Source organism: Centruroides vittatus, unplaced genomic scaffold, assembly GCF_030686945.1.
Source record: "Centruroides vittatus isolate TY-2023 unplaced genomic scaffold, ASM3068694v2 contig_2920, whole genome shotgun sequence".
Lineage (NCBI taxonomy): Eukaryota > Metazoa > Arthropoda > Arachnida > Scorpiones > Buthidae > Centruroides > Centruroides vittatus.
In genome coordinates, this window is record NW_027121859.1 from 77,410 (window position 1) to 142,715 (window position 65,306).

The 65,306-nt window shown below is 30.1% G+C and overlaps 2 protein-coding genes and 2 long non-coding RNA genes across 6 annotated transcripts; 2 read left to right on the forward strand and 2 right to left on the reverse strand.

Annotated features, from left to right (window-relative positions):
• Positions 1-12,629: 12,629 nt before the first annotated feature.
• On the reverse strand, positions 12,630-13,186 carry LOC136972477 (uncharacterized). Its single transcript, XR_010880339.1, has 3 exons — positions 13,054-13,186; positions 12,876-12,925; positions 12,630-12,796 (listed from the first exon to the last, which is right to left on the reverse strand). It is a non-coding gene; the product is annotated as an uncharacterized lncRNA (long non-coding RNA).
• Positions 13,187-23,718: 10,532 nt separating this feature from the next.
• LOC136972478 (uncharacterized) lies at positions 23,719-24,411 on the forward strand. The gene is made up of 2 exons (XR_010880340.1): positions 23,719-23,838; positions 23,906-24,411. It is a non-coding gene; the product is annotated as an uncharacterized lncRNA (long non-coding RNA).
• A 169-nt stretch (positions 24,412-24,580) lies between these two features.
• On the forward strand, positions 24,581-43,307 carry LOC136972480 (uncharacterized protein C9orf85 homolog). 3 transcript variants are annotated; one of them, XR_010880341.1, is made up of 5 exons: positions 24,581-24,809; positions 29,878-29,988; positions 33,630-33,712; positions 34,681-34,908; positions 35,058-35,186. XR_010880341.1 is itself a non-coding variant. In XM_067267072.1 (4 exons), exons 1-4 carry the CDS (start codon positions 24,613-24,615, stop codon positions 43,282-43,284), a joined length of 510 nt encoding a protein of 169 aa, XP_067123173.1. In that variant the 5' UTR covers positions 24,581-24,612; the 3' UTR covers positions 43,285-43,307. The 3 variants fall into 3 exon arrangements, 2 of the variants coding, with proteins under 2 accessions (XP_067123173.1, XP_067123174.1); XM_067267072.1 differs by lacking the exons at positions 34,681-34,908; positions 35,058-35,186 and adding an exon at positions 43,166-43,307; XM_067267073.1 differs by lacking the exon at positions 35,058-35,186 and having other exon boundaries at positions 34,681-35,033.
• Positions 43,308-48,141: 4,834 nt separating this feature from the next.
• Positions 48,142-60,346, reverse strand: LOC136972472 (patched domain-containing protein 3-like). Its single transcript, XM_067267067.1, has 4 exons — positions 59,823-60,346; positions 53,038-53,516; positions 51,952-52,281; positions 48,142-49,504 (listed from the first exon to the last, which is right to left on the reverse strand). The coding sequence occupies exons 1-4, from the start codon at positions 60,326-60,328 to the stop codon at positions 48,273-48,275; spliced, it is 2,547 nt and encodes an 848-aa protein (XP_067123168.1). The 5' UTR covers positions 60,329-60,346; the 3' UTR covers positions 48,142-48,272.
• Positions 60,347-65,306: the final 4,960 nt, after the last annotated feature.

Here is a 65,306-nt window from a genome sequence, read left to right on the forward strand (position 1 = left end):
ACTTAAAATTTGAATCATGTAACTTACATTACATTGATTTTGAAATCGAGTACTAGTGTGTTGACGCCATTTTGAATCGATCTTTTGAAGAAACAAGAAAATATACCGAATTACAAATGTTCATATGTAAATTCAATAATAAATAATTCGAGAAACATTAGATATTTTTTTGTTTTACATGTATAGGATTCGGGTTACAACGATAATGCAAAATTTATTCCGTTAACTTTCTTTTACAATAATATTTAATATTATTTATTAGAAATACATTTTTTCCCTCTCGTAAAATTCTTAAGATAATTAAAACAACTGTAAATTAAAATAAATAAACATAAGGTGAAGTTCCAGAGGACCATTGAATGCTTGAATTTAATTTCTTGATGTTCATAAATTATTTTCATTACATTGTATATTATAGATCTTATCTTCACAATATAAAAATAGATTAAACGTATTTTAATTAACTGTAACGCATTATAAGTACAATAAAAGTTATTTAAAAATATAAACGTAAAGAAATATATTTAAATATTTTCATAAATTAAACAAATCAAAGTTTTACAAATGTTTATTTACTTAATTACAATTTGCCTTTGGACAAATTTTATTTAATCGTTAGAAATGCAATTAATATATTAGTAATTGCTTTTACAATATTCTATAATTAAATAAACATATTGGTAAACGAATAAATCACAAACTTATAACGATTAATTAATTTATATACAGAGTGGATCTATATACAGGTCAAAACCTCTGAACAACGACCACTGATGGAAACGTTTAAAAATGGCCATTGTTTGGAGGGGATTCTGTATGCAATTTTATTTAAAAAAAATTAATAAATATCACGTATTATAATAATTACAATTAATTAGATTTATATTTGAAATATAAAGATAATTAATTTTTAATTACAATAAAAAAATACGTTTTGTTTAATATAATCAAATCTGTATTCAATCTAATGATAAAACTATACTGCATTATCCCGAAATTAGCAAAATATCGAAGATAATCGACATACTTTACAGGAAAACTATATCATATAAACAACAAACTCATTCATACCATTAAAAGTCTGTTTTCCTCACTTAGGCAAATGCTTGTTTGTTAGAAGAAATCTCATTCTTTCTTCATTCATCCCATTTGTTTCCCTCAGGGAGAATCCATTTATCCTTGTCTCCATCATACCGTTCATCACCGATTTGCCAATCTGTCAAAGTTGAATTAAAGACGATGACCTAGATACTAATGACTATCAAATTTATTTTTATGTGATAAGTAAAGAGTTTCTATAGAAGTCGTAAAATATATCTTCTTATTTTGACAACAACTCTCGACAAATCAATATTAATCATCGATAAATATCGAAGTACAAAATAACGGCATTCAAAATGGAGTAGTTGGTGAATGGATAGTTTACAGCCGTGTCATAATTTCGACTGCTATTTTGTTTATCTTGTCACATCAGACAAGCAAGAGTAATGTTCCTCTATCATTACACCAGTGAAAATATGTTTGAAAAATTATACAAATCAATTCTATTTTAAATTATTTTAATACGTTATACATTTTTATCTTTAAAATCTGTGTAAATACTACTAAAAAAAAATTGATATGTTTTAATACTGAGGCGAATTAATACTGTTTAATATTAATTAATTTTAATCTTTAATACATTGTAATGTTAACTGAGAGAAAATAATTGTAACTAATGAATAAATTCACCTCACTCATCTGTCCCTGCTTTCTCCCAACTGAAATTAAATTAATTTTACAAAAAATAAATAGAAATTTTTCATTTAAGAAACAGATAAGTAATCTTATTTTGTATTTTCATTACGATTTCTCGTGTGTCTTCCTTTATAACAAATTCTTCATTTTCTGCATTATAAATTTAAAAGTTTATAATATTTTTCGTGAAGTATAATAACAAAATAAAGTCTCAAAAATGTATCAAAATTCATTTATTCATTAGATTATTTTCATTCATTTTCTATCCTTTATCTTTCGATATATTTCTGTATGTAGTGAATGATTAATGCAGTAAAGTCGTCAGCTTGTTTCATTGTAAAATCCACGAAGGAGTCGGTGTCAAGTTAAAAAATGTTCATTAGTAATTTGAACAGGGTTCTCGTCCTTCATCCACCAATAGACACTATTGTGGGCCTAAATTTTGCTTTATTTTTAAACTAATTATGTTACTCTCAAAAATTATCTAAAAGCTCAAATATAAAACAGCGTAACAGAAGGACGAAGAGGATTATCTCACTGGAGGACTTTCTATAAGAAACTGATCCCTATTTAGATGTTATATACCTGAAGAAATCCCAAAAAATGCACACAGACAGCCTGTAGGCGAGGCGCGAACCCACGACCATTGTTAAGATTGTAATAAATGTAGTGTATATAAATAAATTAAAATATTTTTAATTATTACTTTTACGATAAATATGGCATATAAACAAATTATAAAATAATAAGATAAGATGAAAACATTTTAATTTCTATATTATTTTTCAGTAATACAAGCATTAAAATAATTCAAAATTATAGTCGTTAGAAAAGTTTTACATTATCTAAGTTATAATTTAACTTTCATTTTTATAAATTGATGACAAGACATTTAACATTTTTAAATAGTCTTAGGGGTACTTTTATCATATTTTTCATAATCGTCAGGAATGTCCGTACAAAAACAATGAGGTTGTCTGCAAAATCCATCTGCAGCGTTTTGTTCCCGGCATAAGCCTGTACAATCGACATAAGGCTTGTTTATATACAAACACATGACGAAACTTCCATTTACTTGTAAGAAACGATCGATTAAACAATAGGTGCCTGTATTTACTAATAAGAAAATAGAGGATACATAAATTTTAATTAAAAATAAAAACGTATTTGATATTATAATAAATACTTTCAAAATACTGTAATAATTTAAATTAAATTATAATTAGAATAGAACTTACGGGAGTATATTATAGCAAAGACGAAGAAAAAAGTCGAAATTTTCATTTCTGTTTCTCCTAAAATTAAATTTTAACACGTAAAATTATAATAAATAGGTTAATATTCTTTATATTTTATTAAGAATTATTAAATATAAATGAACAAATTACGTTTAATTTATCTTAAAATTAAAAAATCACACTTAAACTTACCTTCACGGATACTCGAAATGGTACAAAATGTCAATTAATTAAATTGATACTAAATTTTATCAGAATTATAAATTTATTTCTAAGCTTTAATCATCTGTTTGAATCAATAAAATAATTTATGTAGTTCATTAAATATGCAAATTAATTTTATTTATGCATTTTTAAATATAATTTCTTTATTTACTTAACAAAATGAAATATATATATTTAATTTATACAAAAATAATTTTATTATTTAAATTTATTTTAGCTTTTTACTTAATAAATCTTTTAAATATTTAAATTTATTCGAATAGTAACTCTATATAAAAATTCTGTCGAGAGACTAGTTCAATGAACTAGTCTCTCGACAGAATAGACATGAATTGGATTTTATTTATATATTTCTACAAGAATACATTAATAATACTATAGTTTTATACGGCACATTGACCTCGAGATATATTCCATCATTAAATACGGAGGGAATAAAATATAATTAAATATATTTAATTGTTTAGAATGGGCCGCGAATGTATCTATTATCATTAACAAAGATTGATTTGTTAATGCTGTGAATCTACAAATTAAAGCTATGTACATTATCGCCCATTAACGATGGTCTAACTCACAATGGGATCGACCAGGATAGATAAGAGATGGGAAATGATATTCGCTTCTTACTGATAAGTAGTAAGGTCATTTTCCATCTATTCGAATCTGTATCCTTACAACAACTGTTAATAAATATTCGCGAATTACGAAAATTATCAAAGTGAAAATCCAAATTGATAACATAATAATAATTAAGTTACAATGGCCGAGTTGGTTAAGGCATCATCCTACCGCTCTGGGGAATCCGGGATCAAAAATCGCAGGAATTTTTCTGTTGGATGAATAATCTGTGCCGGTTATGGCATCGTTTGCACTCTATTTTGGACTCTACCAGACCCCATTAAAAGCTCCCTTTGCCTCCAAGAGGCAGGGAAGAGTAAATAAATAATTAGAAACGTATAAAGAAGATAGATGTGAAGTGACATACGTTAACTGAACTAAGTATACTTTTACCTGCGAATAGTGATATTTTCGAGCTTTTAACTGAATGAAAGTTTTAATTTTTAAGTATACCAGTTTTTAAGTATGCCGAAATATACAGTAAAACTCCAATTATCGGAATTAATTGAGGTCTCGAGCCGTCAATATACAAGAAATATCCGGATAATTGGATTTTTTCTTAAAATAGTGTTATAGAATAGCTGTTTCTCAGTATAAAAAGAGTGTAGTTTTTTCTTTACTTATTAAATTTAATGATTTCTGCAGTGAAGTTACATTAAATGAGATCCATTAAGGATCTGATAATCATTGTAATCCTCACTGAAAAATTTTTAAAAATTTAAATTCTTTTTATCTGCAGGATTTAAAAATTAGCATTTAAAAAATTTCTAATATCTGCATACTCTTAAAATAAATAAAAAAAATAAGTTCTTGTACGGTATGGTTTATAAATAATGTAAATTAAAAAAAATTACTTACGACATTATTTAAATAAATTTAAAAGTAAAAATTTTTATTCTAAAATTTATTTAATAATAAGTATAGGAAATTTTGACAATATCTTCGTCATAGTCTAGCCCCTTTTCCTCTCGTAGAGGAGTCAGTTCTTGACACGCTAGTCTTCTTATCCTATTTTGCACTGTTTTCCCGTTTAACTGTAATGCCTTTAAAGTTTTCCTAAATGCTAATTCCTGACTTCTCTTTCGCTATTTTTCTTAGTTCCTAAGCTCTAATTCGTGTAACCAATTCATCCTCTCCTAATCACATGCCTAAGCCAGCTCTATTATCCGTAAGCGTTTTCTAATATCACTTACTCCTATGATGTTCTTTATTTCTAATGCTCATTTATAATCCTATCAGCTACACATAAAACTAAACATCTTCATTACTGTTACCTGCATCTTTCTTTTTGCCTGAGATTTCTTCATCCTCCAACATTTGGATCTATACAACTTTGCGATTTTAATAACTGTTTTATAAAATACCATTTTTGCCACCCACCTTATACCTGTTTGTTACATCTATGTCTAATTTTCCTCCACTCTCTAACATCTTATCACTAAAGTCAAACTGCTTGAACTCCGTTTTCTCTCTGTTAATCTTTAATCCTTTATTTTTAAATTAATCTTCTAATTTTTTCTATCTCCTCTCTGTCAATTCTTCTTAGCTTTAGTTAAAGAAGATCAACTACGACCAGCAATATGTCATCTGCGAATAACATTCACTATGGTTCTTCCTTTGCTATATACCCGCTAACAGTTCGTGTAACACAAAAGGATATGGATTTAATACTGAACCTGAAAACGCCTATTTCTTAAAGTTTCCTGTTTCGTTATACCCGTCTTAACTTGAATCTCTAACCACTTACACACATCCTGTTACGCTTACATACTCCTCTCCTATTTTCTTCATTCTAGTGCCGTCAGATAGGCCTTCTGGGGATCCTATTACAAGCTTCTTCTAAATCTATGAATACTTTACTATGTCCAAGCCCCTATTAGACTCTCTATATTTTATTATTATCTGCCTATCTGCAAAAATTAGTTCCATCATTGATCTATCTGCATAAATCCAAACTAATTTTTATCTTATTTATACTAGTTCTACTCCTAATCCTATTATCTGTGATCGTATCCATAACATCATTGTATGGAAGTAGACACATTAATTTTATTCTTCTGTAACTAAAAATTTCCATTATAAGCCCTTGTATAATTATACTACTAAAGAAAACGTCCCAGAATTTACTATCACATATAAGGTAATATCATAATACCTGGCTGGTTTATGGGAGATTGCCTCTCTGACACTAGTTTATTGTTCTAAGCCGGGCTTCAAACAATCCATAGCAATGTTAGAACAATACAAATTGAAAACTTAAAAATCGCTTTTATAATATTACGACAGAAACAAACAGTTAAGAAAAAAGATTGTTAAGGGACTGTATATTAATGACGTGTACAACTTTTGAATCACTTTTGACCTCTCCCTGTTTGGTATGACAATGTACTTTTAAAAAAACCCTTCCTCTCTGAACTGTATACGTAATTAACGAATGGAACCATGTTCTAAACGTATCTTGTTTGTTTTAACTTCAGCATAAACATTAATTGAATTAAAGCCTTTGAAACGTTTATATTAAATGTATTGTGAAAAACGATTTTTTATAATTCTTCTACCTAAGACTTATATAGAGACACACATTAACACCCATATATACAGAAAAACTCTGTACTTCTCGTCTCTTCAAGATTCCCCGAGTACAAAAATGGAAAAAATCTAGGAGGAGGCCATGTTTTAACCGATTATCCTCGCCATATTTTCCCTCTGTTATATATAACAGTCGAAAAAGTAAAGAATTTTTTTGATCTTTTACTCTTCTTTCATCTTTCTACTGATTAAAATTTGTTTAAACTCATATCTGATTAACAAATCTGTAATTATTCCAAATTTTAAATATATTTATTTAATAATAAGGGTTATTTATCGTGATATGTGGGCAAATATAAATTTGATTGTTAGTTACTGTATTTCGAATAATGTAAACAAATTATTCGTGTACACTTGATATGGAGAAAGCAGCCTTTGTTAAAATCTATAGTAAGATTTAATTTAATTCAATAGAAACAATGTAATTATCTAAATTGAAATTACGAGTATTGACTCGATTAATCAAGACTACTACAAAACAGAAATATATTTCTGAGGAATACATTGCAGCTGATTAGCATTAATGTTACAAATACAATAATTAATTGAATAATGGAGATAATTCTAATGACTGAAAAGATTTAAATAGATTAAGAACAGAATTATTGTAGTTCTTTTATATTTTATTGTGATTATTTAGTATTTTTTTCCTTACGATCTTCATATACGTCGGTATAAAAGTACTCCAACATTAACAAATGTTACCTATGGTTCCAAAATGGCGGCTTGTCTCTGATTCCAGCAAATAGAAGAAAGGAAACAGTGGGGACGCACGTGCTAACCTAACCTAACCTATTCTAATAATTTACCATAATTATTACCAACAAAATTATTAGAATAGGTTAGGTTAGGTTAGAACGTGAGTCCCCACTGTTTCCTTTCTTCTATTTGCTGGAATCAGAGACGAGCCGCCATTTTGGAACCATAGGTAACATTAACCGAAAAAATCTAAATAAAAACTATAATTTACGCATTTCACAAATTGTTTCAATTCATCTATTATTTATTTATTATATTTTATGTCCGGCCGGTTGGCCGAGTAGGTAAAAACTTTATCCTATGGCTCTGGGGAACCCCTGGATTGAAACCGGGCAAAAAACTTCAGGAATTTTCGCGGATGGACTGAATATTTTTAATTATAGGCCTACTCTTTTCTGTCAATAGTAGACAGAAGTCTTTTATGAATATAAATACTTAAGATAATTTCGATTACTTTATTTAAATAACCGCAATACATTTCTGAAATAACTTTTTATTAAATTCATACTTTTTCAAGGTTTTTCGTTATCCTTAAGGAAAAACAAGGAAAAACAATTAAACCATTCTTAGTTTATAATGAATACACCTCAGCGCAATCACGTACAGTATATTAATAGGCTATATACAACAATAATTTTAAAATTTTATTGTTTAAATACATTTTATAATCATTACATAAGTATTATTGAAAAGTAAAGAATCGCTTTATTTTATAATATTTTTAATAGCCTAATTATTTTTAAAAAATAGACTATTTAGAGACAGAAATTAATTAATAAGAAATGTTATGTAGCACTTGTTATGATGCAATAACATAGTGTAGTTAGACAGAAACCTAGTGCAGCTTCGTCATAGCGTTTACAAATTGGATCACATCGGTTGGTTTCTTCCCTATGATGGCACAAGTGGTACTTGTTATCTGAGTTTATCGCATACCACTCGTTCACAATTCGGTCCATCTTTACTAAATTAACCACATCTATAACAGTAAAGATATTTAAAATTAAAATTAACTTAATACATTACTTTTAATGAGTAAATAGAGAAATTACTTACACAATAGAGTTATGCAGAAGATGTATAATTTAAAATTATTCATTATAATATTCTTATTATTCTCTGCAAAATAAAGATAAAATAGGTTTTATACACATATGTACTGTAGTTTTTTAAATATATTTATAACTTATACATACTTTCTTCCCTTATATTATTATATAGAATCTACAGCTTAAATTAAAAATGTAAAATAATATTAATTATATTTAATCATAAATGACGCAATTTTTATGGTTAAAAATTGATTTAAATTTGACGAATTAGAAGAAATTTTTTTTTTTAAATTCATTGATAATAAATAAATTGATTAATTAATAATAATCACTTATAATTTATTTTATTATCAACGACAACGTTTTTATCCGAAGAAAACATCTGTTTTATTAATTACAATTTAAGTTAAAATTAAGTATAAAATCTGTTTTGATAGATTTAGAGCCAATTAATGTACAGTACTAAATAAAAATTATTTCTGTTTATCATTAAATTAAATGAATAAACGGATATTTGGATTAAAAATCTGACTCATGACAGTTTTATTAACGACTTAGTTAAATATAAAAAAATAAAATGATATTTCAAAATAACAAATTGGTGATATAAAATTTCATTAGGTAGGTTTTTCGAGTGTATAAAATTTCGTTAAATTATTAAAATGCAGAAAAAATTCTGTCATCTCTCATGCCTGAGATCAGCAAGATGACTATTAAGAAATATAGAATTATGGGACTATTATCTTCACTAAATTTAGTTATGGTTTAAAAATTATTATTTATGTTGTATATTAGTGTGCTTTCTTCCCATTCGTTTTTGTACATTCTTTCAGATTTGATTAAGAGAACGTTACACATGGGCGATCTGTCGAGGGGAAGGACTTTTATGGAAAATTGACTCCCATTTAGGTGTTACAAACGTGAAACCCGACGTGGCCAGCACTACTGGCGAGACTCGAACCTGTGTTCAGTGGTGTCATCCACTCAGTTACTGGTGGGCGTACATTCTTTCAGACGTCCTGAATACACCGTATGGGTACAACACTACAAATATATTATTGCACACAAAAAAAAATCTCTATTGTATTTATGGTAATATTTATTTTTGCACCAAATTCAAACCTTCTAGCCTTGTTTTTTATTCGACGAGCCTTGAGCGTTTTGAATTGCCCGTGCCGGATTAGAAAACTTTCACTGTTGATTTTCGAGCCACCACCCACTTGGTTCCATAAACTTATACCGAACGTCCTCTAACCCATTTTTTCCTTTGCGTGAGAAAATCTTGGGAATATTATTAGAAAAACTTTTCTATTAACCTCACACTTTGTGTCCTTATGGTACAGTACATTGTCCTGCACATCCGGAAACCATTAAATTGCATCTTATCCGTTTTAACTGAGGAAAGGGAAGGTTTTGTCGGTAATCCCAACCTCGCCTGTGGTCACAGTTTGGGTCAGTACCCTGCCTCCAGCGCTTTCCTGCTGGCCATTTGCTTCTTATCCCCACAGGAGGGTTGTAGTGCCCACTTTGGGAGCCCCTGTACTAGATTATATATTTTTATTCAATATTGATAACGTAAACAATGAAAGATAAAATATTAAATTAGTATGAGTAATTTATCCGAGGCCTGAGAGAAGGGAGAAAGTTTAAGCTCAGTCAAATGTAAGGCCCACTTTTCTCTGAAAGCCTTAAAAATAAATCAGTAAAACAGATAAATGCGCATTTTATTCACTGTTTATGAAAAGAAATTTTAATTTTTAGTCTTCCGCATCATAATTTTTATATAAAAAATTAAAATTTTGCAGTCATCTTCATATCTTGAACCAAATCCCTCTGCCAATTCCCTGTATCTGGACCTGATTTTATCTATCAAATGTAAAGATGAAAAATGGAAAACTTATGTATAACTTTATTTTAAATACGTCAGATGCCAATTTTATGTGTGATCGATTAGAAGTTTGTGAAATTTTAACTGTTTTTGGAAGATTGCCTGATGAAGATTAATTAATTTATGTAAGATACCTGATGGGAATATAGCCAATTGACAGCGCATACTTCGTATGGAAAATAAAAGATAGCTAGAATGATCTAAAAAATTTTTATTGGAAAAAATTGCAAAGAATGGAGTAGAGCCGCCATTTTCTGAAAACTCTTAAGTGAAAAACTCAGGGAAGGTCTCATTTGTTCTGTTATTAACAGATAATTTCAATTGTTTGTTGGCTTGATATGTAGTTTCCTATGATGATTCCATTACTTCTATGGATATTTAGTTTACTTTAACCAATTGCCTACTTTTTAAGACTTTTTGAAAAATTATCCAAGTTGTTAATTTGCCTTCCACTGGTCAATAACTGCAGTTGGCCATAGTGAAGAAAGTAAATTTGTTCATTCGTCTAAAGCAGTGTTTTTCAATCTTTCTCATTGAGTGGCACTCCTGATTGAAAAATAAAAAATCGCGGCACCCTTGACTGGCGGCGGGACCCAGAATCTGAAAAAGGGGGCTTTAATGGGGGGCAGATGAATCTTTTGCGAAAACGAATATTATGCGCAATGCTGTGGTGGGCCCTCCCCGGGAAGAAAAATTAAAAAAATTGACAGTTTTAAGTAGCATTTTAATGCAAAAATAGTTTTCTACATGTTCAAAATCAAAATTTAAGTCCATTGAATTTTGTCGAAATACTGACAATGAGTTATCTTGAACTACACTTAAGCAAATTTCCAAGAAAATGCCTAAAGGTCTTAAACTTTGCGACACCTCAATCGTGACGCCGTGGCACCCTAAGGTGCCACGGCACCCCGGTTGAAAAACATGGTCTAAAGTAATATAAACACAAAGAAAATGATATTTTATTCCATTTTTATTATCATTTGTAAAAATTTGGTTATTAGTTTCATAAAAACAGTGCGAGTCTTTAATTTAAAAAAAAAAACAAAAAAAATATTCCAGCAATGAGTTGCATGACTTTTCCTGAAAAAGAATTTAAAATTACATATGGCGCCATCTGTTATGACATTTTATTTAAAAACTTTTAATATTATTAATTATTATAAAATGGCAAAAAGCTTAATTTTCAGGATAGTGATGAGTTTTATGAAAAATTGTAAATACTAAAACGAGTAAAATATTCATCAAGTCCGACCCCACTCAAGATACGACACGACCTCCCTATCTTCTTACCCCCTCGACCTTTAACCGCTAAAATTTAATAGCATCGATCCCTCTAATACACAAATCTTCCTGCAAAATTTCAGAAATTTTAGTTAAAAAGCATAGATATTAAGCTTCAAATTGAATGAACAAAAAATCGCGCTACCCACACACACACATTAAAATCATCCATGATACCCAATTTATAGTGATTTTTAATAAACAATATTTTATTGGACCTTTAAAATTGAATTTCTCATTGGTTAATAATTGAAAAATTTTATTTTAAGTGAAATTGGTAGTCATTTTAGCATCATATACTCTTAATATAGAATAATGTCAGACTGTTGAAATGAGCAGTTTTTTTATGATTCCAAATGAATGAAATTTCCGACTAAAGTTTTCTTTATAAGAAAATAACCGAAGAACATTATTCCATAAAAAAATTTTCATGGAATAATGTTCTTTCAGGTCCAACCGGAAGTCATATTATTTCAATTCAAAAATTTTCCCCTGAAAGGAATTAGATAAATGACCGGCACGATTCTATTGTTAAAAGGAAAAGTATGATGTACAGGGGCAAGCCAGTACTAATTTGGGGTGGAGAGCATATATTTTAAATTAAATAAATTTATTGCAAAAATTTGCAGCCAGGCATTGTGACGGTGTCACAATAAATATTTAATTGCACTTAGCATTTGAAATATATAAAAGAATTTTAAGATCACAGTTCATATTATAAATTTATTCACGTGTATTTTTTATTTCTTTTTCAGAATTTAGGCGCTTTCGTTAAGAAAAATTAAAATGATCATACACGAATTTCTTCATAATTTAATTTACAATTGCTGACGTGCAAATGCGAAGGATGTATTATTATAATAAATAATATATTAGAAACCTAACAGAAATATTAATTTCCTTGCTTTTGAGAATTACCTTGAAATGTGTTGTATATTAGTAAAACTCCTTCAGTTGAAAGGGAAAATAACAAAAATTTTCAATATATTTTATCGTAAAACTGTATGAAAAAGTAAATATATAATATTAAACTTTATTTTAAATAAATTTTATTTTACAGATTTTATTTAATTACAATAGCAATTCATTATTTTCAATAATGTCGACTGCAGAATTAGTGCAGGAGTCCATCGAAGTAAACAATAAAAAATGCATATACCATCAACAAAATTACGCAGTTATTTAATAATAATTTTATATTTCAATAATATTTGGAAAAGTTTCAGTACTACAATAACATTTATTTTTAATACATTTCGAAAGTCTCGATTTTCCATCGGAATTGCATAATTTATGACAAAAATTGCTTGCAGACATCTTAAAACTATTGGAGCAACCTGCATGACCACCACCTTTAATTCTCATAGGATGCCATTTTAATGGGTGATTTGCATCGATAACAAGAACTATTATTTAAAAAATAATCATTAAAAATCATTTTAAAAAACATTTAAATTAATTATATTTAATAAATACAGTACTTACTGGTTAAAAACAATACAAAAACTGGGAATAATGTTGCAAATTTCATTTTCCTGTGTTTAAAGAAAAATTATTAAATCTTTTAGAATATTTATAAATATATACGTAATAAATATTTTTTTAAAATAATATATATATATATAATTAAATCCAAGTAAAATAGAATTTATATAGACTCTACATCAAAAATTTCCAATGAGCAGCTACTAAATTTCATTTACATCAAAAACATATATATGAAGACTCGATCGTAAAAGCAGTCTATAAAATGATTTATGATATCAGTAAATTTAAATCAAATCTGTTTATTTTTAATATTAAATCTACCAAATGATATTATTAAAGTACATATTTGTTTATTAAACTGGAAAAGTTATTTATAATTTAATAGATTCAAAGTAGGCTTTAACTTCTTTTCATCGTATTCCTGATGTATTTTATTGGATATATTTAGTCAATTATAAATGATATCGCGCGAGTAATGGAATATACTTTCAAACACGAAACTGGGAATTAATATTTCATGAAATAGGAAAAATAATCTGGCGATGAAACAAGGAAGAAAAATTTAGAGAAAGTCGCTGGATGAAAGTCCTTCTGTCTTGGTATGACGCTATAATCTGAAAATATGTCATTAATAAGCTTATAATTGTTATATATTAATTTATGTTATAAAACAAAATGTGTGTGTTGTGTTGTATTGTTGTGTGTCTGTCGTATTTATGCTGTTGTATGTCTATGTTATGTGTGGGAAGATTGTGTATGCTAGTAAATATCTTTTATCTACTAACATATAGAAAACAATTGAATTATATTATTAACAGGGTCACTCAAAAAGTGAAAAATTTCCAACCTTCTTAAGGTAACAGCCTTTTTGATGCCTCTAACTGACAAAAAATAATAAAGTTTCGATAACTTACCTTAGTAAAATTGCTATTCTCCACCCTGCGTTAGGTAGACTACGTTACAAGTAATTGGGTGAAATGAGTGGCTTTCATACTATCGGTTGGGATAAGGGTTTTAGAAAAAAAAGTTATAATATGAAGTGATCTCAACACATTATTTACGAAATACCACGGCTTTAGTCGTTATTGTTTAGACACGTGTTCTGAAGATGGCCTCTAAAAAAGGACAGCTTAGTCAGCAACCAACTAGTTGACAGTTCGAAATTTTGCTCGAACTGATGGTAAATCGTCCAAATTTAGTTTCCGATAAAATATATTCGACTTTCGATGCAAAAGATCGTAACAATGGGAAAATATACAGTAACGAACCGACTGAATTCGGAAAAGTAGCGAACGGTAGTCTGATATAAACATACATGTAGGGAAAATAACACTAGGATAAAGATATTAAGATACTTTTAAAACAAAATTAAGCACGTAGCAAGGATGCAGCAAATTACAAAGCTTTAAGTTACAGTGGAAAAGTTGCATGTTCCGAAAGAGTTATGTTTATATATAAGGATGCGGAATAGACCCCTAGGATTTTGTATCACATCTAGTTATAGGACCCGTTTATCAATTTTAAATAAATGAAGTAAATATAAAATATTTTAAAATAAATTAAATTTTTTTAAAATTAACTATAAAAAAACAAGTTTGTAAGGACGAAACGGTTTCTTAATTAACGATGTAACGCTCTTTGCAACAGGCTTTTTATAATAAAATACTGTTGTAGCCTACAAGTGGTGCTTTTATTTTGCCTGTAATCGACTTCCGTCGGAACTGCCATAATAATTAATTTATATAATGGTAAAAAAAATTTTGAAATATTATATAACTCGTAAAAGGGAAAATAAAAACTCCGGCTTCAACAGTATCCTACAAGAATAGTCTGTTGTAAGGTCAATTAAGGAACTATTTCGTCATTATAAACTTGTTTTTTTTTATAAGGAAGCCCCTTTTGTAAGTTTTACATTACTTTTATATTTACTTTAAAAAATATTACAATTATCTGTTAAAATAATTTGCAAATTATATTATTCTAAAGAAAACAAGTTTAATTAATATACTTGTTATCACAGAACTTGTTAGCTTTCGGCTATTTCTAAATTAAAAAAAAAAACTCTATGCATACATATATAATTATTGAATTCTTTATTTACTTTTTCGTTTCTATCCTTATTTATTTAAATATTTACTATTTCTTTTATATATAGATGCAGTTATGAAATATAATAGAATGTAACTGTAATAATAAATTCAATAAAAAATTAAAGTTTCTTTATTGAAATTCTCAATAGAGCTACATCTAGACACATTTATTGTAAATAAATGTAATTATAATAAAGAATATTGTTTTTTTAATACATCCAAAGAATTTTATCGAATTTTTTAAATGTAAAAATTATTATTATTTATTTTTGTACTATAACGTTGATAAAAATTTTAAAAATTCGTATTTCTATCAGTTTTAATCAGTCCTAACAAATACTGTATAATTCATAACTAATTTAATACATTAAAAAATTAAAATAAAAATTAATGCAAATTTCCTTTGTTTAAAAAAAAATTAAATATAGTTTGATAAATTTGCAAATCAAATCTGAAATTTTTTTAGTTAAATTAAATTGAATTTTTCGGTCTCTTAACTTGTATTTTATTTTGTTATTACTTTGCTATTATATTAATTTTTATATTTGGTATATTCTTGTGTTTAACAACTCTTATTACCTCATAATACAGTCGAAATTCCAATAACAGCGGCCATTTTTCAGGTTCCCGTCAATGGCTGTTGTTCAGAGCTGACAAACTGAAATTTTTGTACTTTAATTGTGCCATAAATTCTACTGAGTTTTTAAACTTCAATATTTTAATTCTGATTTGAAATCAATCCTCTAAAAATAATTATATATTAAACAGAAAAATTGATATCTTTTTATAGAGTTCTGGTCATATCAATTTCTTATATCATTATGCATTATAAGAAACAAAATGAAGATATGCTCTTGATAAAAGAATATAATTATTTTATTGAAATAATAAAAAAAAGTTGTAATTTATCATTTTTAATAGTTTATAAATCTTTATTTTATTTTCTTTTTATTTCTTATGGTGCTCTGCGGTCACTATGAGAGCTTTTTAAACCATGCCAATCGGGCCAAGCGGTTCCGTTCTCTGAACACTGGGAGTTCGTTCGTGAGTTCACGCCACGTGGAGTTTTCCGGGTTTTTTTCCATGTCTGTAACGCCTGAACAAAGACCAGTTACCCTTAAAAAGATCTCCCGGAAGGCATTCCCCCTAGGCAGATCGCTCAAGTGTACCTAAACAAACAAACATAATCATACCAATCGTGTGTCCACTAGTGGCTGAGTGGTTAAACCTCTGTAATCTCATCGAAATTTAATGTATGTATAGTCTAGAATAGATTTTTCGAAATATTATTTATTTGCCGAATAAATATTTATATAATTATTTCGACTATACGATGAAAAATATAACTTACTAATTTTTTCTGATATAATTTCTCTTAAATAAATAATAATAAAAAGTATTTTCTTTACATTGATTCTGGAAAACTTTATTACATAAATGATAAATTCGTTAATTTGGTATAAGGACACGTCTCTCCTTTCTAAAAATTTATTTAATTATGCAAAACATATATTTTTCAGAATAAATGAACTTACAAATGTCTTCTTTAAATATTTAATTTCGCATTTTTGTTTATTCATATTTTACTATATTATACAAAATTTGCTTTAAAATTTTATGAATTTGACTACAGGATTAATGGAAATAAATCTTCACTCCAATAATTTATTTGCATTTTTAATATTTTAAGATTTTCAACTACATTAAAAACATTTTCTTTTCCCTTAAATTCCGCTGCTGTACTTGATTTTTACAACAGTATTTCATTTTTTATTACTTTTAATTTATATGAATGTATGATACTGAATTATTGCCAATGTACAAACGACATTGGTATCGGGCCATTTTCAATGCAGTAGTGTAATTGAAGTAAATGTATTTGGGAATATACGTGTTGTTTCTTTACAATTTTAAATTGAAAATCAAATTTCCGGATTAATCAAAAATCCTTTTTATCCCGAAATAGGATCAGTCCTTTATGTCGGATTATCGGGATTTTGTATCTGAATTACGGTATAATTATTACAATAAAATTAAATCAGTAGTAATAATTTATTAAAAAATAAATCAAGAGACGATTACATTTCGTCGAATTTCACCCAAATAACATTCTTCAACGAAAAAGTGTATATTAGATATAAAATCATATTAGAAAAAATTGATATCCAGAAGAAATTACGTTATAACCAACATCCTCACTTATCAATTCATATATTTTTCATGTTGCTAACGGTAATAATCAATTGAAATGCGATATTTAGATAAAATAAAATCTAGCAACAAGTTGCTTAACTTTCCTGGCAATATTTGGTGGCGCCATCTATTATCACATTTTATTAAAAACTTTTATATTTTTAACTATTATAAAATGGCAAAAAAAGTTTGATTTTGAAGGTAAGTGATGAGTTTTATAAAAAAAACTTTTAACCACCAAAATTTAACATTATCAATCTTCCTAATACATAAACCTCCTCGCAAAATTTCAGAAATTTTCGACAAAAAGCACAGGAATTATTAAGCTTCAAACAGGGTGAACAAAATCGTGCCCCCCACACACACTAACATCCATACATACAGAAATTACCCCCGAATTTTTTTGCATTTCTCGACGTTTCAAGGTGTCCTGATTACAAAAATATAGAAATCTTGGGGTGTCATGTTTTTGCCGATTGCCATACTTTCCTTTTGTTATATGATAACAGTCGGGAAAGTAAAAGAATTGAAAAATCTATTTAATTTTCTTCTAACATAATTAATTAATAATAATTTAAATCGGCAATTATAACTCTTCTGTAATTAATTATACAAAACAATTCTAATTATTAATTATTTTTTTAAATAAATTATTAGCCTGTAATCAATATTTCATACATCGGAAAGATCAGTTATTAATATTTAAATAATGCTGATAAATGTTACCATTATGTAATTTATATAAAAGGTATTTAACTTGCAAAAATATATTACTTTTTCTTATAATGAAAATATATAACGGGAAGATAATATGAGTGGATTTATTGCACAGGAAAAAAATATAAAAATGTTTTGCTGTATGTCTACAGAATTTATTAGTCGTGTTATATATATATATATCAGGAATTCTCAGCTGCTTTTGCGTGTTTTACCCATTTCCAAACAGATTTAATTTAACATTCCCTTTCTCTATTGACAGAAAATAAATGAACATAAATTACAAATCAGACGGGAATTAAAAACAATTATTATTATTATACATTCATCGAAATTCAAAACTTTCTTTTACTTTACTAAAATTTGAAGATACTGTATATCAATTACTTTTTAATCACTTATATTTAATCCTAATCGTTTAAATTGACAGTCCAGAGCCGAGAAGGTTGGGTAGTTACTCTACGCTCTGGGAGACCACCCAGGATCTTATCCTGGCAGACGAAAAATACCAGAAATTTTTCGGTGCGCCGATATTCGGACCCTTCTCTCACTACACGATCGCCGTTATTTCGAATCTGGCAATGAGGTTATTGAAGAAAAGGCCGTTTTAGTATCACAGGAAAAAAGCCAAAAATTATTTGAAATTATTATTTGTAAATAAATTTTAAAACTTAAAATGTGCCTTAAAGCCCATCAGTGAATGAAAAATAAAATCCTTGAACACTGGTCGTGGGTTCGCACCTCCCAACGGGTTGGCTACGTAGTGTTTTAGAGTTTTATTCTTTTTGTAACACTTAAATATGAACCAGTTTCTCATAGAAAGTCCTCCTCCCACTGCAGAATGCCCACGTATCGCATTGCCGTATGCAAACAAACAAAATTTCATAAATAATAGAGAGGTTGAGACCGAAGTTTAAAACGCGAAAACGTATACGTCGGACGTTCAGCGTCGCTTTCCTGTAAGCCTAGAAGTTTGAAAATGGCGTTTGGAATGTCGAGCATGATTCCACTGACTTTCCAAACGCCATTGTCAAACTTCTAGGCTTACAGGAAAGCGACGCTGAACGTCCGACGTATACGTTTTCGCGTTTTAAACTTCGGTTTCAACCTCGGTAATATATGTATGTATATTGTTTCTGTAGATATTAATCCAATTAATAACAGTTTATCTCTTGTAAAATCTTTAAATTTTACATCTTTAATACAATAACGGAGAAAATATAGATTCTAATAAAAATTATTTAATCAGTTATTTTAAAGAAAAATTTCCAAATTTAAATATGCTATAAACATTTACAATATGAAGATTGAATAACTGGAAAATGTAATTATATAAAAATTCTTAAGCAGTAGCTCCATAAGATTAATATTGTTATTCTTCAGATGAACTTTCGTAAATATAATTAATTAATTATATTTTTATTATCGCATTTTTCTTCATTTCCTAAGCTAGATGCCTTTCATACGTTTGATTATTATTACACAGCATTAAAGTCATTACGTTTATTAAAAGATATCAAAATATACTAAAGCATCTACATTTCGTAATTAATTATCCCAGACTACGCTTCTCCGATTCTTATTTTATTTTTATATTTAATAACGTAATTAATTATACTTAAATTTAAATAAAACTACGAATTATTATTATTAAACAAAACATGGTATTTAATTTATTTACATAATGTATAGCAGACTTTTCTCTTTCTTTTCTTTTTTATTCATTACAGAATTAATGGCTTACTTTACATCTTGTATCTTAATAACAGTGAACATTTTTACCTATATAATTAATTTTATGCATTTATATATTTTAAAAAAAATTATTTTATTTTCCTACCTTTTAAAAATCAATTTTATTTATTTTTAGTTCTTATCAAGATCATTTATTTATTTTTTCCTAATTACATAATCACTAATTAGTATTGTTATTATATTTTATTATTTTTATTTTTAATGGTTTCTCATTAGCATTAAGTTATTATTATTATTTTTTTAAATTTTAACTCAATATATTAATAGTATCTTTAATATTTATTTACAGTAACTAGTTTAATTTGAAACTAAATTGTCTACATAGAAATCTAATAGAAAAATTATATATTTGTTTTAATTATATTTCATTAAGTAAATACATTAATTAAAGTGTAAAGTTTACTGTATGATCATTCACTTATAAATTTACTTTTTGATAGACATGTGGCTGTGTAATTGCTGCACAATTACACTAATCATGCTATATTTATATGTTTTTAAATATATTCATATAAATTTATAGTTAATTCAGAATTTTGCAATATATAGGCCTATGTATATACTTTGAGCATTGAGTTAGGGAAACTTTACTGTATATAGATTTTTTTCATTTTTGATTCTTTATGCCCTATGAGCATTAAGATAGCTTTTTAATCATATCCAGCCAACCAATACCCGGTAAATAAAACCATTGAACACTGGTCGTGGCTTGGCGTCTTGCTAACAGGATGTCCACGTGGAGTTTTCCTGGTTATATTTACGTTTGTAACACCTAAATAGGGGTCAGTTTCCAATAAAAGTCCTCCCTAGGCAGATCGCCCACCTGTCACATTGCCGTAACCAAATAAACCAAACTAAACATATTCATCTTGGTTCGGCCGAGGCGGTCAAGGTATCAACCTACCACCCTGGGGATGCAAGATCGAATCGGAACCAGCATTTCCAGAAATAATTTGTAAGTGGACTTCCTGGAGATGCCGGACATCATCCTTCATCTCTCGACCGCTCCCGAAGCATTAGAACACATATAGGTAGTGTTTTCTTGCAGTTACATTATTGCCACAGTTAGGAATTTTCATCCTAAATTTAAGATTTTCTGGTATTTTATATTACTGTTGTTACTTTTTTAGAATAATTTATAAACAATAAGATTATAGAAGCATTTTAAGAAGTTATACACTAGTAGGTATCTTTACATTTTGCATCAATTAATAATGTTATGCAGAGTCCACTACATAAAAAATAAGGTTAGATTATGGTAAAAGATATTTCTATTTATTATTATATTTGTCAACTTGGACGTAAATTATTAATAGGACTGTTAAACTGTTGTTAAGTATTAATGCAAAATTGAGCAAAAGTTCTTAAAGAAAATAGACTTTCTTTATTGAGCCTCCTTACATCCAAGTTGACAAACACAATAAGAATTGAAATAAGGACAATAAGGCAATAATAATTATGCAATAATAATATTTCTATTTAGATTAAGTTTATCTTATTTAAATATGATTTTGATTTATGTTATGGAAAGGTAAAAATAGATTTAATTGTTGTATTGTTAATGATTGACAAATTTTAGAAATTTAAAATAATCCCAATTGATTTGCTTTTGGTGAGTTTTCTATTTATTTTTATAATAATTTATCATCATTAAATTGTTACTGGTCTTTTTTTTTAAAGTTTGACATTTTTAACTTTTTTTAAATATAATTTCTTTATGTAAGTTTAATGTAGCTGAATTATTGTATTGATTTTTGTATTTATTAAAATCCATTAATTCCTGATCAAACTTTTCAGATGATTAAAAATCAAATAATTATTAGGAATATAAATGAAGACAAACTTTTTTAATATTTAAAATGTTTGTTACATTCTATTTTAATTATGACTATTTTTAATTTACAACTAATTCTGAGAGGAAAACTTTTTACACAAGAATTGTACACATTCATTTTAAGGTACAAAATTAGAGCATTTCAATATCTGATGCATGTCAGATAATGTAATAAAAACATTTAAATTTATATACATTTAGATATAAATTCTATAATTTTATATTTATATTTATACAAATGTAAGTTTTTTTCACAAAAAAAATTGTATTTATCCCCAGATAATTTTATGAAGATCAGCTTTATCGATTGAAGTACGACAAATGGGACAAGATTTCAGGCGTTTAACACAGTTTTTACAGTAAATATGTCCACATTTTGTTACATAAATACTAATATCGTTATCATAAAGCTGTAAAAAAATAAAAAATATTTTCAGTCAAATAGATATACTAATAAGTCTTAAACGAATTATTATTTTTAAACAAACTTAATATTCTGAATTTTTTTGACAGAATTTTTTTTCCCCGCTCTATCTATCTCTTGCAAAACTTTTTTTTAAAACATAAATAATAGCAAGACAGGATATTATAAGTCAGTAATATATGCTATACCTATTTGTTAATTTGCATTTTAAAAATCAAAATTTACATACTAAGAATAGCTTTTAATTATTATTTTAAATGTATCTGTTTAGTCTTACACTTATGTTTACTTATGAGAGAGATTAGTTCAGCAGTACAAGTATCATTTTGATATGTGAAATGACATGAGTTTGAATCCTTAATAGGTGCTAGATTTTCCCCAGTGCTCAACTCCAATCTTGGCTATAGAGCGGACTATATAACTCTTTTTATGGTTTTCGTAGTAAGCCTGACCGAACCCATAACGAGTATGGGTGCTCACAGACGGGAAACATCCAAAAAATGAAAAAAAAAAAAACCCCATCGTGGTTCAGCCAAGCTATGGTGAGAATAGTTAAATAGTGAGGAGCAGGCCCCAGATATCGGGTTGCTCTGGAATTCGATTTCGGATTCTAGAGCGGCAGACCTTAATGTTGTTTGATAGGCGAATGTCTTCTGTTTTATAATTTTTAAAGTTTTCTTTTGTAATGAGGAAGAGAAAATATAAAAATGCACACATTTCCAATTTTTAAGTATTTTTATACCTATAAAAATCCCTGCAAACAAAATTTTAGGTTTAAAAAAAAAAAAGAATACATCCGGAGGAAGAGGACACGTAGTAGCGAGGTTGAGGCCGAAGTTTTAAACGCGAAAACGTGTACGTCGGACGTTCAGCGCCACTTTCCTGTAAGCCTAGAAGTTTGATAATGACGTTTGGAAAGTCAGTGGAATCATGCTCGAGAGGGCCGGATTTACATAAGGACATTTGGGGCCTGTGCCCAGGGCCCCCACAAAACTATGTTTAAACATAATTTTTTCCTATTACTGCGACAGGCTAGTGTGGCCTAATCATGAGGACCACAGGCAAAGAGAACCAAACCCGGGAAAAAAAAACCTATGAAACATCGGAAAATTTCGGAAAAAATTTTTACATAGGTATTTTTCAATTAAAATATAATAATTCGTTTTACACAATAAAATATACACGTATGTTTACAATAACCTTATTTTTAAATGAAATTTACAACTTCCTAGTTGAAATCTAGTTGAAAGTACAGTACTTTGAGTAAATTTTCTAAATCATCAAATTTGCCTACTCTTAAAGGGGGCCCCACCGAATTTGTGCCCAGGGCCCCTGGATTGGTAAATCCGGCCCTGATGCTCGACATTCCAAACACCATTGTCAAACTTCTAGGCTTACAGGAAAGCGGCGCTGAACGTCCGACGTACACGTTTTCGGGTTTAAAACTTCGGCCTCAACCTCTCTATTATCCGAGTCCATCTAACGTTACGCTACAAGCTTGAATCTAAAACATTGTTTTGTATTTTCAGATATAAAATATTTAAAGAGAAAAATCGGTAAACATTTACAAACAAATATTTATAAAATGAACAGTTTATATACAGGAGGAAAATGTTTCCAATTGAATGTGAGCTCATGCAAATTACGCATGGAATTCGAAAATATAATCTTTTTATTTCATTTTAGATAGAGAATTACTATCAAATTAATTATTATTTATGATTATAATATTAATAAACAACATTATAATGTAAATTTAAATAATTTAATTATAAAATTTCAATACATTTATCGAAGCGACCTCTTTAAATGTAAATTAATTTAAAAGTTGTAAAGGAATTGTCGTGGATTACATTTAATTCTTTCAACTTTATGTGGCAAAACGGGAGATTATTACACATATAAAATATTTTTTTTAGATGGCACAATCGACAGGTTTACGAAAAGGTAATTTATAGTTTCAAAATGTCTTAAAATATGAAGAAGTAAAAATGATTTCTTTTCTCTCCTTTAGATTTTTTCGGGATATTGACAACGCAAGCCTTGTTGAGAATACTATTTTATTGTATATTAGTACTTGTTAGCTGTGCTATGTACTTGCTTGTTAACAGAACTTTAAATCCAGAACAAGATAAACAGTCTTTAAGTTTTATAGCGATGGAAACTTTGGTTGTTATACACGCATTAGCTGTTATAAGCATCGCCATTTACATTCTGCTGAGGAAGAAAATAGATTTAGGAGATTTGGAACGAGGACAAGAGAAAAGTTCGCTATTGTCACCAGAAAATTTACCGAAGTGCTCCGTTTACGAAACCTTTCTGGCCACTGCGAATAAAGTTTAAACTGCATTGACGTGATTTTGACATTTAATGAATTCCGGTTAACTTGTTTCTCGTTTTTAAATATTTTACAGTGAAAGATATTGACTTTTGAAAGTTTTAATTGTACTTTTTAAATATTTTTTTTCTATCATGTATTCCTGTCTTTATTAAAATTTAACATTAAAATTTTTCAAAGAATGTTTTGTTTTTATTTTTATGAATATGAAAATGATTTGGCAACACTGACACTTTTAAATAGATTCTTCACGAGCGCCACGTGGTTTGAGAAACACGTGGCAGTAAATAGAAGGTACAGTTAAATAATTAATTGAACAGATTTATGAAATCTATTGCTTTATTATTATTATTTTTCCTATAAACGTTACTCATGTTTTTCAGATGAGCACTCAAAGAGGAAATGTCAATAGATCTCGTGGTCAAAAGCATCAAAACACGACAAAATTTAAAAATAATCTTCATGGCGTTAAAAATTACAACGATACTTCGGTAACTTCGGTATGTCTCAGATGTAAAGATATTATTGAATGGAAAATTAAATATAATAAATACAAACCATTATCTATTCCTAAACGATGGTAAGTTTGAAAGATTTAATGCATTAAATATTTCATATGAAAACTGTCTGTAAATATTTACGTTCTAAGAGAATAGTTGGAGGGTTGTCCATAAATGTCATTCCTCATGGGTGGAGGGAATGATTCTTGTGACGTCGTGTTTAACATTTACCATTAATCAGTAAATATATCTAAAACATGCTCCTTAAAAATTTAATTTATTTAAATTTAAAAGTTAGCAAAAAGTTCAAGTATATCATACAGTTATTTTACATGATAATTTAATTGATATAAGATTATATCAACAACTGTGAGGCAGATAATAGTGAGGACTTATCACACCAATGATGGGCACAAATGCTCGGGAATCAACGCTATACAGATTTATTACATCTGTCTACGCTGATAATTATAACTGTATGAGCAGTAAGCATTGTGTTTTTATCTTTATGCTGTATAGCTTTTGGCATAGTTTTAAGTTTATCTTTGCCTTGTATAATTTTAAATATAGTAAAACCTTTAGTTAATACCAACTGATGAGGGACTATTTCTGTTGGAAAATAGTCCAAAATGCATTTTGGGTTTTTTCTTTTCCATACTTATGTAGTCATTTTTGTGTTTATTAAACGTTTTCACTTTGGTTCCTGAGCATTTGTGCCCATCCTTGCTGTAATAAGTCCTCACTATTATCTGTCTTGCTGTTGTAATTTAATTAATATAATTATACCAAGGGCTAGAAGCAAATTTTGTAATAATTTCGTGATATAATCTGTTATAAGGCAACAGTAAAGTGATTAAATCATGCAAATTATGGATCTGGTTTCAATATTGATTAATTCATCAATTTTTATCTATTCCCTACATAAACCATCAACATCTCTTCCTAATGACAGACTAGGATATTACTAATATATTTTATTAAAATCCTTAATGTATATGCATTTTGGTCTTAAAGTAAAGTCATTATTATCATTTCAGAAATTGTATCAATTCGGAATTTGCATCATTGCACTGTTCATATGTTACAAATGATTCACTAGTTCATATTTTTAACAGTCTGAAGTCAAGTAATGTTATAACATTTTTAATCTTATGCTGCCATGAGGTCTTTGCTTTTAAGATTTCTCTTGGGGTACAGAGTGAAATCAAGCACAGTACTATATTAAGTATATATTTAAATTATAATATGATAAAAATTTGCAATAATATTTTGTACAGTTTATTAAAAATCATTTTTTAATAAAACTTTTTGTTGCAGATTTTCCTTGTTTAATGAATATTAGACTTAGAAATATAGAAAAAGTAATTAAATTAACAAATACAATTATATTTAGTATATTTAAATGTTAAAATATATATGTGTATATATATATATATGCTTATCTGTTTTATTTATTTATGTATTTATTTATTTTACATTGAATTTTGGAAATGCTATCAGGCAGTTGATTTCCACTCCCTAGTATGTAACATGCCCAAAAGAAGTTTAAAAATTTAAAAAGACAATGGGTTTTATCTGCTTATAATGAGCAAAGTTTTCACGGGGACATTCCATCAGGTCTGTTATCAGCTATTTAGTAAAAATAATATCTATGTGACAATGACAAATGAAAATGAGGAGTATATATACATGTAGTGTTATGGGTGTTTCTTATGGAGATTCTTAGATTTAGCCAAAGTTGTAGAATTAGATCATTAAAATATTTAAAAAGAAGTAAATAATTCAATCAAATTCTCATTTCAAAGAAATCCGGAAGTCCTAGTCTTACTCTAGTGACATTTGGTTTATTAGTTTGTGGTAGATTACTAAACTAAAAGTAGGTAAAGTTTATTGAATTCCCTCAAAATTTTAGCAAGTAAAGAGAGGGTACTCATGGATTAAATGAGAAGGCAGTAGTCTACGAGGGATTGAAAATTGGCAAAAAATATGGACTGTAGAACAGATTTAGAGGATACAGTTTTACAAAAATGTCATAATATCCTACAAAGGATGGCCAATGATTTTACTGTTTTGTTTATATAGTTTTTAAAAGTTAATTTAGTGTCAAAAATAATTCTGAGATTGTTTTCTGTGTTGACATATTGCATGAGTGTTTGTAAATGAGTGGTAGGGATGGATTCTTGAGTAAAGAAAAACACATTATTACAGATTTTTGTACATTAATTCTAAGGTTAACTTTACTAAAGACAGAGGATAAGTGGTGAAGATCAAATTGGAGAGCAGTGGGATCATGATTTAACAACTTTATATCATCTGCATGGATGATAATGGAAGAATTTAAATTAATAAACAATTTGTTGATATATACAGAAAATAAAATGCCACTTAGAATCAATCCTTGTTGAATACCAGTTAAAAGCAGAAAATCGAGAAAAGTAAAAGTAAAAATCCTCTAATTTGATCTTGTATAGACAAGCTAAAAAATTGTTATTCAGCCAGGAGTGAAGAGCTGGGTTAATATCGAAATAGTCACACGGTGTATCTAAAAGTATATTTGGAAATATAGAATTGAAGGCGTGACTTATGTTGATGTAAGTTGAATGTTTTTTTTGTTTTTTTTTCAAAATTATTCTGGATTATAAATGTTGTATCAAGTAAGTTAGTAGTAGTTGCTTGATTATGCAATCTGCAATGTTGAATAAGTGAGAGTTTTGAAGTTATTGGAATGTAAATTTTATTGAAGAGATGGTATTTTGAAAATTTTAAACATTACAACAGATAAAGAATGGGTCAGAAAGATTTTTTTGTCTTTTTTTTGGTGTTGGTATAATGATAGAGGAATACCATTGTTTAGGAACGAAACTATATTGGAGTACTTTAGAAAAATTTCTTTATAAAATTATGGCAGTAGTCGATTTTAGTTTATGTAGAAAATTGAGAGAATGGAATCAGGACTGAAATTGGAGGGCTTCAACTTATCTTTGGAATCCTTTGTTTCCGAAAAAGAAAAACTGTATTGATAGGTATCGTTGTATGGTGTAAGCGGAAAATAATCTGATTTCAGAATAATTTGGAAAAATTTCACTTTAATAGATTTAAAGGCATCGAGTATCATGTCATCAGAAAAGGAAGTTTATTTATTTTAAGTTATTTTAAAAAATTTAGGGATGAATCCCCAAAATGTACAGGGGTTAGAAGCAAATGTGTTTACAATGTTATTAATATTAAAGAAGTTTCGAAATAATGTGTTGCATTCTTTGTAGTATTATTTTTGTAAGATATGATGAATATAGATGATGTGTGGATTTCCACTGCATTTCCATGTGGTCCATTACTTTCTAGTGATATTTCTTAATTTTTTTTAAATAGTGAGAGAACCATTTGTAAGAGGAATATCAACCTTTTGATATTATAAAAGCTTAATGATAGTAGAATAAAAATCATCATATGTTAAATCAACAATGGTCCGAGGAGGTAATATAGGAAATTCCATGAAGGTCCAATCAATGGATTAAATGTGTTTAGTGGCTTGTCTAAAATTAAAATGATTCCATACAGGGATTTTTGTAAATCGCTGTGAGTATTTGATGTTAATGTAATATAAAACTTCAAGACAGATTACGATCAACCAATGCCGAATTATCAGGCTAGCAAATGGCTATAGTAATATTAATAATTTTAAGATAATTTGGTACTAGAGTTATGCGTTAGGTGCCATCTCTTGCTAAATTTAATAATTAGAATTATAATAGGGGTGTAAATGGAAATTATAAATAAGATTAAATTTAGGAATTTTAACTATCAAGATGGAATCAAGGTAATATATAATTAGAACTCACTTGTGCCTGTGACCGGTGTGAAATTAATTAATTCAAGTTAACGAACGTTTTCTGGACGCCTTCCGTGTCCTTCTTCGGGTTAAACTGCTGGATTCTATTATTTTAAAAAACTCCGTTCCGATCTTTTAAGAACAAATTTGAATGATGATAGTTCGAACTATCATCATTCGAATTCGTTCTTAAAAGATTGGAACGGAGTTTTTTAAAATAATAGAATCCAGCAGTTTAACCCGAAGAAGGACACGGAAGGCGTCCAGAAAACGTTCGTTAACTTGAATTAATTAATTTCACACCGGTCACAGGCACAAGTGAGTTCTAATTATATATTATACACCCCGGTGTGTATGAGGAAGATATGGAATCAAGGTATTCAAATATTTTTATTATTTGGGTCAAATGACGAAAAATCATTAAGATACCGCCACTGCATTGGTTTTCATGGCAAAGCGAAAGATGAGAAAATCTTAATTGATTTATAAAATTTTCTAAATCGTGTGTCTGTGGGGTAATCCAGCTTTCGGTAAGTATATATAAGTTGTAAAACTTGCTGAGAATAGTTGGAAGTGAGAGGCACTTATTTTTGATAGATTAACATTTTGCATGAAAATCCTGAAAGAATTAAGATAGAAAGGTTACAAACATCATTACAAGTTTTATAACCTTGATAACCTTTAATAAATAATCAAAACAACAGATCTTAATAGAAATTAAAACTTGTGTTGTTATTTGATATCGATAAAATAGAATTAATTATAATGTCGGTTTATCTTGATGTGTTTATAGAAATATGTACTGATTAATTGTGCAGTTGATTTTCAATGATATTAAATATGTTAATTTATTTAATTTATTGATTTCCAATGATTTAAATTTGTTAATTAATATGTTTTTTTAATCAAAAATGTCCATATTCACAGCCAAGACTCAAAACTTAGAGTTAAAAGTTAACCAATAAGCATTCACATACTAACATACCAGAAATATTACAAATGGCGATTAGTAAAGTTCTAGCTGTAACTCTTGATTCTTGGTTTTAAATACAGTCATAAGTAAATGCTAAAACTTGATTATAAATTTATTGAATCCAAAATTAAAAGTTTATGACAAATTAAAAAATTTATTATTATTAATAATGAATCAATCCAGGTTTAAAATAATAATAATAATAGTGAGAAAATTCTTGGATCGATCGAAAATATTTTAATTTTGTCTAATCTATACACTTAAAATTTGTAATAAATCATGTTAATATTGCATATAATAAGTGTGCATCTCGAACATTCTAATTGTTATAATTATATTTTTATAGTACAATATGCAACCAGAAAACTGTAACACAAGCTTATCATATATTGTGCAAATCATGTGTTATTTCAACTGGTCATTGTGCAAAGTGTGGAAAAGAAGAATTTGCTATAAAGTAAGTGAAATAACACTAAAATTAAAAATATTATTGTTATTAAAAATGCTCATATGAAGTCTTTACTGTTAATTTTAAATACAGTAGAGACTCGTTAATCGGAACCCCGGTAATCGGAATCGCCAGTAATCGGAACGATTTTCAGTCGGACTGTGTTGTGCTGAATCAAACGTTTTTGATACTAAATTTACTTCTAAAGTATCATTTTCATGTTTTTATATTCTTCAATATATTTATTTTGTTTGTACAAAATGCAGAAATAATTTTTAACGATACGATAGCCTCGATTACTATTATAAAAATTTTCGTTAGGCTTAAAACCGATGAAAATTCAACACAAAGCGACACGCAACGGAGAAAAATTTGAACATCGGACAGGTTAATATATTTATTCGTACATAATCGGTAATCGGAACAAATCACTAATTTGAACAACCCCAGTCCCCAATTGATTCCGATTTTTGGTTCTCTACTGTACATAATATGATATTTTCAGTTTATTTTTAATTATAAAGATCACGATGCCTTTCTACAGATATTTATTCAAGACATGTTTTCTTAAAATAATTAAACCTGTGTAAAGGTCGCTTTTAGCGTCCTAAGTCGAAAAGCCACGTGACAGGGATAATTGGACCCACCTGGCATTGGGGCCATAAACGGCCGGAAAAGATCAAAGGAGTAGCGTCTCCGTTTAAGGGTCAATGTGTTTGCCACGTGCCGATCGGCTTGGGGAAAAATGTAAACAAGGGACGGACGCGAACGTAAGCTACGTCGTCGGGAAATAGGGCGGACGTCTTTGGAAGCTCCCAGGGAAAGAGAAGAATCTGATTGGCCGCAAGTTGTTGCCGTAGAATCCCTTAAAAGCTAAGTGTGCGGAGAAACGAGGAGAAGGGCAAGAGACTGATAATACGGTGGTCTCAGGCACTTGGACAGCCCGCTGAGCATAGAGAGAGTGTTCTCCTCTGACAACGATCTCAGGGACGGGTAAGTGCGGAGACTGGACAGGCCGTATAGTTGAGCCAACTCCGGAAAGGCGACCTGAATTCCCCGAAGTTTAACAGTCCCCAATAGATAAGCCGACGTGAGATACCTCATCATTGTTGCATGGTGTATGTAATGTTGTCGAGTTTGTACATCTTGTAAATATTTGTTGTGTGAATAAACTGTATATATTTACTTGTTGAGTGTGGAGGTATAGCTTTCCTCGAACCATCTTACGGACATTCTCGAGTCACAAAACCCAACTCGAGACAATTCATCGTAAAGATCGTGACAGATTAATAAGGATCTTCACTACCTGTGTATATTCTATAATTATAATGTACAATTACACAATTAAGATATATGAATTTTCAGTATTAAAAAATTAATATTTATATACGTAATACCATTCAATATAATAATAATGAATCTTGTTATTTATTGATGCTGTTATATAAATATTTATTTATATTAATAATAATCTTTGTAAAAAGAATTATTTCTAAATTATTATTATAACATATTTAAGAATTAGTGTCTTATTTCTTAATTATATTTTATATCTATTGCAAAACATTAGCATTTTTTTTTTTTTTACATGTATAAGAGTGAAAGTAACTTGTTGTAAGTGTCTTTTGCTGTATAATGTTATTTCTTTCTTTCTCACTTTACTGTATATAAATAAGCTTGTTATTATTATATCAAGTTGAACAATTTCATATAATAATTCCTCTCTTTTATTTGTAATTTGCATTCTCTTTCTATAAACTACATTTTCAGATGAAGCTTACTTCCAAGTAAAATATACATAGATAAATATAATAAAAATGAATAAAGATACCTAAAATGTCAAATATTTTTATGGAATTTTTAATTGTTTTATTTTGTATGTAATGTATTTATGTGGAGAAACACTTCATGTAAAAATTACGTTTTTTTTCCCAATTAACAGTCTATTTTCCTTTTATTAATACAATCTAAAATCTTAAAAGTTTATTAACAAAGGTAGTCATTAATATTGAGAACTGTACAAATAGTTAACTAATAAATATATTTCACGAAATACTAAATAAATAGTAATAATTAGCTTACATTCATTGATAATTTAATTGTCTTTAAACTTTTTGAATTATTAATTGACAAAAAATGAATAAAAACAGAAAAGAAAATAAAAATACATACTGAAATTAGTAAGGATCTTTCAGATATAAATCTTACCTGTTAGTTCAAATGAATAAATTTAACAATTAGGAACATATAGATATACGTACGATTTTTACCTAAAGACTCTTATCCAAATTTGAACAGAATTATACTGTATGAAAGAAAAGATTCGATTTAAATTGTCAAATGTAAGTGTTTAAAATCTACGTCATTCTAAACTTTTTGCTTACTCTACTCAATTTTTATATGTGCATTTGTTTATTATTTTTATTATCTAATAAATTATATCTTTTGTACAATATTTTTTTTATGTAAAAGCTTACATATTTTCTTAAATATATACCGTATTTTACAGACTATAAGACGCACTTTTTTCTTCGAAAAATTGCCTCCAAAATTCAGGTGCATCTTATAGTCCGTAGCGTCTTATAGGTATTTAAAAAAAAAAATTGCTAAAAAATTAAGGTGCGTCTTATAGTCCGTAAAATACGGTAATAATTCTAAATGTGTAAACTTTTAAAAATAATATATCTAAAATAATATTTATTACCATATTTTATAACTGATTTATGTATTAAACAAAATATTATATTAAAATGTTGTAAAGTTAAAATGTATTTAATGTATTTAATTGCAATCAAACCTTGATTTAGTACCAAAGTTTGTTTATTTCTGAAATTGACACTACATTGAGGTAATTTAGTTCGACACCATATTTTAACAATAACATACAGTAATGAGGTCTACACAAACTCGGACCTGAAACGAGTGACTTTGTGGGTATAAATGTAAGAAAATAAAATTGAAAGCAGTTAAAGGAGTCTGGAAATTTTAATTGGATTAAGTTCTTTTTTGTGACTTTCTCTCCCATCTTTGGGTCAACAAGATAAACAATTTGAATAGAACATCTCTTCACACCGAACTTTCTGAACATAATCAACAAAAAATATTATGAATTCAAAAACTTTTTAAAGACATTAACAAATAATTTTAAATTACAAACATAAAAATCATAAAAAAATAATAATAAAATATTGTCTGTGCAAAAAATAAGAAACAAAGTATAAATAAAATTAAAAATAAGAGTAGATAAAGTAATATAACAACAAAAGTGATAAAAACATAAAAATAAACACCAGATTCATTAGGCTATAGCCTAATTAATTAAATTTATAGATGTAATGTAATATGGACTAAATGAAGTCACCATCTTGCATTAGCCAAGTAGTGACTCAGTGAATCTGGTGTTATCATTTGATTATTTATAATTTCAATCTTAGTTTATTGTATAATGCATTATCAAGGTTAAGGTTTTACTATATATTTTTTTTTTTTACAAAATAATATTTTTACATTTCTAATAGACAAGATTTTTGTGAAAGTACGATTTCATTATTGCATTGAAAATGAAAAATAAAACCTACAGTACTACAAAAAGATAATTTGTAAAAGCTTATTAAAACTAAAAATTAAGTTCATAATTTTTTTTTTATCAGACCAGAATTATCACAGTCAGAAAAAGATGCAGAAGAAATTGCTTTTGACACTGAATTGAATTTATTACCAGAAAGAAAAAGAAGTAAGTAAAATGAACAATTTATGTTTCTTATTGGAATTTATTGTGGCAAAAACAAACATAGTTAATATTGATCATTATTAAAGACTGATTTTATGCATTTTATCTGACCAAGCAATTATGTCACCCTGGCCATATAGTTATTTGCTGCCCCTTTTAAATATAGGCATAATGTAAATCACATGAGCAATTATTTATTGTGATATTGTCACAATGCTGGGCTGCAATTTTTAATCATATTTTTAATTTATTTAATTTAAAATATATGCTCTCCTCCTCAAATTAGTTGTCTTGCCTTTGTACTGTACATCATACTTTCCCTTTAACAATAGAGTCATGCCAGTCATCTATTAATTGATTTCAGGGGAAAGGTTTTGAATTGAAATAACGTGGCTTCCAGTTTGTATATAGTTAATCGGGGCCTCCTGTCCCTAAGGTTTCCATATCTGATCTTGGATTTCATCTAGCTAACTCTATTCTTGAGATTAAGGAAAGACATACAGACAGGTGGATGAATGTTGGAATTTATAGGTCTACAATTTTTTCAAATTGCAATCCAAAAACGCCCGGTTCAATTTATACCTTTCAAGTAGGTCAACATTAATTTAGATTTTCCTCTCCTGTTTTCAGCTTACAAACATGTTTATTGTTTTGTTTTTCATGCTGTTTGTCAAACAAAGAAAGACAGAATATTAATATTTTTTACAAAATAATAAGTGAGGGTTCGGACCTCACACATTTAATTACTTAATTATTTTCAAAAAGTAAAATAATTGACTATCTAAAATTAATGTGAGAGTCTGAATCAATCGACAAAACAAAAAAAAAATTTTAAATTTTACAATTTCGTATTATTTTATTATTTTTCTTTGTTCTTTATACCAATTATGATTTTGAAACAAAAAGTCGAAAATTTCCACTGGACGATGACTGTATTTCCTTTCCCAAAGTTTGTTTCCTTTCTTCCGCAGAACTCGAATCTGAGTCAGGGAGGAACTAAAAACAAATTTTGCTAATTGGCGAAAAAAGTAACGTGACAAGATGAGATAAAAAGAGGGGTGGGTCGTTCGTTGTTCCAGCCTCGAGCCGAACTCGAAAGCCTCTGAGTCTTAAAGGACGTCTCACCATCGCCGACTATCTGGTTATCAATGCCATCCGCAACCCAATCCAGGGACCCATCGACGACCCCCTTTTTCAAGGTATGGCGACCCTTATTCTGTAAACTCTCTCTTGGGTTTGGAACCCGTGCGTTAATACATAGATCTATCTATGTGAAAGCTGTAACTGTTTCCTCTGTTTGTTAATAAACTCTATTTGTTATTTACATGGTGTCCTTTTATTCGAATAGCGTCTTGGTCTTATTGACGAATCCACTCTCCTCTTCCACTCAACCTGACCAAATATTAAACATTTCCAGACCGGAAACTGCCATCCTTGACTGTGGGCAGGTCTTGCCGACCCGTTAGCTGAGAAAAAGAAGGTACGACTCCATTGACCTCCCAGTACCCACATTAAGAATGTTTTGTTGTTATTACTAATATAAAAGCCATTGTGTGTGTGTGTGCATGTGTCTGTGTGAATTCCTTATAACTCCTGCAATTTTTGGCCAACCAGATAAAATTTTGATTATACAGTAGAGAACCGAAAATCGGAATCAATTGGGGACTGGGGTTGTTCAGATTAGTGATTTGTTCCGATTACCAATTATATACGAAAAAATATATTAACCTGTCCTATGTTCAAATTTTTCTTCGTTGCGTGTCGCTTCGTGCTGAATTTTCGTCGATTTTAAGCCTAATGAAAATTTTTATTATAATAATTGAGGCTATTGTACCATTAAAAATTATTTCTTTATTTTGTACAAACAAAATAAATATATTGAAGAATATAAAAACATGAAAATTATACTTTAGAAGTAAATCTAGTATCAAAAACATTCGATTCAGCACGACACAGTCCGACTGAAAATCGTTCCGATTACCGGCGATTCTGATTACCGGGGTTCCGATTAACGAGTCTCTACTGTATTTGTTTTATGTTCTAATGAAAGTATAGGCTATTTATTTTGTGAAAATATTAGCTACAGAATAAACATTTTATTGATTTTGGATCGATGATCACACTTATGTTGCAGTGACATCAGTGACCACCTGACATGCTTGACAAGGGAATTTCCCATAAGTTGCATTTGTAAATATTTTGGCAAATAGTATATTTTAAACATACTTCATTAAATTTAAAATTTAAACTTAAAAAAAAAAAAAAGATAGCCTCATTGTGTCACTTCTGTAACAAATTTTAAAAAAAATCTTTTCATAGTGACCACATGATATTCTATTATTGAATCAAAAGTAATAATCTAACAAACATGTTATTTAGGAAGTGTTATTGCTCATCTAACTAACATACATACAATTTATCTTTGTTTTATCAACAAGAAATTAAGAAATGGCTTTATCAAGGGCTGCAGAAACATGATTATAATGTCAATCATCAAAACAATATTAAGGTGTCTGTTAGTAAAGGAAGGCAGCAAGGAAATCTTTTAAAAGACAGTAGTGTTTACTCAAAATTATTGTATAAAGTAATTTTATAAAGGAAGAGTTTAATATTATTTTAAAGGCTTAAATCTGTTTGTGTGTGTGTGTGTGTGTAATTGAATTCTCTACAACTCCTACAATTTTTGTCCACTCCAGGTGAAATTTTGTCCTGTTGTTCTTTATGTTACAACAGATAGTATAAACTACTTAACGATCAACCAATGCCGAATTATCGGGCTAGCAAATGGCTAAAGTAATATTAATAATTTCAGATAATTTGGTACTAGAGTTAGGCGTTAGGTGCCATCTCTTGCTAAATTTAATAATTAGAATTTTAATTAAATAATTTAAATAAATTTAGGCCTAACTGGAAGAAAAGAAATGGCCCGAAGCGGGACTCGAACCCGCAACTTCTGCTATCCGTGCAGACACATTACCAGTTATGCTACCCGGACCGCCAATCCACTCTCCTCTTCCAGCTGATATATTGGCGCCTAATGCCTAACTCTAGTACCAAATTATCTTAAATTATTAATATTACTTTAGCCATTTGCTAGCCCGATAATTCGGCATTGGTTGATCGTTATCTATAACGGGCTAGTAGTTGTTTATTTACATAAACTACTTAATTTGGTGCAATATTAGCAACTCTTTTTGAGTTTCTTGAAATCTCTATTCTTCTCAATTCTTCAATCTCTACTTTCTCATAAAAAGTATTCTGTCATGCTTAAAGGGAAAAATTTCTAGTTTTTATTTTATTCGGCCAATTTTGCTGGTCCTAGCAATCTGCCTCCATTGACCACCCACGTATCAGCCCCTGCCTACCGTAAAATTTGTCATTTGAAGTGTATATTTTAAAGAAATTTTTATTAATTATGATATTATTTTTATAAATATTGACCTATGTAGGCATATATGTGTGCTTCTGTGAGAATGATAATATACATATACAGTGGGTGATTGGTTAATGAACATAATCTGTTCCAAGACCATGTTCGCTACCCAAATTGTTCATTAACTGATTATCAACTTACCATAGATTTTTATGGGAATTTGATTAATTCGTTCTGGAGACCCCAAAAAGTAAAAAATTATATACTTTCTCACTACATTTATTTATATGTAATAATAAAAATACATATACAGTAGAGTGTCGTTAATTGGAACGTCGTTAATTGAAATGGCTGGAAATTGGAACGATTTTCATTCGGACTGTGTCGTGCTGAATCGAACGTTTTTGATACTAAATTTACTTCTAAAGTATAATTTTCATGTTTTTTATATTCTTCAATATATTTATTTTGTTTGTACAAAATAAAGAAATAATTTTTAACGATACGATAGCCTCGATTATTATTATAAAAATTTTCATTAGGCTTAAAATCGACGAAAATTCAACACGAAGCGACATGCAACGGAGAAAAATTCAACAGGAAGCGATACGCAACAGAAAAATTTGAACATCGGACAGGTTAATATATTTTTTCATACAAAGTTGGAAATTGGAACAAATGACTAATTGGAACAACCCCAGTCCCCAATTGACGCCAATTTTCGAGGCTCTACTGTACTGCATTTTTATCAGTCTTTTTTTTTTTCCGTTTATGGGGGTTAAAGAATCTGTCCAATGTTGATTGCTTTTCTCTCTTCAGGATTTTTTGGAAGTAATTAATAGCATTGTCATTGTAGAGATCCCCAAGCCTATTAACCTCAATCTGGTTTGGAAGCCATTTGGATCACCATTGTTCTGATATCCTCCCACTTATTCAAAAGATCTTTAATAGCAGATGTCAGCATTGGTCGTCATCATATTCTTCTTTTTTAGAAGAAAACACATCTCGCTGAGTTTCTTGGTGGTCTTCATTTAATAGTTCTTGGAGTTCTTCTGTCGTCAGATCAGTTTCAGGTTTCATTATGAGCTCTTCAATGTTTTTTATTTCTCAGATGTAATTTCATTACTTCTTTAGCTACTTGAGTCTTTTTGATTATATCTTTCTTAGCTAAGGTTGTGCATACTGTAGACCTGTTCAAGCCATACATACCGCCTAGCAACATCAGACATCTGCTCACTCTCTACCTTGGCTATTATCTCTTGATTTCTTTCTGTGGTGAACACAGTTTTTGAAACTCCACTCTTTTTAGGCTCCATAATACTATCGTAACACTCCATAATTTAGGCTCCATACTGATAGTATTATGGAACCTAAATTTTAAAAGAAAGTTCAGGAAAGCACTTATAAAAATTCAGAGAACAGAAATCAACTAGTGTACAAAAAAATTATGTAAATGTGAGGTTCAGATGAAATTCGAAATTTAGTGTTAAAACATTAACGAATATCTGATGGGACAGTTAAACTCTCATTTTTCGAAAATAAAAATTGACACAAAACTTAACAACTGTCCTCCCAACAGTCTTGCAAAGACTATCAAAAAATTCTTTCTCAGAAAGTTGAACAAATGGCTGGAATTACAAGAGAGAGTTTCAAAGTTTGGACGAATACTATCCAATTAGTATCAGGTTGAGCATCAACGTCAACGTCTCCCGAGCTCTGAAATGTTTCAAATTGTCACCTGGAGACAAGGGAAGACCAATTGGTATTTACTATTTTACATCACTTCTTGTATTCGTTCTGTGAGGAGTTTGTTGTCCAAACATAAAAATCTTTCACAAAAGTGTTCATTGTCCGATTTGTTCGCAGTCTGAACTGTTCATTAACCACTCACCCACTGTATATAGACAATGTACAGAAGTGCTTAACTTTTTCTTTGTTTATTCCTTCCCTCGTAAGACCAGTGCAGGAAGGGATAAACATGCAATAATTGGTGAAATAGGTGACAAGGAAATTGGAAATTTTGATATAACAATATGTATTAGAATAATATTTCATTTTGGACATGCATATTCAAGATAATTATGAATAAAATTACATTTAATAAAATGTTATAACTTTCTATGCTATTTAATCAATTGTTATTGAATTTATTTCTATATACAATCATTTAGAATATGTTTGAGGATGACTCAATTAACTTAGTTTCTTTCATCCTTTATTTTGTCACTTGCCTAAAGTACTTTTTATTTTTGTTTATAACCATGTACCAGCAGCACCCACAGACTATAAAATAGGGACATGAGTTATAAAAAAGAATATGTATATATATATATATATATTCTTTTTTATTTGTCTTTAACTTTCTCATCTTTGTATGTAAGATAAGGTCAGCTTGGAAAGATTCATCTTTTCTGCAAGGGCTTTAAACAATCTGTGTGATAAAGGATTTGCTTGAAGTTTTTTAATTATTTTAACAACAGCATTCATAACATGTTCAAAGGATAATATATTGGCACATAAATGATTCTTGATGTATGATGCAGTGATAATACATAAAAGTTCGGAAAGGATTCGTCTTTCTTGTAACGGAAAATGAATCCATTATTGCAACCCACCATTGCTGGTGAACCATGAGTAATTATTGCTGATAACTTGTGTAAAGGCATATTAATTTTCGTTGAGTAATTTTTAAAGATATTATAAATATCTTCACCCCTTGTTTGCTCTCGCATTGATAGTAACTTTAATAATTCTTCTTTCATACTTACATCACTGAATACCATTCTTATCATTACTGCCAATTGCACTGTATCTGATATAACAGTTGACTTGTCTAGTTGTGATGAAAAATACTCACATTTGTCCAAATAATTTTTCAACTGATGTAAATCTGTTGAAATTGCCTGGATTCTTTGTGAACTTGTATTGTTTGATAACAGCAAATCTTGTATTACTGAAATAATTTCTCACTTATTACAAAATCCTTCAAATAATGAATTGGCTCCAACAAGAAATGCGTCCTTAATTAGTTCACTTTCTAAAGATTTTTTTTTTGTTTTGCTAACAAATTAGAAATTTTAAATGAAGCAATAGCGGCATTTTTATCTTTATTTGCTTGGCAGGTAAAAAATGTTTGCTAGGTAGATAATCTCGATTTTAGTTGATTAAATTTTCTCTTTCTTAACTCGGATTTAGTCGGATAACTAACTTCAAAAAAACTGATTGGTTTTGTAATGACCTTTGACATTGTGCCACTGACACAATGCTATTGCATATTAACAAAATACATTTCTCCTTACTTTCGATAACAAAGTAGTCTTTTTCCCAGTTTTGTTAAAATGATAGGTTCATTGTTTTTTACTTGGATTACTCATTTTGGGATAAAATGTTTATTTAAAAAAATACACACAATGCAACAGTATGAGTTTACAACGACAGCATGTGGTGACAACTAATACCATACTACCAATTCTTAGAAGTATGAAATAATCTAATAATCTTAATCTTTACTGTTGTTATTTTTTTCTGGACTCATCTGCTAGTAAAAATATAAATGAATATATACAATATGTTTAAATTGATTAATTCAATTCAATTCAACATGTACAAACACATTAATGCATTAATATTTAAGTAAAGTTAAAAGCTTATATAATTATAAAATTTTATTTGAAAATGTTTAATAAGTATCTTAATAATATGATTGATTAATATTCTTACCTTCAACAATTAGGCAACTATTGTAAACAAGAAAAGATATGACACAAAATTTTTATGAAAAATATCCAATACATAATTGAAGAGCTTATTTCCAAAGTGACATATCTCCAGGAAATACAAATTTTAAATAATTGCTTTAAATGTCAAGGTAAAAACTTAATTATTGGCACAGGCCTCTATTTTTATATTCTGAATATTGGTTTAATGGTGAAAAAAATCCTGAGGCAAAGTAAATGGTAGTTTTGGTACTTCAAATCACGGACTTGCACCACTTCGGAACAAAATTGGATAATGTAATAAAAACAACAAATAGATGGTCAAAAACTTTTAATACATAAAAACAAAAGAGAATATACAAAATACGTTAAAAAACTAAAATGAAAATCACACGAACCTTGTTCATATGACCGAAGATGATAAAAAAAAACGGTGTTTAAAAAACTAAGTTTTTTCCTTTCTTTTGGAATTAGTAATGATTACATAAAATTAATAAAAAATCATATTGTAATTGTTCTGTCACAGTACCTATTTAGAATCAATCACTTTCTAAATTTTGTAAAATGTCATTGCAGTATGCCCATCACTTATTCCCAGTTTATTAAAAGTTTCATCTTTTCCAGCTTAAGTTTATTCTCCAATGGTAACAAATCAACTACTAGATATGACCATTTTTTATCTCTTTTTAACATTGTATGTTTGCACATCCCCGATCTATTAGAATAGTGCTGTTTGCAACAAACATATTTAGAGTTTATTCTGATTACTTTCATTTCAGATACTTTAAAATCGATTTTTGACTTAATGTGTGAATGAATTGCAATTTTCCAATTATCAAGTTACCAGTCTTTACCAAGAACATGTATTTGTCCATTTCGCTCAAAAATTTTATTGTAGGCTTCCGGTAAAAACAGCAGTTCAGTTTTTCTTAACATTTTTCCACCCTTCCAAAGACCCTATCTATGGGTGAATAACTGTGACCCTGCACCAGATATGTAATCTCAAAAATTACACAACACATATCTGAAAGTTTACTTAGCATTAATTTTTGTTTCGTGCACTGCATCCATTACAAAACAAATTAATTTTCTTGATTTTTGGATTTTCCTTATGAAAATTTCTATAAAATAAGGATGCAATCTCTTTCTAGCATATCAACTAGATACTTTTTGAACTTCTTCAGAAAATGTGTCCATTATTGTAGAAAAATTAAGAAAACAAACAAACACAATAGCACATCAGAAAGCAGTCATTACTGTGAAATAGTCACATGGCCAATATACACTATAATTGGCTGTTATGGAAATGCAACAGTTTGGAAATAAATACAAAACGAAAAACATCACATTTGAAAAGAAAACAAATTTTTTGATACATTTTTCAACAGAAGAAACACTCGTTTCAGGAAAAAAATATTGTAGCACAATAGAGAAGCGTATTATCGATGCTTCAGTTGCATGAACTTAAAAAAAAATAAATAAATAAAAAATGGTGATACATCACTTTGCAAATAATCTCTTCAATTATACAATTATCTAAATTAACTAAGATCATAATTTTTCTGTTAATGAGTTCTTGATAAACATAAAATGTGAGTAATAACTATTGCAATACATTTGATAAAATTAAAATTTTACAAATTATAATTTATAAACCAATGCTACACTATCCTGAGGTGAATTGGAGAAGGAGGAAGAGTTCTTTGTCAATAAAGACAAGAGAGTTTAGCGGATTACAGTATGTTTCATGGTGCTGAGATATCCATTTTACTCAAAAAAGGACTAGAAGTTTTAAAAAAATTTACCAAGATGACTTTTGATAACAATATATATTTAAAAAATTGTAATTATTAGGTTTATATTAATAGGCTACTTTAATTATACAGCTGCAAATAAAATTAAAGGTGTTATTGTGTAATTTAAATATCATTATGTTCAATAAGTAGCTTTAACTTAAAAAATACAGTATATCATTCATGTGAATGCATCTAAATCCAGTTTATTTAATAATTTACCAAAAATTTGATTTTATCTGCACTTTTGTTTATTTGAACTACTATTGTGCCACATTACCTTGGATAATTGGTTCTATTATATTTATATTATTCAAGATTATAAATACTTGCAAATGCCACATTTCAAATTATATGAATTTGCGGCATCTCCTCAAGTTTTTATTGTTGTCGTTAGATTAAAGATTTTGACATTTGGTTTGATTTAATAAAAAGGAAAATATTTTTGATTTATTCAATTTGTAGTTTAATAAGTTCATATATAAATTTTACACATTTAAAACTATATATAAACTTACATATCTTTTTAAGTTTAATATATATTTAAATATAACAAATTTATTTTATGTTTTAGGAACAGTTCTCCGTTATATAAATGCCAAACAAGGAGAAAAAGAACAGACTACAGAAAAATCAGAATTGACAAGCAGTCAAGATAATTATTACGATTCACCTGATGAAACAGATAGTTGATATTAAAAAAATAATTTATTTTTTTCCTGTCTCTCTTTTAAGTTTATAATAGAGTAGAAATGTATATAGACAGCCAAATCTGAGTTATATTAATAATCAAATCCATCCATATAACTTTTTTTACTGAAATATAAATGTTAAAATAATTTAATATATCCATTAAAAACTCAAATTAGATTTATAGAGATTGACAGTCCTTTATCCAAAATCTTAAAATTGCTTTAGGGTCGATTTACACGCAACAGTGACGTGCCGGCACAGTGACCGTTTGGTGCATAAATGTCGATAAATTTCACACGTAGCCAATCAGAGTTTCATTTACGACACGTGATCTGTATTCTGTCAATCATACAAGTGTCGTACGCAAAACTCTGATTGGCTATGTGTGATATTTATCGATGCTTACTGCACTGTGCCAGTACGTCACTGTTGTGTGTAAATCGACCCTTAGTGTTAAATAATGCTCCACAAATGGAAAATTTCACAAAGCACTGTGATGGTTCCAGTGTTCTCTTCACTCTGATAAATTTAATGAGAAGTATATTATACACAAAATGTATGACTTTTTTGTATTTTTTGAGTGTAGTTTGATCCAAATTTTTAACATGATTATCAGAACACACGTAAAATTTAAACACATATACTTTTTTTCAAACAGATCAGTTAACACCTTGATATAAATATCTCTAAAATTATTTTCATGTGGACAGTAGATAACTTTAAAAAATCTATTCACATATACGTATGAAGATTATTTTCTATGATGATCTTATATGAAAATCTCACTGGAGTTTTAAAAGTATGTACAGCATATTCTAAGATTGTTTTTACTACTATTCTAAATCTATTAAAATAATTTAAAACTTTTTATATAGATTTAGAATAATATAAATTGATAAAATTGTATATAAATGATCGTATATATATTAAACTAATTGGTTTATATTTTTTAATAGCTAAGTAATAGTTATTTCAAAATATATAAATAATATATTTAATTTTTAAAACTATAGTATTTCAAAACATTTTTTAAATATAAAATAAAAATTATTTTATTTTACTCTGGTTTTATATAAAAATGTATCAAATATTTTTGTTTACAAATAAATTGTGAATAAAAAAAACATTCAGGACATTATTTATATATTGCACGCTTTTAACTCTTTTATAAAACACTATTGAATTGTAATATCTTCGCACTCGAGCAACTTGAACGCTATATCAAATATGTGATGTCGCGACGTATAAGTTTAGATTTAGAAAATAAATCATAACCATACATCAGTACTACCACAAGAGGCGGCCCTAGGAAGATTTCTTTTTCTTAAATAATTTTTAACTCCTTTTGAAACACAGAAATCTTCTGCACTGAAGCCGGGCCCCTCCGAATTATGGGCCCTAGACATTTGTCTACTTTGCCTATTTGATAATCCGGCCCTGATACTGTTATACTATAAGTTACTACATTTTACTCTAATATTTATTTTAGAAAAAGTAGGTCACACAACGATCATTAGATTGCTGACATAAAGTATCGACTTTGCCGGGATGCAGCAGATTATCTCATGGAAGTGTCATTCACAGAAGTCTGGCTACTTTTTCTGATGCAAGCCAATGATGAATATGAATTTTTAAAAATTAAATATCGGTCAATGAAGATAATATCTTATAATATAATCGAGATGGGTTGATAATAACAATAAGGATAATAATAAGTGCAGAGCCCAAACGGTTAGGAGTTGAAAGTTGGAATTTGGTACACAGTTGGGTACGCTATGAGAATGCACATTAAGAAGGGATTCTTGGAAATTTCCTTCCGCAGGGGACAGGGAGAGGGTTAAGGATTACGCTGAAAAACGGCTTCTACTGTACTATTTTTGATGTGGTTTTTTACATTTTTGCGGGAAATCAAACATGTTTTTAGACCCATCTAAAGATTCTCTAATGAGCCTGAGAAGAGGGAGATTCTTGCACCTGGTGGGTTATCTCATTAAATACGGCTAGTTTTTGAGATTTCAAGATTGGGCTACGAGTAGCAGATTGAGATATTTGTAGGGATGTAGGCTACTCCATTTGGGCGACTTATTTCGGCCAATTTAATAATTGGGCTACATTCCAAAATTTCTGCTTTAGTTTTTACAAATCATCTGTGGCAACCTGTAAGACTCTCACCGGACACGTGCTGTTTCATCTTCACATTTAGCTAAAAATTAATAATAATAATAATAATATAACGAAAATAGCGTTCTATATACATATCCGTATTCCGTTTGCTTATTAATTACAACAGTTATATAGCATTTGGCATATTGTACTGATGTACGTAAATCTCAGATAATTCGAAGTCTTGATTATTTCGTTCATTGAATTTTGAACTAACAAGGATTTCCTGTAGGAAATGACTATCCTCTCTACATACTTGAGTGTAACCCGATCGTGAATAATGGGAAACTGAGGGTTCTCGATTTGGCCCTCTGCTAAGCCTCCACCTATTTACTTTATTAATTCACTCATATGCCTGTTTATTGGGTGGTAGGGAATTTGTTTGTGCTCGTTTGTTTCTCTGTCCCCTAGGTAGATTAGATATTCCCCTTGTTCCATATCGGGGAGCATACATAGGTTCTCGGTTCTCGATCCTCGCTCTACCAAAAGAGGTGATTCGGGGTTCTCGGGAGTCGTCGCCCAGTCTTCCTCGAGGTTGCTATTGTCTTCGTGGGTCCAGATATTCTGGAGAATGCCAAAATGGCGGAGTTTTACATCTAAGATTGTCTCAACCCCATTCTTGGGCTCCTAGTCACTTTAGTTGCTCCTGAATTTTTGCCAAAGTTTCCTCTAACTGATTGTGATCTGTAGGATTAGGTTCCTTTTTAGTATTGCTAGGGTTATTGAGAGTTCTTACAATCACTCAGGATTTTCCCATTAATTGCTCTATAGTTTCTTTGCTAATGGCTACTTGTACTGCTTGATCGAATATGTCTGGTTCTCATGACGTCACTTGATGCGATCATTTAGCCCAGAAGAAATTGCAATCAGTAATCGTTTGTCTCTTTCCTTTTGTTGACACCTTTTTATAACCACCCTTTCTTGGGCGACCTTGATAGTTTGTTCTTGAATCATATCCATTACTTACTGTTTGTAATTGTACTGCATAGGTTTGTATGCCCTTGTCCCACGCTTGAACACAGGCATGAAATTTTTGCAGACGTATAGAAATTGGTTCTCTTTCAAAGCTCTTGGTCATGAGTGTTTTAAATTTGTCATATGTCTCTACCTCCTTCATTTTCGAGTCCTTCATGCAAAAGTCCCTGGCTATCCTCATTAATTTTAGTTTGGCAACCCCTAAGCACTGTGCCTAAGCCTAAATTGTTAGTTTAGCTATTTTGTCCAGGGATTCAAAAAAGTCAGTGATCTTAAGGCCATTAGGGTCCCCTGCAAAGGAGGGTATTAAAGGAATCATGTCCCGAAGTCTGCCTAACGCGGCACTTTCTGCTGTCTCTCCACGCACCTGTCGTCCTCCTCGGGCCTTCATCCTACTTTGCTTTGTCTTTAGTTATATTGAAAAATCAATCCCACTTCTGACACCAGTGTGACCAGAGGGTCGGTACCTCCTTGATACCTTGTCAGGACTGACACTACCATGTCCCAGGTGACACGGAAGGTGAGACGGCATATAGGAAAGGTCATGCGAGCGGTTACATGCACAGGTTATCGGATTCGGGATGGAGACGAGAGGTGAGAAGAGGAAGCAAACTGGAAGTGACTTACTCTATTACAAGGTTATCAGCTCAAATAATTAATTTAATGTGAAAGAAAAGAATACATGGTCGACTGATCAAGAGAGAGAGTTTACATGACATTACAGGTTGTAATAAATACCTGGTGCACTGGGTACGGGTTTTCCAAATTGTTGTGGAGTCACTGGGTGAGGTCCGGGATTGTCTCTAGAAATGTCTGTGTTGCCTTGAACAGAGGTTAAAGTCTATCTGAAGTTGAAGTACGTGGATTCTTTGAAAGTGTTCCTGGAGAAGCACCAAATTTTTGGGGAGGAATGGGAGGTAACAGGCAACCACAATAAACCTTCTTGGGTGGCACTAGGGGATACTCTCCCAGATTCTCAACATCCCCAGTTCCACGAGTTCTTTCTTTTATATTTCTAAGACATGTCCCTATTCACCAATAGGGAATTTTTTGTTTTAGTTCCTCATGACACATTCTGAGTTCCCTGGGAAGGGAAATGACTCCGGGGGGAAAGAAATTCACTCATCCTCCAGTAATAAAAAAAAAAAAGGTTTTTTTCTGAGATTTAAGTAAATAAAAAAAACAAGATGAAAAATGAATTTTTCTTTCAAACATTTCATCGAATCCTATCTCTCACAATCAGTATATTAAGGGGGTTAATATATAAAAGTTTTGGTTGTTAAAGGTCGAAGGGATGAAGAGAGAAAAATAAGTCAATTGTCGTGTCTCGAGTAAGCTTAATGACGATTTCACTCATTAGTATTTACAATTTTTTATAAAACCAATCCCTACCCTCAAAATTAAGCTTTTTGCCATTTCATAGTTAATATTGTATTATTATTATTTTGAAATTAAATTTTATAACAGATGGTGACACACAATTTTAGTTTTCATTGGAAAGTTACACCACTTGCTGCAGGATTATTTTTTAAATGTTAGAAAATCTTTATTCTAAGGTAATAACGATATATGTTTAAAAATATAAATTAGAAAACATCCAACATTATGAGGAACATGAAACAATAACAAATTAAGTAAATTTGTCAAGTAAAAATGTATTAAACTGAGAAATGATGTTTACTACATGTATTATATGTAGAGTCAATAATGATAAAGGTATTTATATAAACTATTTTTATTCCTATACATTAATTCAATACATAGGCCTACTTTTAATTTTATAAATGTCATTTCTATAAACTTGCATAAGTTCAAAAAAGTATTGACTGTTACAAACAGTAGTAGTTAGATTATGGCGTAGCGGCAATATTAATTTGTTTCTTCCAAGGAATATGAACGGAATCGACGATACTAAGAATAATGGGTAATACAATTAAACCGTTAAACACTGAGAATATCATAACTAAAACAATTACCTTAAAAAATACAATAAACAAATAAGACGGTCCGAAAAAACAAACTATTCCTCCGATGAGAGTGGACAAACATCCTTGAATAATCGGATATCCAATTGTTTGGAAAGAGGTTTTAATTTTCTTAGTGGAATCTTTTTCCTTACAATTCTTGTAAGCATGAGCTATATGCACCGAATAATCAACACAAAATCCCGCACTCATAATTAAAAACGTCACAGAAATAAGATTTAAATCCACATTCCACGCACTTCCATAACCCAAAGATTCTACTTGAATACAAATAACCATAAATAAAACTGCAATGTTGTAATATAGGTCAGAAATAAATGCAAAGAATATAACAAATACTGACACAATAACGATTCCCATTGCTTTTAAGTAAATCGTAGGCATATTTAAATATTGATCGTAAAACACAAACCAAATGTTATAAACAAACACATCATATTTGCTGTCAGCTGCAATTTTACGTAATTGTTCGATTAAGAATTTTTCGTCACTTCCGCTTCTGACGTTGTGATATGTAAGCAAACATCTGGATGCTACAATTTGGTCGCGTTCATTATTCCACACGACATCACTTTCAAATATTCCATTGTGAAATTTTAAAAACACTTTTTTCAGTCCTTCTAGAAATCCCTGCGTTGTGTTCACATCAAAATATTTAATCAAGTAATTAATTCTAGAATCACGAATATAAGACAAATATTCTCTCAACCAACATTCTGTAAAATTGTATCCAGTCATGTAAGGAGCACTTTCGAATGTTCTTAAGATGTTTTCTATATCCATTTGAACGGTTGGGTTTGAGTAGTCAAGAGTTTCATTGAACACTACCTGTACTCTGTGAGGATATTCGGTGAAATATTGATAATATAGTTTGGTATATTTAGCAGCATATGAGTTAAATGGAAAAATATCAGTATATCCAATTCCTTGTTTTATTGAATTAATATTGTAAATTGCACCTGCTAATAGAGAAATGAATGAAAACATTACTATTATTTTGGTAACTTTGTTACTCAGAAAAGTACCCAGGTTTTCGGGAAAATTTTTTATGAACTTGAGAAATTTCAGAACGTTTTCGTTGCTGGTTGATTTTCTTTCTAAAAAAAAGGTAATTTAAATTTAAATAAATCAGATAAGAATGTTAATTTAATGCTAAATTATTAATATATTAATAATATCGTAAACGGAAGTTGGGTTTGCAATTTGTCTAATAACGTACTCAATTTTCAGAGGCCCATTTTTCGGAAGCTTGAAAACTGTGTTCTATTATTTGGACAGGAAGTCGTTTATGTTTAAGGCTACGTAGTCACCAAGTTTCATTCGAATCGGAGATCCGAACGTCTGGCCCTCTCCTTGTCAGAATTATTTAATGTATAGGTAAACGAAACGAAAAAAATCATCAGTGACAATTTCAGAATTTATCAGAAAACTCTGGTTTATTAAATGTAATTCTTGACTACGTAAAGCATACAAAGGATGGGTAAAAAAAAGCAATGGTTTTGATTACCTGTGTTCCATTCAACCTGAAAGGAGATATATTTAAAAAATTTAAAGAATAATTATAGTGTACTTGAATGTCTCTAATTAGAGACAGGCGGTGCTTACAAGAGAAAACATTTTCTTGGAAAACAGAACGATACACATTAATCATTTTAACACAGGCTGGAAAACGAAAAGTTGAATATTTTAAAGGCGATAAACTGATGATTGTTGAGAATGCTCACAAGGATAGTAAGAAACTAAAGGAAAACGTTGCGCCACCAACGATTCTTTTTTAGGAATATGATACATTGAATGAACAAGATCGGTGAAAGAACTAAATCAGTTCATATCACGTTGTACTTAGTTTGAAACAAGTTTATCATAGACAATCGGATAGGATGAGAAAAAGATGGAAGAAGGATCGAGTGGAGTTTTTTTTCTACATGAAAAATGGATATAAACTGAAATAGTTAGTTTGATTGTAATATAACTGAGACGAACGTACTATCGCAGTTGGTGCTGGATATAATAGATAGAGAAGTTGAGAGATCGAGAGAAAAAGAGGTTTGGCTCATTCAGGCATGAACCAGAGTAGTTTTATAATTTATGTTCATAAAGAAGAGTAATATGAGAAATAAGCTGAGGAAATAAGAGAGATCGGAATTAAAATGGAGATTAAAATAATATTATCAAAAAAGTTTTTCGAAGTTTGTAAAGCAAAAAAAAATCCGATTAATTTTAATCGACTGCTTACAAACTGTAAATCTGTACATCAACCCAACCTTCTTGGGGTATATTCGTAATTTGATAGATAATAATAGATTCTATTTTGCGAATAATATCAAAACAGAATTTTAAAACGCTACTGTTTAGTTATAATTTAGATAAAGAAATCATTTGTTATTAGACCTAGAATATGTTCGGAATGTTGGAAAATAGCTATTAAAAAGCAATCGTAGCATCGATGTTCTTTAATGGAAAATTTTTATTCTAACAAAGGAGTTCGTTCGCCAACGGTTTCCATTGAGCCAACTACTGTTTCCTATATATATTCTTGTATATGAAATGTCTCTTTAATCCAAAACTTGTTCGGTAGACTGCCTCCCAGCAAATGCTGCGAGGCAGTCTACCGAACAAGTTTTGGATTAAAGAGACACTTCATATACATGAACCAATAGACAGCAACCGTATTATTGCGTCTATATATATTGATGATTTGGTAACAAGATTGGATGAATTTATTGCCAAAATTTAATGGTTTATGACTAGACAATAATACATATATTAAGATTTTGTTAGGCGCTAATGACGTGGTAAAAGGTGGTTGATAGCCCGTTAGAATTACAATCGGCAATGGATGGTTTGCTAATAGATTTTATATATATGGATTTGTAAATTAATATTTAAAAACACGCAATTTATTAGATATAACAATACGTTGAACTTAATTGTTATTTCATATTACTCTCACCTATATTGTTAATGAGCACTGTGGCAAAAATAACCATAGAAGCCAAAATTAAATTCAAAATTTACGACATAAATACGCCTAAAAGAATATAAAACAAATAATATTTCTCGTTAAATTACACATTCCGAGGCCACCTCGAGCCTTAATTATAGCTTTAAAGCACTACGGGATAGAGTGACATTTCTTCATGTAATCTGTACAAAACTCGTTAGTCAGACGGCCGGATGGCCGAGCGGTCAAGGTGACAGCCTACCGCTCTGGGGGACCCGGGATCGAATCCGAACGGGTCGAATAATCCCCAGGAATTTTTCGGGGGGGTGGTCCGTTCGGATATGTCGGGCCCCGTCCCTCACCACCCGGTCGCCCCATTGTGGGCCTGGCCGAACCCATAATGAGCCTACTAAAAGAGGCCCTCTTAGTGCCCACAGGGCGGAAAGAGTTTAAAAAAAAAAAAAACGTTAGTCTGAGCTGAAAGGAGAGACATAACTTCAAAATCATCGATTCCCAGTCACTATAATTCTACATTTACGTCGACATATGGCGTCAACTACATTATTTATAAGTTAAATAAAAATTAAATTAAATTTTTACCTGACGCATCTTTTCGAATGGGATATAAAAATAGAGAGTGAAGATTATGCTTTTCTCTGTATCCGTCGATTGCCATGATCGCACCAAAGAAAAATATCTGATAAATATAGTCGAATAACACGGATATGGCGCTGTATATACTGAAGATACGAGTACTTCTATAAGGAGTTATAACTCCTAAAATGAATGCTATAAAATTGGTTAATGAGGTTATCGTTATGGAAATAGAAACGTCAGAAAAGGTTTCACTCATTCTTTCTTTGACGCTATGGTTCTTATTCGTTCGTCTCCAGGCAGCCAACAATACGAATGAATCGTCCATCCCGATACCTTTAAAAAACAAATTCCATTAAATTATCTAAAAAAATTTTAAATAATTTTAAAATTCAGTATTAAACGAATATTCAATATTCGTTCTCTATCTCTCCACCCCTCGACCTAATCATCAAAATTTAATAGCTTCGATGCCCCCTATATACAAATTACCATGCCAAATTTCGTTTCTTAATCTTTATCTCTTCTTATTATATTAAGATATTAAACGAAATAGACGTCAACACACATATTCTCACGCAAACACCCCACGAAATTTTTTCCTGTTTTCTTCACTTTTTGGGGTTCTCAAAACCTGAACTTTTGCAAAAAAGCAGATGTTCCGATTCGCTACGAACCCAACACTTTTTCTTGTTATGTACTACATGTTAGGGCCAAAGATCAAAAACAATCTCCGGGCGAAAAATCGACCACAGATTCCCAGATCCACCCACAACGCGAAATTCGACATTGTGGCTGTATGTGATAATTCAGAACGAATTTTTCGCTCAATGAACGTTTTAGATCTTTGAATCTAACAAATACATAACAACCGAGCAGGCAAAATAAGAATATATTAGAAACCCCCAAAGAACTATTTCTACTTTTCTGTCAATAGGAAATTTGAAATTGCGAAGTTCCCGCGGGAAAAATATTATTAAATATATTCTTAATACATTCCTCATCGGTAGAATTCTATTCATAATACATTCTTGGAATGTTAATTTAGAAAGAGACAATTTTGCATTTATTAAAAAGAAAATGGCTACTTACCTATGGTCAGGAAAGCTACAGCAGCGTTCGTATCAACGTACTCTACATTACAATGTAACAGTAAACCGAAGGCAGCTGCTGTTCCCAGCAAGGGACTGAAATAGGCAGCAATTCCAATCAACGGTTTACTACTTACAGCATCGAACGTTAGACAAGATACAAAAGAGAATGATATCATAATGACTCCAGAAATAAATAAGAGTGGAAGACCTAACTCGGTGTTTCTGTTCGCTTCTACATCGTTAGTTTGTCCGGCGTATGTAAAAACTTCAATATGTTGAAACTTTACATTGGATAATGTCTCCAAAACTGCGCTTTCCCATTTTAAAGTCAACTTTTCTTCTCTTGAGTTATTATCCAAGAAGTAAATCAGACGGAATGCTTTGAAATCTTGGACGTAGCCATCGTCATTTGTTAATACTCCTCCGAAATTTACAGCAGTTAATTTTACTTGAAATTGTGTTTTCTCGTAAGGATACCTTTGTAAAAAGCAAATAGAAACGTATTGTTAAAAAAAAAGTAAGTAATAATTTTTCAGTTCCATATTAATTATATTAAAGTACATTTAAGAAATAATTTTACTCATGAAAAAAGTCCTTCATTTCATTGATATAAAAATTGAAAATCTATAATTTTTATGTAGTTAAACGTTTAAGACTTAAAAAATACAGTAGAGCATCGATTATCCGACTTAATTGGGGACGGGTTGGTCGGATAACCGAAAAGTATGAAAAATTACATTATTAGTATAGTGTGTTAGGCCTGGTTTAAATACTAGCCTCCATTTCATGGTCGAGCCAGTCCTGCCAGCTAAAACATGCAAAAATTTAACAGAAATAATATTAAAGTAGCCAAGACATAACCAAATATTGTAGCGCCGCATCACTAGCGGACATTTGAATTTGCCGACTAGAACGCGGTCGGTTAACCGATAAGTCGGTTAATCGGGGTCGGATAATCGATGCTCTACTGTAATAATTATTATAATTTTATGTATTATGTTTTCATCATAAATTCGATTATCAAAATCGCTACTTTGTTTTTAATTTTGAAGTGAATATATAATAATTTCATTTGTGGTATAGCCGACTAATGCCTGCAACTTTACAATGTTTTTCATGTATTAATTAATAATTAAATATTAATTGTTTCTAAATTTTGGTGAAAGAAATAGTACGTGCATATATATGAACTGTATGTATATCATTAATAAATAAATTGAAGTAAATTCATATACTTCGCTACATTGAATTATTGAGCTTACATAGATTTTCGTTAATAGAATGAAAGAGTAATTTATAAAAAGTTAACAAAGTAAAACCGAATTTACAATTAAAAATTTAAAAAAGCAATCTTATTTTATGGAAAAATATTGGCCTAAAATCACTTGAATGTTATCTAAGCGGCTGAAGTTTTTAAAACGTCAGCTATTATGTGAAACATCTAAAATAGTAAGTTTTTAAATTTGCTTTAAAGTATTTTAGCTTTAAAACTGACAAATAGTTTCAACTTTATAACTTATTCGATTTATTATAATTTGAGTGATCTAATCTTTATTGTAATTTTTTAAACATATTAATTAATAAATAAAATCAAACGAAGGAAATTGTATGTAATCTTATTTTTCTTATTAGAAGAATCATACAGTAAACTTTAAACGTCACTCATATTTTTCTGGAACTACTTGCTAACATTCGTAAAATACTACTGCAAATCAGAAACCAATCTAACGCGAAAATAGACTTTTTATGTCCAATTACATAACATAACCCGAGTAAAGTAGAAATTTTACGTGAAAATTAATAAATTTTCATGTAACATATCTATTGATGATATTAATAATGATATAAGTAGCCAGTTAGTGATCCGAATTTTACGATGTATTATTACTTTTCTCTGTTTATTGTTATGTTTATTGATTTAAATTAATTCTTACAATGGAGGAACAAATTAGTTACATAATGTTATTAAATATACATAAAAAATAAATTATCACAAGAATTCTAAAGATTTAGAGAAGAAGGAGAAAATCTTAAATAAAGTAATTTTTGACATGTCGTCATTTTTCAAATGATTATACTTGAAATCTTCTCCTAGTACTAAACATTTTAGTTGGTTTACCACTTGACAAGATCCAAACAAATGTATTAAAAGATTCTCTTCCTCTTTACTATTGCAATAACTACAAAACTTCTCTCTTGATATATTTATCCGATAGCCCTTTAACATAATCCGAAATCTATTAAGTCTAAGTTGCATAATGAGGCTTTTCGTGGAAAAATTAGTTTCACAGTTTAAGTAGTTTTTTGTACACCAACCCTGGCGCATTTCGAACAAGTTAACTCGTTTAGCTGAAGTAGACGATATATCCTGATTCCACAGTTGGTCTGACTTAGTTTGAATTATATCATTTAAGTGAGTTCTCAACAATGAAGCTGATCGTGTTGAAAACAAAAAGGAGTAGCCCAAGCTATCAAAAATATTCTTAACTGAAGCAGGCCAACTTTTCTTATCAGGTTTGACTGCTGTTAGCAAAACATTATAAGTAATTTGGCGCAAGTCATATGAGGGTAACTCCATAACTTTTGACCAAAACAGAAGAATAGTCTTGACAAATTTCAATTCCAATGGAGGTCTTCCCAATTCAAGACGAACTGCAGAGCTTGAAGCTGAACGCTCTATTTTAAAAAGTCTCTTAAAATATTTCATCTGTACTTTTTCTAGTTTAGACAGAAACTCCAGTCCCCAGACCGGAAATAAATAAGTCATCTTAGAACCAATAAAGGCGTCAAAAAGTTTAAAGATACTATTTATAGAACTTAGCTTCATTCGTTTTTGTAGAGTAAGCATATAGCCTGTCTTATTCTGTATGTCTTTGGCTATTAAATCGAAATGATGATTATACGCACCCGACGAAGAAAAATGTATTCCTAGATACTTAAAATATGGCACAAAACTGATTTCAGTATTGTTCACAAATATCTTATCAGATTTAAGTAGTCTGCCTCCGTTGCGAAAAACCATTCCCTTCGTTTTTTGTAAGTTAACTGTAAGATCATTTCTTTTAGCATAATTAACTAGCAGAGAAAGCTTTCGTTGCAAACCCGTTTTTGAATCTGCTAGCAGAACTACATCATCAGCGTACATTAAGCAATGCAGATCAACAGATTCTCCAAGAGCAAATTCCGAAGTTTCAGAAGGTAGAAAACAGTTGTGGTAAATCGTTAATAAATAATATAAACAACAGGGGGCTTAAAGGTTCCCCCTGAGGCAACCCACTACCGGAAATGACACCTTTAGTATTTGCCAGATTGCCTCTCACATGATATCTTGTGTTACAAAATAAATTTTTTAGTAGCTTAATGAACGGAGTTGAAACTCCTAATAAATGTAACTTTTTCCATAAAATATTTAAATTGATTCTATCGAAAGCCTTTTCCAAATCCACAAATATCGAATAGATTTTACGTCTTTTTCTTGACAAAACATACTGTATTAAACCATTAAGTATAAAGACGTTGTACATACATAGTCCCTCTTCCTTTAACGAATGCTCCTTGAAACTGGGAGATAACATTAAATTCTGTTATCCATTGATTCAACCGATCTGCCAAAATTCCAGTAAACAACTTTCTAAAGGTATTTAACAACGCTATTGGACGATAGTTTTGAGGATTTAGTCTGTCTCCTTTCTTGTAAATCATTTGCAACAACACATTTTTCCAATGCTCGGGAAATTTTGATGTTTCCTTAATCTTGTTAAAAAGTTTAAGTAATTCTAAATACATTTCATCAGGTAGGTGCACAATAAATTCATTTTTTATACCATCCATACCAGGGGCTGATTTTCTTTTTAGTTTGTGAATTGAAGTTTTTAACTCAGAGAGTGAAATTGGATCATCTAAAATAGGAGAGAAATTATCATGGTCAAAATCAAGAATTGAATCAGAACTTGGGTGACAAAAGTTATATTCTAAAAAACGTTCCCAGTCGTGAAGAGGAATTTGATTATCGGATTTCTTTCTCCTGTTAAATCTATTAACAATAGACCAAAACTGTACAGAAGATCGCGCAGACTGCAACTGTCTACTAATATTTGACCAAAAGTTCTTCTTTTTAGTCTTACATAAAGAACGAAAGATTGCTCTAGAATCACAGTATTTTATTAGATCTTCATTACTACGGGACATTCGAAACCTCCTCAGCGTCTTGTTCTTCATTTTCTTCGCTGTTCTACAGTCTCTGTCAAACCAAACTGAAGACGGTAATTTTTTCGTTCCCAGGTATGTTATCATTCTACATTGTTCAGCTGATGACTTGATCAAATCCAGAATAGCAGCATAACTGTCCTCTATTTCATCACTTAAGACAATACTTACATATCTGGCCAAAACTGTTTCAGAATATAAACTGGATTTGTCTTCTTTCCAGATTAGTCCTTTTTTCTTGTCAATCAAGTTAGATTTTCTACTCTCGTCAGTATCTATCAGGATTTCAGAAATGACCAAATGATGGTCAGACATATAATCTTCAGAAATAAAAAATTTATTCAATTTCTCTACCAGACTCTCGCTCAGGATCACTAAATCAATTACTGAAGCACCCAGTTTGGAAATGTAAGTAAAGTCTGCTGGTGATTCAGAAGGATATCGACCATTTATTATGTATAAATTATAAGTTTTCACTAGTTCAATAAGTAAGTTTCCTCTTTTATTGCAAATTTTATCATTTGATAGTCGGATGTTTGAAATCGCATCCCCACGATAAATAGTGTCCATACTCAAGCCAATTCGTGCATTAAAATCACCCATTAGCAGAAGATCATAATCTGAAATATAATCAGAAATCAAATCCTCCAATTTTGCAATTAAAGTTTCAAAGATAGGAATATGAAGATATGCTAATATAACCATCATTTCTCGTAGCCCTTTATTTTTCTTCCGGTTAAATTTCACTCTAACAACCATTATATGTTGCCATGATAGCAGCAAGTTTACTTCCCCCAGGTCTTCATTTATACCTAGAAGCAACCCGCCGGAAGGTCTACCCCTTCCTAAACTTTTAGTAGCCATTACCTCAAAAACTTTTAATCTACAGTTAAGGCTTTTAAATCTCGAACACAGTGGAGCTGTAGACCAAGTCTCGGTTAATCCCAAAATATCAGTTTCAGAAATATGTTTAACAAAATCACTATTACTTAGATTAGTCAGGAGGGTACCCTGAGAATTCCATGTTGAAACTTTCAATCCAACTGTACACTTGCTCGGATCGGAGAATGAAGATTTTGAGAATTTGCCATTCGATTTTCCACTAAAAAATCAAGTTTCAATAATTCTCCTCTATCTAGGTCGTAAGTATATCTTTCATCGCCAACCTGCAAAACATCAGCCATCAGTCGAACTCTCCTGCCTTGCAGCTTATAATCGTGTAGAAAAGGCAGAAGCTTTTTCTGTCTCAGTCTTGAACGCCAACATAAATCATCAAATATTTGTATATTCTTCAATGCATCATGTGCCTTTATCTTTCTAACGTTACCAAAAATTAATTTCTTGTCTGCAAATGACTGCAATTCCACCAATACAGTATCTGATCGGTTAAATTTCACTATCTTAACTGTTGGAATTGACCTTGATTCACCTATCAATTTAGAAAACAGGTTTTGCACTTTCCTATTCAAATCGGAACTGTCATCTGTTAAACCTTTAATCAAAATATTTTTCTTTCTCATTTCATTCGACACTTTGTCTATAGAATGCAAGATCAAACTGTTTTTTCGCTGCATGTCATCTTTAAGTTTGAAAATTTCCTCTAATTTAACCTCCAACTGAGTTAATCGTTGGTCGTGTTCATTATGCAAATTAACCAACCAGTCAATCCTCGTAACAACTTCATTTAGAGTCGAAAAAAGCTTATCAAATCGGTCGTCCAAATATGAAATAATCTCCCTAGGAATGGACTTACTTGAATCTATCTTTGAAGAGAAAAAATCCTCCAGTTTCGCCGACTTCAAGGAAGGTTCGCTCGGAGAACGACGTCGCTTTACAGTAGATATCGGTGACTGGATCTGTGAATGCGGCGGAGTACGATCAACCGGACCAGGATTTAATTCAATACCACTTAATATTAACAGCAACTCAAACACCATTATCCAAAATTCGATATTTTCCATAATTTTAAAATTCCAAGTAAGCTCACAAAAAAGTTCACCAACACTCTTTGCAGCAAGCAGCGCCCCCCCCCTCTGTTTATTAAGATTATACTTTTATTGCTTGGAAACTAGCTGTGATATTACGTGAGCTCCAAATCTTTGCTTTTATTTCAGTTGGTTTTTATCATGTTCTCGAATGTTGCAATTCAAATTTCATCCACTCCTCATCAAGATAGGTACGTTCACAAAGTTTCTGACTTCTAACTCCGATGACAATAGACTTTAATGGTGTTTTAGGAGGTGGCCATCCCATCGTTTCCACCTCGAAACCCAATAAATATAACCAAATGTAGAATTTAATCATGCATGTATATAATGATGAATCCACAATAATGATGTAAGTGGCTCTACACCATCACTCCTCATCCAATTCTCGAAAATCATGACCAATAAAGTGCTTATTTTTTATTTCTTAAATATAGACCTATTAAAATTATTTACTTACTAGACTTATAAATTCTAGCTATCTTTAATATTATTTTAATTTATTTGAAATCTTTGTATCGTAATAAATGCTATATCATTCGAAATAATACCCAAACTTTTTCTTGTACAATATACAATAAAAAAACAATACCTCATAAAATTTCTTCCTTGTTTAAAATCCATCATTCTTCTCGTTAAAAAGGAAAGGTAATTGCTCGGACATCGATTCTGTTTGTTCCGAACACAGAGATCTTCATAGCGAAAGAAATTATTATTCCAAAATACGCTAATATTTCGAATAATTTTATCCAGTTTTATCAAATCAAGTATAGTGTTATCATTCAAAAGGGAATCGTTATTTTTAGATAATGCCATAACGAATACTACATTCTCAAATCTAACCATTCTGGTAAAATCAAGACTAGCAGTCGTATTCAAAGTAAAAATTGATTCGACAGAATTCCTTTCCACTTTTCCTCTTCCATTATTCGGAGTGTACAGATATTCGCCTTTCTTCACAATATGTAATTTGAAGAATCCAGATGCCAGGACAACTGTTATCAACAAGAAAGCAAAAACGTAGAACTGAGGATAACAACCGATATGATATCCAATTTGAGAAAAGCAATGCGAAAACTTGCTTCTGATGTTCTTCATTGTTATTCTATAAAAAGAATATTAAATATTAATACAGATTTTTATCAATGTGTTAAAATCTATATATTTAATAACTTCATAACTCTATTATATTATATTATTTGATGTATATAACTACAAATAACAGATTTGCCACACCCAGTGACAAATCTAACACTTTTTAAAACTCATAACCTTTGTAGTTATATACATCAAATTCTATAATATATAAAACATTAAAACGAAACCCATAAAAAGAGTTTGGTTATTTCAGCCTACCAATATGACAATGGTATGTTTATCGCGATAGTCGGACGGTACGAAATGGCACAATTTAATTGATCAATCAGACACCAATTGAAAATACGATAACTTGAAAAATTTAAGATATCATATTTTATCTTAATGTCCGCTCTAAGAAACTGTACCATTCACAACCGAATATCAAGTGGTAATCTGCCAACGAGTCGAATTTTGCGAAAAACGGACCAAATATTTAAACTCGGCATCTTCGAAAACCACTTAAAACATATTTTGTGCAGACTGGTAACTTCATATTATGTCATTTTTCCTATTCGAATGCCAGCATACCGCTGGCCATATAGAAAGAAGAGACTGTTGAGGAAAAGGGTTGAAGTAATTCCACTAAAACTGATCGTTGACCTCCACTTGAAAGAGAGAATGATAAAGGACTACTAATTAACATTGGTTTACTATTAATATTTGATAAACGATTAGTGTTGGATAGGTTGTTCTCTCTCCGTATGCGATCCAAGATGCTAACCTTAACATCCAGAAGACTTCATACGAATTATTGGCCGCAGTTTGAAAAATTTATAGATCTATAAATTCCCACTGTTTTTCCTTAATCTCGAAAACGGAGTTACATGAAAGACGGGACCAGATGTGGAAAGCTTAGAGGCTGGAGGAACCGATCAACTATATACGAATTTACATTCTACACCGGAATTTACGTTTTTTTTTAACTCAAATATTTTCCTACATAGATGACCGGCATTACTGTTGTTGTCAGGAGTATTGTGAGGTACAGAGACAAGATACTAATAGTTTGAGATAGAAAGCATATATTTTAAATTAAATAAATTAAAACAAGCAATTATTTATAGCGACATCGTCACAATGCCTGGCTGCACAATTTTTAATTTATTTAATTTAAAATATATGCTTACCGCCTCGAATTAGTACTGTCTTGTCTCTGTACATCATACTTTTCCTTTAAAAATAGAGTCATGCTGGTCATCTATTAACTGTTGTTAAGGGAAAAGTCTTCAATTGAAGGAACGTTACTTCCAGTTTGAACGTCGGAAGTTCATATATAGTTGATCGGAGGCCTTCCGCCTCTAATGTTTCCATATCTTGTCTCGGGTTTCGTGTATCTAACTCTGTTTTCGACATTAAGCAAAGACAGGTGGACGGACGACAGTAGGATCTTATACGTCAGGGGTGACCAACAAGTCGATCGCAAAGCCAATTTCGGTCGATCGCTCGCGATGTCTTGACTTAATGTGTTACACTTGTAACTGAACGCAACGCGTAAACGTAACGCGCAAAAACAATATGCATGCAGTTGTCTGGACTCGTAGAAAACATAGCCATTTAGCTTGAATATTTCGTACTGTCTGTTTAAAATGTAAGTGCCTTTTCTTTGTTTTAAATTAAATTGTGGCGTTTCTTACCTATCATTTTACTTGATAAGTGAGTTTTCGGCAACAGACCTCTTTATTTTTGGATTTTTGGAAACACGTCAACCGAAAAAAATATCCCAGTATCACCAAATGTAGCGAATATATTTATTCTTGTTTTCGATCTTCATACCTGTGTGAATTGGCATTTTCATACTTAAAGTTAACGAAGACTAAACAACATTCTGTCCTGACTGATTCCCATACTGAAGACTCATTATTATCATCTTTGTCAGGATATACACCTAATTATAATTTTTAGGTTAGAGACATGTGAACTCAGTCCTCCCATTAATGCTAAGGTAATAAAATAAATTCTAAATCTGTCTTTATCTATAGCTAATTTGAATTAATTAATATTGTTAATAATTACTTATGTTGTTTTAATTCCCCTGGACGTGAGTTTTTTGACCCATTAAACAATTATGTTGCTTTTTACGTAGGTAGATATACAGGGTGTTCCAGTACGAGGTGGTCTCCAGTGAATTATTGACAGATTGGCAAAAAATAAGTCTAAAAATCTTATATCATTCTTCCATGATAAATTATCCTGGCCCAAAAAAATCTCGAAAGTGAAATCTTGTAATCAAATTATCAGCCATACTGTGCATTTTTATAACAACTTTTTCATGTTTACGAACGAATAGTACCACAACTTATACATTGCAATTGATAAAAAAAATTAAATTATATTTTAAGTTACTAAAAATCTATCTTGAAAAAGTATCCAAAAATCGATTTTTTTAGGTACTGCCTGTACGGAATGAACTCGTAGCTGCAAATATCAAAAGTTGGGTCTGGAAATTTATTTTCTTTATGAGCCTATATCTCGAAAACTTAGTAAGTGATTTAAAAAATAAAAAATAGTTTTGAACATATATTTTGCTTATCTACCCATAGCTCGCGGGAGTGCACCTCGTACTGAAACACAGTGTATAAACATAGTATGTATTTCACACCTTCCCCGCCCCACTTAGACTATGTCTATGACAACAAGTCGATCGCGACACATTTTTCAGATAAAAAGTAGATCTTATGTACACAAAAGTTGGCCACCCCTATTATACGTCTACAATTTTTTAAAATTGAGTTCAAATATGATTAAAATTGTTGCCCGGCATTGTGATGATGTCACAATAAATAATTGTTCGTTAGGATTCGTTTGGTTTATTTGGTTACGACAATGGGATACGTGAGAAATCCTCTGTGGGTGCATCCCAGAAAGACTTATGGGAAGCTGCACTCTATTTAGGTGTTACTAAGGCAAAGAAAACATGGAAAACTCTACGTGGCGAGTTCGCTCGTTATGTCTGAATCCACGACTATCATTGTTCGGTGGTTTTATCCACTTGGCTGCTGAAGGAAACTTATTAGAATTCAGCAAGTACCATCCAGAAATATAAAAAAATCGAATTGTTAGATGTGGAGAATTAAATTTTCAGAGACTTTTCACAGGATAACACTTTCCATTTCACGCAAGCAAGTGCTATGTGCTAGCTGTTGTAGTAATGATATTTCGCGTGGTAACATTGCGCAGTAATCAATTGGATATAATATATACATTTTTAAATTATTTCTTTTTTGTAAGAATTATATTTAGTTTATTAATTTCTTAAATTTTTGCCAATAGATGGCGCTATATATAGCCAGCAAATCGAATGTACTTAAAAATTAATTGATTTATAGAAATCCAATCGATATTTTGGGGTGTGATGTCCGACATTAAGTAATTCAGAAGTATGTGAAGGTAACTGCCGCGTTTCGGAGCAATTGGTCGAACGGCAAACAAACGAACAAACATCTTCATTTATACAAATAGATACATACACATGGATAAATTATGTTAAAGGCGTCTTAGCTTAACAAAGGATAATTTTCTATACTTTTTATTTAGTAATATTAGATAAATAATAGAGAGGTTGAGGCGCAAGTACAAACGTTAAACTTGTACGGCAAGCTAAAGTACACGTTTGACGTTTTAACTCTAAGTAAAAGACCTTGTGGCGCTCGTTCACAACATCACGTGTCTCAGTGAACGTCACGCATTGACTTACGGGAAATTTGTTGAAAATATGGCGGATACATTTAATATCGAGGGTTACCAGCGAAGGTAAATAAACAAATTAAACTGTTTAAAAGTATTTATAGGATGTTTAATCACTAAATAATTATTTTTAATTAGCGTTGTGTCTCCTACCGTACGATCGGACGATAGGACTACCTCATACTTTTGTCCAGGGAAGTAGTGACTTACGTAAATTCGAAAGCAGCTCGGAAAATTGATTTTTAGAAAATTTACAAACGTATTACGCTGTTGATGGTAGAAGATGCCGTGGAAGAACAAACCTACCTTAAGATAAGCTTTTACGAAGACAAATATATGTAAATTCTATAGGCACTTCTCATCACTCGCTAAAAAATTGAATAATTAAAATAATTTCTGGATTAAAATCGTCTGTTTCTTTACAATCTTATTCGTAAATGCTTAAATAATCATTATTTTAATAAAATCCGTCATAAATTTCACCACAAACACAAAAAAAATGAAGAAGTTTAAACCGAGCTTCTTCTACTCGACATTCTAGACGTAGCAAAAGCCATTATCAACCTTCTAGAATTGCCAGATGGCGGCGCTCGTCCGTCTGCCGTTCACGTTTTGGGTTGAATACGTGCGCCTCAACTTCTCTATTAAACGAACGTATAACTTCGTAAATGATTACTATAAGAATGATTTATTATTTTCACAGTCATAAAATAAATTATAAAAATTACAACAAAATATTTTTTGTTTTGACTTTTGACTAAGTTCTCCTTTCTTTACTAATCAGAAACTTTCACCAGTGTAACAATAACTGTTAATAAACAAGGTTCAAGTAGACAATATAAACACAGAGATGTATTGGAATAAACTTCACGAATTAAATAACATTAAAAATGATAATTCTTTTTAAGTTGATTTGTTATAAAAGAGAGTCAATAAATACTGTTTTATATAAAATTTTTGATGTAAATTATAACAAATGTATAATTGGATTGAATTGGAGGTTTAAGAATAAGCAACCTTTTCTGCATGCAGACAGCAGCTGAACTTGTTACATTTTCTGCAGACCGCATGCATTTCTCGCGGGCTTCAAGAAGCTACCACTATATTCCACAACCATTAGTACACTAGACATTAAAATAATAAGATTATAAATTATAAAAACTAATATAACAGTATGGAAATAAATTAAATACTGTTATATTAGTTTTTATAATTTAAGTGATCAAGTCCTTTAAGTGGTCAAGATAAAATT

What these genes read in the sequence shown, in the direction of transcription:
- LOC136972480 (XM_067267072.1), top strand. Translation starts at nt 24,613, where the DNA reads ATGAGCACTCAAAGAGGAAATGTCAATAGATCTCGTGGTCAAAAGCAT. An exon ending in TTATCTATTCCTAAACGATG is followed by an intron (nt 24,810 to 29,877) that starts GTAAGTTTGAAA and finishes ATATTTTTATAG; the next exon opens with TACAATATGCAACCAGAAAA. An exon ending in ATTACCAGAAAGAAAAAGAA is followed by an intron (nt 33,713 to 43,165) that starts GTAAGTAAAATG and finishes TTTATGTTTTAG; the next exon opens with GAACAGTTCTCCGTTATATA.
- LOC136972472 (XM_067267067.1), bottom strand. Translation starts at nt 60,328, where the DNA reads ATGAAGAACATCAGAAGCAAGTTTTCGCATTGCTTTTCTCAAATTGGA. An exon ending in CAAGGAAGAAATTTTATGAG is followed by an intron (nt 53,517 to 59,822) that starts GTATTGTTTTTT and finishes CTTTTTACAAAG; the next exon opens with GTATCCTTACGAGAAAACAC. An exon ending in CATTCGAAAAGATGCGTCAG is followed by an intron (nt 49,505 to 51,951) that starts GTAAAAATTTAA and finishes CCTTTTTTTTAG; the next exon opens with AAAGAAAATCAACCAGCAAC.